Source organism: Oncorhynchus gorbuscha, linkage group LG08 (genome assembly GCF_021184085.1).
Source record: "Oncorhynchus gorbuscha isolate QuinsamMale2020 ecotype Even-year linkage group LG08, OgorEven_v1.0, whole genome shotgun sequence".
NCBI classification, from domain to species: Eukaryota; Metazoa; Chordata; class Actinopteri; order Salmoniformes; family Salmonidae; genus Oncorhynchus; species Oncorhynchus gorbuscha.
Window position 1 is genome coordinate 75,874,248 of NC_060180.1, and position 72,089 is coordinate 75,946,336.

The following is a 72,089-nucleotide window of genomic DNA, read 5'->3' on the forward strand; positions in this document are numbered from 1 at the left end:
TTGTGTTTGTCCGTAGAGCTCTGAGACAGGATTGTGTTTGTCCGTAGAGCTCTGAGACAGGATTGTGTTTGTCTGTACAGCTCAGAGACAGGATTGTGTTTGTCCGTAGAGCTCTGAGACAGGATTGTGTTTGTCCGTAGAGCTCAGAGACAGGATTGTGTTTGTCCGTAGACCTCCGAGACAGGATTGTGTTTGTCCGTAGAGCTCCGAGACAGGATTGTGTTTGTCCGTAGAGCTCCGAGACAGGATTGTGTTTGTCCGTTAGAGCTCTGAGACAGGATTGTGTTTGTCCGTAGAGCTCTGAGACAGGATTGTGTTTGTCCGTAGAGCTCTGAGACAGGATTGTGTTTGTCCGTAGAGCTCTGAGACAGGATTGTGTTTGTCCGTTAGAGCTCTGAGACAGGATTGTGTTTGTCCGTAGAGCTCTGAGACAGGATTGTGTTTGTCCGTAGAGCTCTGAGACAGGATTGTGTTTGTCCGTTAGAGCTCTGAGACAGGATTGTGTTTGTCCGTAGAGCTCTGAGACAGGATTGTGTTTGTCCGTAGAGCTCTGAGACAGGATTGTGTTTGCCCGTAGAGCTCAGAGACAGGATTGTGTTTGTCCGTAGAGCTCTGAGACAGGATTGTGTTTGTCCGTAGAGCTCAGAGACAGGATTGTGTCGAGGCTACAGATCTGGGGAAGGGTACCAAAACATTTATGCAGCTTTGAAGATCCCCAAGAACACAGTGGCCTCCATCATTATTAAATGGAAGAAGTTTGGAACCACCAAGAGAACTGGCCGCTCTGGTAAACTGAGCAATCGGGGGAGAAGGGCCTTGGTCGGGGAGATGACCAAGAACCTGATGGTCACTCTGTCAGAGCTCCAGAGTTCCTCTGTGGATATGGGAGAACCTTCCAGAAGGACAAACATCTCTGCAGCACCACCAATCAGGCCTTTATGGTAGAGTGGCCAGATGGAAGCCACTCCTCAGTAAAAGGCACATGACAAGCCGCTTGGAGTTTGCCAAAAGGCCCCTTAAGAACTCTCAGACCATGAGAAACCAAGATTGAACTCTTTGGCCTGAATGCCAAGCATCACGTTTGAAGGAAACCTGGCACCATCCCTACGGCAGGGACTGGGAGACTAGTCAGGATCGAGGGAGATATGAACGGAGCAAAGTACTGTCACGAGAATATTCAATCCCAATGATGATAACTGAACAATCATTTAATCTTTCACCAATTCCCAGAGGTTGTAAGTCTCGGGTTCAAAATAAGAATTAGGCAAAGTCTCAGATACTGCAAAAGGTTAGTTGTTCTTTATTCAGAGAGCTCTGAAGTCAAAATTGAGAACACAGTCTTTATAACACCCACACACACACACACACACAGCTGAATTATTCTCAATAGAAACTCTGTATTGTTTTCCACAGTTCACATTCCTAGTTTATCACTTTTCTTCCATCCTGGCAGTTTCTAGCCGTTCCTCTCCTCAATGAATTAGAGAGGCCTTGAAAGGGCCCTCTTTTCTGTTGTCAGTTTTCAGAGTTATAATCAAGTCATGTGTGGTTCAGTTGTCCCTTGTTTTCTCAGCTTCTCAACATTTCTCTTAACTCTTATCTCACACATACATTATTGGATTATAACTCTAATACGTCACATCGTTAAATACGTTTCAGGGTGAATTCTTTAGTCATTACTTTAAACATACAAATTCCTTTATCAAGTACAGAGAGATCCTTGATGAAAACCTGCTCCTGAGTGCTCAGGACCTCAGACTGGGGCGAAGGTTCACCTTCCAACAGGACAACAACCCTAAGCACAAAGCCAAGACAAGCTCAGGAGTAGCTTCGGGACAACTCTCTGAATGTCCTTGATTGGCCCAGGCAGAGCCCAGACTTGAACCCGATCGAACATCTCTGGAGAGACCTGAAAATAGCTGTGCGGCGATGCTCCCCATCCAACCTGACAGAGATTGAGATGATCTGCAGAGAAGAAGAAACTCCTACAGGTGTGCCAAGCTTGAAGCATAGCGTCATACCCAAGAAGACTCGAGGCTGTAATCGCTGCCAAATTTGCTTCAACAAAGTACTGAGTAAAGGGTCTGAATACTTATGCAAATGTTATATTTCCAGTTTTTATTTTTAATAAATGTGAAACCCTAAACCTGTTTTTTGCTTTTTCATTAAGGGGTATTGTGATGTCATTAAGAGGTATTGTGATGTAATTAAGGGGTATTGTAATGTAATTAAGGGGTATTGTGATGTCATTAAGAGGTATTGTGATGTAATTAAGGGGTATTGTGATGTAATTAAGGGGTATTGTGATGTCATTAAGGGGTATTGTGATGTCATTAAGAGGTATTGTGATGTAATTAAGGGGTATTGTGATGTAATTAAGGGGTATTGTGATGTCATTAAGGGGTATTGTGATGTAATTAAGGGGTATTGTGATGTAATTAAGGGGTATTGTGATGTCATTAAGGGGTATTGTGATGTCATTAAGAGGTATTGTGATGTAATTAAGGGTATTGTGATGTAATTAAGGGGTATTGTGATGTCATTAAGGGGTATTGTGATGTCATTAAGAGCTATTGTGATGTAATTAAGGCGTATTGTAAATGTAATTAAATGTGATGTCATTAATGTATTGTGATGTAATTAAGGGGTATTGTGATGTCATTACGGGGTATTGTGATGTCATTAAGGGGTATTGTGATGTCATTGGGGGGGTTTTGTGATGTAATTAAGGGGTATTGTGATGTAATTAAGGGGTATTGTGATGTAATTAAGGGGTATTGTGATGTAATTAAGGGGTATTGTGATGTCATTACGGGGTATTGTGATGTCATTAAGGGGTATTGTGATGTCATTGGGGGGGTTTTGTGATGTAATTAAGGGGTATTGTGATGTCATTGGGGGTATTGTGATGTAATTAAGGGGTATTGTGATGTCATTAAGGGGTATTGTGATGTCATTACGGGGTATTGTGATGTCATGAAGGGGTATTGTGATGTCATTGGGGGTTTGTGATGTCATTAAGGGGTATTGTGTGCAGATTGATGAGTGAACAAAACCATTTAATACATTTTAGAATAAGGCTGTAACGTAACAAAATGTGGGAAAAGTTAATCTGCTGAATCTAATAGTAATGCTTGACTAGCTAGCTACTTCCTTCCAATGACAGACATTGTGTGAAATCGTCTCTGGAGCTCCCGCACTTCCAAAAACTGAGATTAAATGTATTTGGCTAAGGTGTATGCAAACTTCAGACTTCAACTGTAAAGTTCAACCATATTAATAGCTAGAATATTTATATTTGATCAGATACATTTTGAAAATGGCAGCTTGTACTCGAAAGGTGGTCTTCATCTTGTGGTCTTGTGTTGTTTATTTAACAACTACTTCTACAGATCGAACAACCTCTGCAGCTGTGAGGTGTTCGGTTCGATATGAATAAAGACAGACACGTCCACAGTCTGTTTGTTTCTGGACAGTTAAAGCACAGCATCAGTGACAGACATACCCAACCATCTGCAAACTTCTCTGGCACTAAAATGTTTTAATAAAAATAGGAGAGGTGTGCGTGTGTTTACGTGCGTGACTCAATGTGTGCGTGTGTTTACGTGCGTGACTCAATGTGTGCGTGTGTTTACGTGCGTGACTCAATGTGTGCGTGTGTTTACGTGCGTGACTCAATGTGTGCGCGTGTTTACGTGCGTGACTCAACGTGTGCGTGTGTTTACGTGCGTGACTCAATGTGTGTTTACGTGCGTGTTTACGTGTTTACGCGTGACTCAATGTGTGCGTGTGTTTACGTGCGTGACTCAATGTGTGCGTGTGTTTACGTGCGTGACTCAATGTGTGCGTGTGTTTACGTGCGTGACTCAATGTGTGCGTGTGTTTACGTGCGTGACTCAATGTGTGCGCGTGTTTACGTGCGTGACTCAATGTGTGCGTGTGTTTACGTGCGTGACTCAATGTGTGCGTGTGTTTACGTGCGTGACTCAATGTGTGCGTGTGTTTACGTGCGTGACTCAATGTGTGCGTGTGTTTACGTGCGTGACTCAATGTGTGCGTGTGTTTACGTGCGTGACTCAATGTGTGCGTGTGTTTACGTGCGTGACTCAATGTGTGATTTCACTTTTTTATTTTTAAAGATTGGTTAACAGCCTGATTTGTTTATTGAGAAAAGAAGTGCCATTTAAATGATTAAATTATACTGTGTACAAACTCTTGGTCTGAAGTAGATGTCAAACAACACAATTTTATCTGTATTATAAAAGTCTTGTGTGTTCTGTGAAATAACATGAGGTTTATATTGTTATATTACACCAGAGTAGAAAAAGGTTAAACTTAATACAAACCAAGTCAACAAACACATTTTATTTGATTATTGTAAAAAATAAAATGAAACATTATCAACAAACAGCTCTAGTAAAAACGTTTTTGTTTTTTAAACATCTAAAATATACAACATACACAGAATAAAAAAGATAAAACAATAAATCAGTAAGAAGGAAAATATTTGACGCCATTCACTCATGAAAGAAAACACAGAGATAAACACAGAGATAAACACAGAGATAAACACAGAGATAAACACAGAGATAAACACAGAGATAAACACAGAGATAAACACAGAGATAAACACAGAGATAAATTCAGTCAGCGAGCACTGATGGTTACAATGAATATTGGAGATAAACGTGTAACTGGAGCCACCCATTGTTTTGGTCCATATTTTTGGTGCCAGTCTCCACCACCATGGAGCCATCAGTCTTCAGAACAGACAGTTCATGGATCCATCCACAGTCAGTCTTCAGAACAGACAGTTCATAGATCCATCCACAGTCAGTCTTCAGAACAGACAGTTCATGGATCCATGAGTCATCAGAACAGACAGTTCATAGATCCATCCACAGTCAGTCTTCAGAACAGACAGTTCATGGATCCATCCACAGTCAGTCTTCAGAACAGACAGTTCATAGATCCATCCACCGTCAGTCTTCAGAACAGACAGTTCATAGATCCATCCACAGGAGCCACATCCCAGTCAGTCTTCAGAACAGACAGTTTAGATCCATCCACAGTCAGTCTTCAGAACAGACAGTTCATGGATCCATCCACAGTCAGTCTTCAGAACAGACAGTAGATCCATCCACAGTCAGTCTTCAGAACAGACAGTTCATGGATCCATCCACAGTCAGTCTTCAGAACAGACAGTTCAGTCCATCCACCAGTCAGTCTTCAGAACAGACAGTTCATGGATCCATCCACAGTCAGTCTTCAGAACAGACAGTTCATAGATCCATCCACAGTCAGTCTTCAGAACAGACAGTTCATAGATCCATCCACAGTCAGTCTTCAGAACAGACAGTTCATAGATCCATCCACAGTCAGTCTTCAGAACAGACAGTTCATAGATCCATCCACAGTCAGTCTTCAGAACAGACAGTTCATAGATCCATCCACAGTCAGTCTTCAGAACAGACAGTTCATGCACTTCACGGCCTTGCTGCCGTAGTCCAGACACTCCGGGCCGATGCACTGACAGCAGGCGTTGTGGAACCAGCGGTACTTCGACCCTCCCATCGACTCACAGTATAGTTTACACTGGCGGATGGATACGCAGTCGTCAAAGTAGACCACCGTACACATGTTATCTGGCGGACAAGGGTGGAAGGTGGAGGGATACAGAGAAAAAAAATAGGGCACTGGTCAGCTCTCTCAGTAACCACATCTTTAAAACATAACTAGTAAATCCCATGAAAACATTTTTATATCAGTAGTAAGTAGTTACCTGCTAAAAGCGGTCATCATTAACCTTCCAATGTTTTCCTTAGGGTTTGCTTTTATGACTGAGGACAATGGGTGTGCTGCTAACACTAAGTGTGACCATGTGTTCTAGATTGCATCCCAATTGGCACCCTATTCCCTATGCAGTGCACTACTTTTCATTGGGCCCTGGTCAAAAGTGGTTCACTACATAGGGACTAGGGTGCCAATTGGGACGCACTTCTGGTGTTTCTAATGAGTTAACAGCTGGGCACTGTGGTGGGAACCAACCAACGCTCTCTTATTTAACCAATATGGGGTCTCAGGAAACTCATGAGTGCAGTGTCTTTTTTTTCTATAAGAGCTGGATCAAAGGTTCAGGACCAAACCAGAGAGAGGAGAGGAGGACAGAGAAGAGGAGGAACGGGAGGAGAGAGGAGAGGAGGAGAGAAGGAAACTAGAAGGAGGAGGTAATAATAACCCAGCCAGAGAAGAGAGGAGGAACGGGAGGAGAGAGAAGAGGAGGAACGGGAGGAGAGAGGAGAGGAGGAACGGGAGGAGAGAGAAGAGGAGGAACGGGAGGAGAGAGAAGAGGAGGAACGGGAGGAGAGAGAAGAGGAGGAACGGGAGGAGAGAGAAGAGGAGGAACGGGAGGAGAGAGGAGAGGAGGAACGGGAGGAGAGAGAAGAGGAGGAACGGGAGGAGAGAGAAGAGGAGGAACGGGAGGAGAGAGAAGAGGAGGAACGGGAGGAGAGAGAAGAGGAGGAACGGGAGGAGAGAGAGAGAGAGAGAGAAGAGGAGGAACGGGAGGAGAAGGAGGGGAGGAGGAGAGAGAAGAGGAGGAACGGGAGGAGAGAGAAGAGGAGGAACGGGAGAGAAGAGAGAAGGAGGAGGAGAGAGAGAGAGAGAGAGAGAGAGAGAGAGAGAGAGAGAGAGAGAGAGAGAGAGAGAGAGAGAGAGAGAGAGAGAGAGAGAGAAGAGGAGGAACGGGAGGAGAGAGAAGAGGAGGAACGGGAGGAGAGAGAGAGAGAGAGAAGAGGAGGAACGGGAGGAGAGAGAAGAGGAGGAACGGGAGGAGAGAGAAGAGGAGGAACGGGAGGAGAGAGAAGAGGAGGAACGGGAGGAGAGAGAAGAGGAGGAACAGGAGAGAGAGAAAGAAGAGGAGGAACGGGAGGAGAGAGAAGAGGAGGAACAGAAGGAGAGAGAGAAAGAAGAGGAGGAACGGGAGGAGAGAGAGAAAGAAGAGGAGGAATGGGAGGAGAAGGAGGGGAGGAGGAGAGAGAAGAGTAAGAACGGGAGGAGAAGGAGGGGAGGAGGAGAGAGAAGAGTAAGAACGGGAGGAGAAGGAGGGGAGGAGGAGAGAGAAGAGGAGGATGATGAGGAGAGAAGAGGAGGAAAAGGCAGTTCACATCACCAACATCATCCCTCCAGACTAAACACAACATTCGACTTGGTGTTTCTCCTCTGGTTGGGATGACATGTAGTGTAAACTAGAAAATAAAGGAGAGCTGCACACTCTAGGAGCTCAGATGTCAAAATATAATATCCAACCCTTCAATATACCCTGATGAAGACAGCTTGTCTGTCGAAACGTTGGATATTACATTTAGAGTGGGCAGCTCTCCTTTATTTTCAAGTTTTCTACTCCCGCTAGCCAGCACCTTGCCTAAATAGGTGTGCGTTTCTTTTTCTTCTAGAATGAAGTGTAAACTAACCACTCATTGTTTTACACCACCATCTAAACAGTGTTCACTGGAAGGAAGCCCAACTGTCTCTGTAGTGACGACGGTGTTCCATTCATAGAAATGGAATCTATCATACTATTCTAGTTCTGTGGTTCCACAGTCAAATCATTCTAGTTCTGTGGTTCCACAGTCAAATCATTCTAGTTCTGTGGTTCCACAGTCAAATCATTCTAGTTCTGTGGTTCCACAGTCAAATCATTCTAGTTCTGTGGTTCCACAGTCAAATCATTCTAGTTCTGTGGTTCCACAGTCAAATCATTCTAGTTCTGTGGTTCCACAGTCAAATCATTCTAGTTCTGTGGTTCCACAGTCAAATCATTCTAGTTCTGTGGTTCCACAGTCAAATCATTCTAGTTCTGTGGTTCCACAGTCAAATCATTCTAGTTCTGTGGTTCCACAGTCAAATCATTCTAGTTCTGTGGTTCCACAGTCAAATCATTCTAGTTCTGTGGTTCCACAGTCAAATCATTCTAGTTCTGTGGTTCCACAGTCAAATCATTCTAGTTCTGTGGTTCCACAGTCAAATCATTCTAGTTCTGTGGTTCCACAGTCAAATCATTCCAGTTCTATGGTTCCACAGTCAAATCATTCTAGTTCTATGGTTTCGCAACCTTGAGTGTCGTAGCTGCCGTGGATGCTGTTGGCGGGGAGCGATATGTTCTGGTGCTGGTCGTCAAGCGTCTCTAGGAAAGAGACCAGGTTCTCATGGTGAGATAGTTCCTCGGCAACGGGAAAGGACACCACCATCATGTTGATAGGGGCGTCGCCCTCCGTGAGGGCTCGGAACAGCGAGGGGATTGGTCGATGGAGTTCCTCCACTGTGCTCTTGGAGGTGGCTGGAGTATCACTGTAGTTCTTAGGGTTACACATCCCTGAGAGAGAACGAGGGAGAGGCAGAGGAGGAAGTGTGGGAGGGAGAGAACGAGGGAGAGAACGAGGGAGAGCCAGAGGAGGGAGTGTGGGAGGGAGAGAACGAGGGAGAGAACGAGGGAGAGCCAGAGGAGGGAGTGTGGGAGGGAGAGGCAGAGGAGGAGGCAGAGGAGGAAGTGTGGGAGGGAGAGAACGAGGGAGAGAACGAGGGAGAGCCAGAGGAGGGAGTGTGGGAGGGAGAGGCAGAGGAGGAGGCAGAGGAGGAAGTGTGGGAGGGAGAGAACGAGGGAGAGAACGAGGGAGAGCCAGAGGAGGAAGTGTGGGAGGGAGAGAACGAGGTAGAGAACGAGGGAGAGCCAGAGGAGGGAGTGTGGGAGGGAGAGAACGAGGGAGAGCCAGAGGAGGGAGTGTGGGAGGGAGAGAACGAGGGAGAGAACGAGGGAGAGCCAGAGGAGGGAGTGTGGGAGGGAGAGGCAGAGGAGGAGGCAGAGGAGGAAGTGTGGGAGGGAGAGAACGAGGGAGAGGCAGAGGAGGGAGTGTGGGAGGGAGAGAACGAGGGAGAGGCAGAGGAGGAAGTGTGGGAGGGAGAGAACGAGGGAGAGAACGAGGGAGAGAATGAGGGAGAGCCAGGAGGGAGTGTGGGAGGGAGAGAATGAGGGAGAGGCAGAGGAGGAGGCAGAGGAGGAAGTGTGGGAGGGAGAGAACGAGGGAGAGAACGAGGGAGAGGCAGAGGAGGGAGTGTGGGAGGGAGAGAACGAGGGAGAGAACGAGGGAGAGGCAGAGGAGGGAGTGTGGGAGGGAGAGTTTACAACGTAATTAGAGCAGTAAAAAAATGTAACGCAATACGGTCTGATATACCACGGCTGTCAGCCAACCAGCATTCAGGGCTCGAACCACCCAGTTTATAATTCAGTATAGCTCCCTTCATTTTCAGAGTCCAATAATGAGTCCACTTTTAAACCAACCTGCGCAGAAAACAACTCAGTCATTTAAGTAAGTAACATTCCTGTCTAATTGAGGAGGCTGGTCACCACCGTATCGTTCTTGACTGAGCTGAGGTATTGTTGTGTTTCATGAATTAACACACATATTGTACCGTTTGAGATGTGACTTACCAACACACACACACAACACACACAGTACTCACCGACACAGTCACAGCATTCCTCCCACAGTGTCCCCAGACAGAGCAGACACTCTTTACAACATGAACAGTTCCCATCGGATGGACGACACTGACACAGCTCCTGCAACACACACACACACACACACACACACACACACACACACACACACACACACACACACACACACACACACACACACACACACACACACACACACACACACACACACACACACACACACACACACACACACACACACACACACACACACACACACACACACACACACACACACACAGCCAAGTCAATACAATAAACTACTGACAAGATACAGTATGTTGTTCTCAGAGCTGAGGTTTTCATAGTTTTCACAGACAGAGCCAAGTCTCTACAGAGACCTGTCCACTGTCCCTGTACTGTCTAGTGTAGAGACAGAACCAAGTCTCCACAGAGACCTGTCCACTGTCCCTGTACGGTCTAGTGTAGAGACAGAACCAAGTCTCCACAGAGACCTGTCCACTGTCCCTGTACGGTCTAGTGTAGAGACAGAACCAAGTCTCCACAGAAACCTGTCCACTGTCCCTGTACTGTCTAGTGTAGAGACTGAGCCAAGTCTCCACAGAGACCTGTCCACTGTCCCTGTACGGTCTAGTGTAGAGACAGAACCAAGTCTCCACAAAGACCTGTCCACTGTCCCTGTACTGTCTAGTGTAGAGACTGAATCAAGTCTCCACAGAGACCTGTCTAGAAACATTTCAGAAAACAGCAGGTCTCTGTCCAGATTTACATTCCACTGATAGAAATTAAACAAACAGTCAAGCAATCATAACAGAGACCCTCTATTACTAGTCAGAGCAACTTCACGTTACATGGTATCTTCTCTAGGAAGGAAGGGGAACAAACATGATACTATATGGTATCTTCTCTGGGAAGGAAGGAAACAAACATGATACTGTATGGTATCTTCTCTAGGAAGGAAGGGGAACCTACATGATACTGTATGGTATCTTCTCTGGGAAGGAAGGGGAATAAACATGATACTGTATGGTATCTTCTCTGGGAAGGAAGGGGAATAAACATGATACTGTATGGTATCTTCTCTGGGAAGGAAGGGGAATAAACATGATACTGTATGGTATCTTCTCTGGGAAGGAAGGGGAATAAACATGATACTGTATGGTATCTTCTCTGGGAAGGAAGGGGAATAAACATGATACTGTATGGTATCTTCTCTGGGAAGGAAGGGGAATAAACATGATACTGTATGGTATCTGGGAAGGAAGGGGAATAAACATGATACTGTATGGTATCTTCTCTAGGAAGGAAGGGGGAACAAACATGATACTGTATGGTATCTTCTCTAGGAAGGAAGGGGAACAAACATGATACTGTATGGTATCTTCTCTAGGAAGGAAGGGGAACAAACATGATACTGTATGGTATCTTCTCTAGGAAGGAAGGGGAACATGATACATGATACTGATATGGTATCTTCTCTAGGAAGGAAGGGGAACAAACATGATACTGTATGGTATCTTCTCTAGGAAGGAAGGGGAACAAACATGATACTGTATGGTATCTTCTCTGGGAAGGAAGGGGAACAAACATGATACTGTATGGTATCTTCTCTGGGAAGGAAGGGGAATAAAAACATGAATACTGTATGGTATCTTCTCTAGGAAGGAAGGGGAACAAACATGATACTGTATGGTATCTTCTCTGGAACAAACATGATAAGGAAGGGGAATAAACATGATCTGTATGGTATTCTCTAGGAAGGAAGGGGAATAAACATGATACTGTATGGTATCTTCTCTAGGAAGGAAGGGGAACAAACATGATACTGTATGGTATCTTCTCTAGGAAGGAAGGGGAATAAACATGATACTGTATGGTATCTTCTCTAGGAAGGAAGGGGAACAAACATGATACTGTATGGTATCTTCTCTAGGAAGGAAGGGGAACAAACATGATACTGTATGGTATCTTTCTAGGAAGGAAGGGGAACCTACATGATACTGTATGGTATCTTCTCTAGGAAGGAAGGAAGGGGAATAAACATGATACTGTATGGTATCTTCTCTAGGAAGGAAGGAATCAAACATGATACTGTATGGTATCTTCTCTGGGAAGGAAGGGGAATAAACATGATACTGTATGGTATCTTCTCTAGGAAGGAAGTATCTTCTCTAGGAAGGAAGAGGGAATAAACATGATACTGTATGGTATCTTCTCTAGGAAGGAAGGGGAACCTACATGATACTGTATGGTATCTTCTCTAGGAAGGAAGGGGAATAAACATGATACTGTATGGTATCTTCTCTGGGAAGGAAGGGGAACAAACATGATACTGTATGGTATCTTCTCTAGGAAGGAAGGGGAACCTACATGATACTGTATGGTATCTTCTCTAGGAAGGAAGGGGAACCTACATGATTCTGTATGGTATCTTCTCTGGGAAGGAAGGGGAACCTACATGATACTGTATGGTATCTTCTCTAGGAAGGAAGGAACAAACATGATACTGTATGGTATCTTCTCTAGGAAGGAAGGGGAACAAACATGATACTGTATGGTATCTTCTCTAGGAATGAAGGGGAATAAACATGATACTGTATGGTATCTTCTCTAGGAAGGAAGGGGAACCTACATGATACTGTATGGTATCTTCTCTAGGAAGGAAGGGGAATAAACATGATACTGTATGGTATCTTCTCTAGGAAGGAAGGGGAACCTACATGATACTGTATGGTATCTTCTCTAGGAAGGAAGGGGAATAAACATGATACTGTATGGTATCTTCTCTAGGAAGGAAGGGGAATAAACATGATACTGTATGGTATCTTCTCTAGGAAGGAAGGGGAACCTACATGATACTGTATGGTATCTTCTCTAGGAAGGAAGGGGAATAAACATAATACTGTATGGTATCTTCTCTAGGAAGGAAGGGGAACCTACATGATACTGTATGGTATCTTCTCTAGGAAGGAAGGGGAACCTACATGATACTGTATGGTATCTTCTCTAGGAAGGAAGGGGAACCTACATGATACTGTATGGTATCTTCTCTGGGAAGGAAGGGGCATAAACATGATACTGTATGGTATCTTCTCTAGGAAGGAAGGGGAATAAACATGATACTGTATGGTATCTTCTCTAGGAAGGAAGGGGAATAAACATGATACTGTATGGTATCTTCTCTAGGAAGGAAGGGGAACCTACATGATACTGTATGGTATCTTCTCTAGGAAGGAAGGGGAATAAACATGATACTGTATGGTATCTTCTCTAGGAAGGAAGGGGAACCTACATGATACTGTATGGTATCTTCTCTAGGAAGGAAGGGGAACCTACATGATACTGTATGGTATCTTCTCTAGGAAGGAAGGGGAATAAACATGATACTGTATGGTATCTTCTCTAGGAAGGAAGGGGAATAAACATGATACTGTATGGTATCTTCTCTAGGAAGGAAGGGGAATAAACATGATACTGTATGGTATCTTCTCTAGGAAGGAAGGGGAACCTACATGATACTGTATGGTATCTTCTCTAGGAAGGAAGGGGAATAAACATGATACTGTATGGTATCTTCTCTAGGAAGGAAGGGGAACCTACATGATACTGTATGGTATCTTCTCTAGGAAGGAAGGGGAATAAACATGATACTGTATGGTATCTTCTCTAGGAAGGAAGGGGAACCTACATGATACTGTATGGTATCTTCTCTAGGAAGGAAGGGGAACCTACATGATACTGTATGGTATCTTCTCTAGGAAGGAAGGGGAATAAACATGATACTGTATGGTATCTTCTCTAGGAAGGAAGGGGAACCTACATGATACTGTATGGTATCTTCTCTAGGAAGGAAGGGGAATAAACATGATACTGTATGGTATCTTCTCTAGGAAGGAAGGGGAACCTACATGATACTGTATGGTATCTTCTCTAGGAAGGAAGGGGAATAAACATGATACTGTATGGTATCTTTTCTAGGAAGGAAGGGGAACCTACATGATACTGTATGGTATCTTCTCTAGGAAGGAAGGAATCAAACATGATACTGTATGGTATCTTCTCTAGGAAGGAAGGGGAACCTACATGATACTGTATGGTATCTTCTCTAGGAAGGGGAACCTACATGATACTATATGGTATCTTCTCTGGGAAGGAAGGGGAACAAACATGATACTGTATGGTATCTTCTCTAGGAAGGGGAACAAACATGATACTGTATGGTATCTTCTCTGGGAAGGAAGGGGAACAAACATGATACTGTATGGTATCTTCTCTAGGAAGGAAGGGGAACAAACATGATACTGTATGGTATCTTCTCTAGGAAGGAAGGGGAATAAACATGATACTGTATGGTATCTTCTCTGGGAAGGAAGGGGAATAAACATGATACTGTATGGTATCTTCTCTAGGAAGGAAGGGGAACCTACATGATACTGTATGGTATCTTCTCTAGGAAGGAAGGGGAACCTACATGATACTGTATGGTATCTTCTCTAGGAAGGAAGGGGAACCTACATGATACTGTATGGTATCTTCTCTAGGAAGGAAGGGGAATAAACATGATACTGTATGGTATCTTCTCTAGGAAGGAAGGGGAATAAACATGATACTGTATGGTATCTTCTCTAGGAAGGAAGGGGAATAAACATGATACTGTATGGTATCTTCTCTAGGAAGGAAGGGGAACAAACATGATACTGTATGGTATCTTCTCTAGGAAGGAAGGGGAATAAACATGATACTGTATGGTATCTTCTCTAGGAAGGAAGGGGAATAAACATGATACTGTATGGTATCTTCTCTAGGAAGGAAGGGGAACCTACATGATACTGTATGGTATCTTCTCTAGGAAGGAAGGGGAATAAACATGATACTGTATGGTATCTTCTCTAGGAAGGAAGGGGAACAAACATGATACTGTATGGTATCTTCTCTAGGAAGGAAGGGGAATAAACATGATACTGTATGGTATCTTCTCTAGGAAGGAAGGGGAATCTACATGATACTGTATGGTATCTTCTCTAGGAAGGAAGGGGAACCTACATGATACTGTATGGTATCTTCTCTAGGAAGGAAGGGGAATAAACATGATACTGTATGGTATCTTCTCTAGGAAGGAAGGGGAATAAACATGATACTGTATGGTATCTTCTCTAGGAAGGAAGGGGAATAAACATGATACTGTATGGTATCTTTCTAGGAAGGAAGGGGAACCTACATGATACTGTATGGTATATTTTCTAGGAAGGAAGGGGAATAAACATGATACTGTATGGTATCTTTTCTAGGAAGGAAGGGGAATAAACATGATACTGTATGGTATCTTCTCTGGGAAGGAAGGGGAATAAACATGATACTGTATGGTATCTTCTCTAGGAAGGAAGGGGAACAAACATGATACTGTATGGTATCTTCTCTAGGAAGGAAGGAATCAAACATGATACTGTATGGTATCTTCTCTAGGAAGGAAGGGGAACCTACATGATACTGTATGGTATCTTCTCTAGGAAGGGGAACCTACATGATACTATATGGTATCTTCTCTGGGAAGGAAGGGGAACAAACATGATACTGTATGGTATCTTCTCTAGGAAGGGGAACAAACATGATACTGTATGGTATCTTCTCTGGGAAGGAAGGGGAACAAACATGATACTGTATGGTATCTTCTCTAGGAAGGGGAACAAACATGATACTGTATGGTATCTTCTCTAGGAAGGAAGGGGAATAAACATGATACTGTATGGTATCTTCTCTGGGAAGGAAGGGGAATAAACATGATACTGTATGGTATCTTCTCTAGGAAGGAAGGGGAACCTACATGATACTGTATGGTATCTTCTCTAGGAAGGAAGGGGAACCTACATGATACTGTATGGTATCTTCTCTAGGAAGGAAGGGGAACCTACATGATACTGTATGGTATCTTCTCTGGGAAGGAAGGGGAATAAACATGATACTGTATGGTATCTTCTCTAGGAAGGAAGGGGAACCTACATGATACTGTATGGTATCTTCTCTAGGAAGGAAGGGGAATAAACATGATACTGTATGGTATCTTCTCTAGGAAGGAAGGGGAATAAACATGATACTGTATGGTATCTTCTCTAGGAAGGAAGGGGAACCTACATGATACTGTATGGTATCTTCTCTAGGAAGGAAGGGGAACCTACATGATACTGTATGGTATCTTCTCTAGGAAGGAAGGGGAATAAACATGATTCTGTATGGTATCTTCTCTAGGAAGGAAGGGGAACCTACATGATACTGTATGGTATCTTCTCTAGGAAGGAAGGGGAACCTACATGATACTGTATGGTATCTTCTCTAGGAAGGAAGGGGAATAAACATGATACTGTATGGTATCTTCTCTAGGAAGGAAGGGGAATAAACATGATACTGTATGGTATCTTCTCTAGGAAGGAAGGGGAACCTACATGATACTGTATGGTATCTTCTCTAGGAAGGAAGGGGAACCTACATGATACTGTATGGTATCTTCTCTAGGAAGGAAGGGGAATAAACATGATACTGTATGGTATCTTCTCTAGGAAGGAAGGGGAATAAACATGATACTGTATGGTATCTTCTCTAGGAAGGAAGGGGAACCTACATGATACTGTATGGTATCTTCTCTAGGAAGGAAGGGGAATAAACATGATTCTGTATGGTATCTTCTCTAGGAAGAAGGGGAACCTACATGATACTGTATGGTATCTTCTCTAGGAAGGAAGGGGAACCTACATGATACTGTATGGTATCTTCTCTAGGAAGGAAGGGGAATAAACATGATACTGTATGGTATCTTCTCTAGGAAGGAAGGGGAATAAACATGATACTGTATGGTATCTTCTCTAGGAAGGAAGGGGAACCTACATGATACTGTATGGTATCTTCTCTAGGAAGGAAGGGGAATAAACATGATACTGTATGGTATCTTCTCTAGGAAGGAAGGGGAACCTACATGATACTGTATGGCAGGGGTGTCAAAGTCAAATGGACGGAGGGCCAAATAAAAAATTTAGCTACAAGCCGAGGGCCGGACTGTTCGAATGTTCATTGAAATTTTTTAAATGACGATATAGTCTAGTGAACCTAATTGAACCTACTGAAAACTTAACAAATATATTCCAATATGATCAGATAAATAAAGCAATATTTTCTTATGGCTCTGTCAGTAATCTTTAATTTTCAACAGACACAAAAGACAAATTTCCTTTATATAAAAATCCCCATAACATGAACATTAAATGAAAGAAACATGATACTGTATGGTATTCAAGGCACCATCAGTAGCCTATATTTTCTATTTTAGGAAAAGGGGCTAAATTTACTTCAAAGAAAAAAACAATAATAGCAATTTTCTATCATCCACTCAACTGAAATATTTTAAAAATATAATTGGATTGAAATACAATAAAATAAAGTGCAAAAATCTATTAATCAAAAACAACACTTTGTTTAAGGAGAAGTAACATGCAGTGAAAACAAATATTAAACTTTAACTTTTAAACTTGAACTGAGTAAAAACTCTAAATATGTGATTGCACAGTAATGTTCACTTGTTTGAGGTTGAGGGTGATACTGGTGGTGTCCCATCTTTTCCACAAGTTCATCAATGTTCTAGGGGTAAGGCTCTGATTGAGGAAATCCTCAGAAGGAAGTGGAGGTGTTCAGCAGTAAGTCGACTAGGAAGGAAGGGAACCTACATGATACTGTATCTGTGTGATGTATAAACATGATACTGTTCAAGTTCATCAAAGAAAACAGTTGTTCACACATGGTATGTGCTGCCAAACATAGACAACGTTTGAGCAGCCTGGATGCGCAGCTGGGGCATTGTGTCTAGGGGAGGAAACGGGCTGAACTCCGCAGCAACCACTGCTGCATATTTTGCCCTCAGTGCATCATTGCATTGGAGGTCAATCAACTCCATTTGGAGGTTTGGTGGTGAGCTTTCCACGTCAACAGCAAATGGGTTACTCTAGGAGCAGTTCCAACCTGCATGATTTTTGTGCTTCAAAGTCAGCAAATCGGCGTCGGAAGTCAGGGGCAAGCATACCTATTTTATCAGCCAACTGTGCGCTCTAGGGGAACGCACTGGTAGAGAGCTTCTCTTTCATGGTCTGGCAGCTGGGAAAGTGGCTCAAATTTTCTTTCTAGGAAGGAAGGGGAATAAACATCTGCGTCTCCCACAGGAGTCAGTTTGGTTTTAAATGCCTTCACTGTACTGTACATATCAGAGATGACATGATCCCGATCCCTGCAGCTGCAAGTTCATTGCATTCAGATGACTCGTAATGTCACACAGAAAAGCCATTTCACACAGAAACATTTCGTCTCGGAGTTGTGTTGTGTCTTTCCCTTTGCTGTCCAAGAACAGACAAATCTCCTAGGAAGGAAGGGGCTCATGAAACATCTTTGAAGCACCTTTCCCTGGCTTAGCCATCACCTCTGTGTGATAAGGCAAATCACCATGCTCCGTTTCTAACTCCGTCAGAAATGCCTTGAACTGGCGGTGATTCAAACCTTTGGCTCTGATAAAGTTAACTGATACTGTGATGATGCTCATTAGGAACATGCTCCATTTTCAAGGCTTTACCGCACAACGCTTCCTGGTGTATGATACAATGATAAGCTGTCAGCTCACCTGTCGCGTTTTCCTCTTGCATCTTTTCCCGTATCTTCGCCACCAGTCCGCTCCTGTGTCCACACATACTGCAGGTGCTCCGTCGGTTGTCAAACCCACGAGTTTTTCCCAAGGCAGCTCCATCTCATTTACACATCTTGACACCTCTTCATACAAATCATGCCCCGTAGTTGTGCCATGCATAGGACGGAAAGCCAAAAACTCCTCTGTCACGCTTAGGCTGGAGTCCACTCCGCGGATGAAAATTGACAACTGGGCAATGTCAGAAATGTCGGTGCTCTCATCCACAGCCAAGGAATATGCAATGAAATCTTTTCCCTATTTTCACAAGCTGCTCTTTTAGATTGATGGACAACTGGTCTACTCTCTCGGCAATGGTGTTTCTGCTCAGACTCACATTTAAAAAGAGTTGCCTTTTTCTGGGCAAACTTCTCACAAACTTTAATCATGCAGTTTTTGATGAAATCCCCTCCGTAAATGGCCGGGCTGATTTAGCGATCTCTTCTGCCAAAATAAAACTGGCCTTGACAGCAGCCTGGCCTTGTGATTTGTCTTTTTGAACAGAGCCTGTCGAGATTTGAGGCCTCGTTTTAATTCCTCTGCCTTTTGTAGCCTTTGTTCCATGTCCATAGGAAGGAAGGAACAAACAGATACTGGGAACCTACATTCTTGTTTTTGTATCGTGTTTCGTTTCATAATGTCGTCTCAGATTATACTCTTTCAGTACCGCCACACTTTCTCCACACAGAAGACACACAGGTTTTCCAGCTACCTCCGTGAACAAATACTCCGACTCCCACCTTGTTTGAAACCCCGGTTCTCAGTGTCCACCTTCCGTTTTGCCATTTTTGATGGGTATCTGAAAGTTAATTTTACTGTGATGCTGACAACTGCTTGCTCAATAAATATTGAAATGAAGCAGCCTACTGCTCGGTGCGTCACCGTTGCATTGTGGGAAATGTAGTATTGGTGCGTGTAAAAGATCTGCGGGCTGCCGGCTTGCTGCGGTCTGGGAACCGGTTCTAATAATAAATCAAGATCATCCCAGGGGCCGTAAAAACCTTCTCTCGGGAATAAACGGATGTATCTTCCTAGGAAGGAAGGGCCTTGACTCTGACATATGTGCTGTATGGTATCTTCTCTAGGAAGGAAGGGGAATAAACATGATACTGTATGGTATCTTCTCTAGGAAGGAAGGGGAACCTACATGATACTGTATGGTATCTTCTCTAGGAAGGAAGGGGAATAAACATGATACTGTATGGTATCTTCTCTAGGAAGGAAGGGGAATAAACATGATACTGTATGGTATCTTCTCTAGGAAGGAAGGGGAACCTACATGATACTGTATGGTATCTTCTCTAGGAAGGAAGGGGAATAAACATGATACTGTATGGTATCTTCTCTAGGAAGGAAGGGGAACCTACATGATACTGTATGGTATCTTCTCTAGGAAGGAAGGGGAATAAACATGATACTGTATGGTATCTTCTCTAGGAAGGAAGGGGAACCTACATGATACTGTATGGTATCTTCTCTAGGAAGGAAGGGGAATAAACATGATACTGTATGGTATCTTCTCTAGGAAGGAAGGGGAACCTACATGATACTGTATGGTATCTTCTCTAGGAAGGAAGGGGAATAAACATGATACTGTATGGTATCTTCTCTAGGAAGGAAGAAGGGGAACCTACATGATACTGTATGGTATCTTCTCTGGGAAGGAAGGGGAATAAACATGATACTGTATGGTATCTTCTCTAGGAAGGAAGGGGAACCTACATGATTCTGTATGGTATCTTCTCTAGGAAGGAAGGGGAACCTACATGATACTGTATGGTATCTTCTCTGGGAAGGAAGGGGAATAAACATGATACTGTATGGTATCTTCTCTGGGAAGGAAGGGGAATAAACATGATACTGTATGGTATCTTCTCTGGGAAGGAAGGGGAATAAACATGATACTGTATGGTATCTTCTCTGGGAAGGAAGGGGAATAAACATGATACTGTATGGTATCTTCTCTGGGAAGGAAGGGGAATAAACATGATACTGTATGGTATCTTCTCTAGGAAGGAAGGGGAATAAACATGATACTGTATGGTATCTTCTCTAGGGGGAAGGAAGGGGAACCTACATGATACTGTATGGTATCTTCTCTGGGAAGGAAGGGGCATAAACATGATACTGTATGGTATCTTCTCTAGGAAGGAAGGGGAACCTAGGAAGGAAGGGGAATAAACATGATACTGTATGGTATCTTCTCTAGGAAGGAAGGGGAATAAACATGATACTGTATGGTATCTTCTCTGGGAAGGAAGGGGAACAAACATGATACTGTATGGTATCTTCTCTAGGAAGGAAGGGGAATAAACATGATACTGTATGGTATCTTCTCTAGGAAGGAGGAGAACAAACATGATACTGTATGGTATCTTCTCTAGGAAGGAAGGGGAATAAACATGATACTGTATGGTATCTTCTCTAGGAAGGAAGGGGAATAAACATGATACTGTATGGTATCTTCTCTAGGAAGGAAGGGGAATAAACATGATACTGTATGTTATCTTCTCTAGGAAGGAAGGGGAACCTACATGATACTGTATGGTATCTTCTCTAGGAAGGAAGGGGAATAAACATGATACTGTATGGTATCTTCTCTAGGAAGGAAGGGGAACCTACATGATACTGTATGGTATCTTCTCTAGGAAGGAAGGGGAATAAACATGATACTGTATGGTATCTTCTCTAGGAAGGAAGGGGAACAAACATGATACTGTATGGTATCTTCTCTAGGAAGGGGAACAAACATGATACTGTATGGTATCTTCTCTGGGAAGGAAGGGGAACAAACATGATACTGTATGGTATCTTCTCTAGGAAGGGGAACAAACATGATACTGTATGGTATCTTCTCTAGGAAGGAAGGGGAATAAACATGATACTGTATGGTATCTTCTCTGGGAAGGAAAGGGAATAAACATGATACTGTATGGTATCTTCTCTAGGAAGGAAGGGGAACCTACATGATACTGTATGGTATCTTCTCTAGGAAGGAAGGGGAACCTACATGATACTGTATGGTATCTTCTCTAGGAAGGAAGGGGAACCTACATGATACTGTATGGTATCTTCTCTGGGAAGGAAGGGGAATAAACATGATACTGTATGGTATCTTCTCTAGGAAGGAAGGGGAACCTACATGATACTGTATGGTATCTTCTCTAGGAAGGAAGGGGAATAAACATGATACTGTATGGTATCTTCTCTAGGAAGGAAGGGGAATAAACATGATACTGTATGGTATCTTCTCTAGGAAGGAAGGGGAACCTACATGATACTGTATGGTATCTTCTCTAGGAAGGAAGGGGAATAAACATGATACTGTATGGTATCTTCTCTAGGAAGGAAGGGGAACCTACATGATACTGTATGGTATCTTCTCTAGGAAGGAAGGGGAATAAACATGATACTGTATGGTATCTTCTCTAGGAAGGAAGGGGAATAAACATGATACTGTATGGTATCTTCTCTAGGAAGGAAGGGGAATAAACATGATACTGTATGGTATGGTATCTTCTCTAGGAAGGAAGGGGAATAAACATGATACTGTATGGTATCTTCTCTAGGAAGGAAGGGGAACAAACATGATACTGTATGGTATCTTCTCTAGGAAGGAAGGGGAATAAACATGATACTGTATGGTATCTTCTCTAGGAAGGAAGGGGAACCTACATGATACTGTATGGTATCTTCTCTAGGAAGGAAGGGGAATAAACATGATACTGTATGGTATCTTCTCTAGGAAGGAAGGGGAACCTAAACATGATACTGTATGGTATCTTCTCTAGGAAGGAAGGGGAATAAACATGATACTGTATGGTATCTTCTCTAGGAAGGAAGGGGAACCTACATGATACTGTATGGTATCTTCTCTGGGAAGGAAGGGGAATAAACATGATACTGTATGGTATCTTCTCTAGGAAGGAAGGGGAACCTACATGATACTGTATGGTATCTTCTCTAGGAAGGAAGGGGAACCTACATGATACTGTATGGTATCTTCTCTGGGAAGGAAGGGGAATAAACATGATACTGTATGGTATCTTCTCTGGGAAGGAAGGGGAATAAACATGATACTGTATGGTATCTTCTCTGGGAAGGAAGGGGAATAAACATGATACTGTATGGTATCTTCTCTGGGAAGGAAGGGGAATAAACATGATACTGTATGGTATCTTCTCTGGGAAGGAAGGGGAATAAACATGATACTGTATGGTATCTTCTCTAGGAAGGAAGGGGAATAAACATGATACTGTATGGTATCTTCTCTGGGAAGGAAGGGGAATAAACATGATACTGTATGGTATCTTCTCTAGGAAGGAAGGGGAACAAACATGATACTGTATGGTATCTTCTCTGGGAAGGAAGGAAACAAACATGATACTGTATGGTATCTTCTCTGGGAAGGAAGGAAACAAACATGATACTGTATGGTATCTTCTCTGGGAAGGAAGGAAACAAACATGATACTGTATGGTATCTTCTCTGGGAAGGAAGGAAACAAACATGATACTGTATGGTATCTTCTCTGGGAAGGAAGGAAACAAACATGATACTGTATGGTATCTTCTCTGGGAAGGAAGGAAACAAACATGATACTGTATGGTATCTTCTCTGGGAAGGAAGGGGAATAAACATGATACTGTATGGTATCTTCTCTGGGAAGGAAGGGGAATAAACATGATACTGTATGGTATCTTCTCTGGGAAGGAAGGGGAATAAACATGATACTGTATGGTATCTTCTCTGGGAAGGAAGGGGAACCTACATGATACTGTATGGTATCTTCTCTAGGAAGGAAGGGGAATAAACATGATACTGTATGGTATCTTCTCTAGGAAGGAAGGGGAATAAACATGATACTGTATGGTATCTTCTCTAGGAAGGAAGGGGAATAAACATGATACTGTATGGTATCTTCTCTGGGAAGGAAGGGGAACCTACATGATACTGTATGGTATCTTCTCTAGGAAGGAAGGGGAATAAACATGATACTGTATGGTATCTTCTCTAGGAAGGAAGGGGAACCTACATGATACTGTATGGTATCTTCTCTGGGAAGGAAGGGGCATAAACATGATACTGTATGGTATCTTCTCTAGGAAGGAAGGGGAACCTACATGATACTGTATGGTATCTTCTCTAGGAAGGAAGGGGAATAAACATGATACTGTATGGTATCTTCTCTAGGAAGGAAGGGGAATAAACATGATACTGTATGGTATCTTCTCTAGGAAGGAAGGGGAATAAACATGATACTGTATGGTATCTTCTCTGGGAAGGAAGGGGAACCTACATGATACTGTATGGTATCTTCTCTAGGAAGGAAGGGGAATAAACATGATACTGTATGGTATCTTCTCTAGGAAGGAAGGGGAACCTACATGATACTGTATGGTATCTTCTCTGGGAAGGAAGGGGAATAAACATGATACTGTATGGTATCTTCTCTAGGAAGGAAGGGGAATAAACATGATACTGTATGGTATCTTCTCTGGGAAGGAAGGGGAACCTACATGATACTGTATGGTATCTTCTCTAGGAAGGAAGGGGAACCTACATGATACTGTATGGTATCTTCTCTAGGAAGGAAGGGGAATAAACATGATTCTGTATGGTATCTTCTCTAGGAAGGAAGGGGAACCTACATGATACTGTATGGTATCTTCTCTAGGAAGGAAGGGGAATAAACATGATACTGTATGGTATCTTCTCTAGGAAGGAAGGGGAATAAACATGATACTGTATGGTATCTTCTCTAGGAAGGAAGGGGAATAAACATGATACTGTATGGTATCTTCTCTAGGAAGGAAGGGGAATAAACATGATACTGTATGGTATCTTCTCTAGGAAGGAAGGAGTTACAGTTGGACACGCTAGCCTCATGTCTGGTTAGGAGTGGAACATAAACACATGATATTGTATGCATGTAACATGTACAGGCACGCGGCAACTTCACAACACACAAGAAATTAAATTGTGAACCAGAAGAATTTTCACTGTACAAGTATGGTAAATTCTAATAAAATCTTGTCTTGGAAAGCACAAACAAAAAGGAAACTCTAGGACACGTACATCGTTTCAACAAAAGTGAAAACACATTTTGGCAACAAACTAAAGCCACCGTGGTGGGGTAAAGAGTGAGCGATGAGTTTGGCTGGGGTGAGTTGGACTGGCAATGAGTTGTTCTCCTTCTCTCAGTCTGCAGTCTGACTCTCTCCATCTTCTCTCTCTCCCCATCTGTCTATTCTCACTCTCTTCCAATTGAAAAGGGGCTTTATTGGCAAGGGAAACATGTTTACATTGCAAAAGCAAATTAAATAAATAAACAAAAGTGAGAAGAACACATTTTTACAACAAACAAAAAACTAACATGAACCGTAAAACATTGCACTCAAAGTTTTTTAATTTTTAAAAGAGACATTTCAAGTCTTACATTATCAACTATGTATAGTGTTTTAGCAATGTGCAAATAGTTGTTGAAGGAATAGTGGGGGAAGATAAATATTGGTGGTATTTACAATGTGTGTTCTTCACTGGTTGCCTATTTCTCATGGCAACAGGTCACACATCTCGCTGCTGTGATGCCACTTCACCTAACAGATATGAGAGTTTATCAATGTTTTGGTTTGTTTTCTAATTCTTTGTGTGTCTGTGTAATCTGTGGGAAATAAGTCTCTAATATGCTCTGGATAAGAGCGTCTGCTAAATGACTTAAATGTAAATGTAATATGGTCATACATTGGGCAGGAGGTTAGGAAGTGTAGCTCAGTTTCCACCTCGTTTTGTGGACATTGGGCACACAATCCGGGCTCTCAAGAGAAGACAGTCTGCTTATGGTGACCTCTCTCAATAGCAAGGCTATGCTCACTGAGTCTGTACATAGTCAAAGCTATCCTAACGGCCTTTGTCAATAGCAAGGCTATGCTCACTGAGTCTGTACATAGTCAAAGCTTTCCTTACGGCCTTTCTCAATAGCAAGGCTATGCTCACCGTGTCTGTACATAGTCAAAGCTTTCCTTAAGTTTGGGTCAGTTACAATGGTCAGGTATGCTGCTACTGTGTCATCTCGGTTTAGGGCCAAATAGCATTCCAATTCTCTCTGACAAGAATCAACCCCAAAAAAACAATGTCAAATAGTTATCTTTTTGTGTTCTCATAATTTGGTTGGGTCTAATTGTGTTGCTTGCCTGGGGCTCTGTTGGGTCCATTTGTGTTTGTGAACAGAGCCCCAGAACCAGCTGGCCGAGGGGACTCTTCTACAGGTTCATCTCTCTGTAGGTGAGGGCTTTGTGGGGTGTGTTTGTGAACAGAGCCCCAGAACCAGCTGGCCGAGGGGACTCTTCTACAGGTTCATCTCTCTGTAGGTGAGGGCTTTGTGGGGTGTGTTTGTGAACAGAGCCCCAGAACCAGCTAATTGTGCTGCTGTCCCAGGACCAGCTTGATTAGGGGACTCTTCTCCAGGTTCATCTCTCTGTAGGGTGTGTTTTGTGAACAGAGCCCCAGAACCAGCTTTGTTCATCTCTCTGTAGGGTGTGTTTGTGTTTTGAACAGAGCCCCAGAACCAGCTTGGGACTCTTCTCCAGGTTCATCTCTCTGTAGGTGAGGGCTTTGTGGTGGAATGTTTGGGCATCGCTTCCTTTTAGGTGGTTGTAGAATTGAACAGCTCTTCTCTGGATTTAGACTAGAAGGTATAGTCCTTATTCTGCTCTGCATGCATTATTTTGTTCGGGGTTCCCATGCAGAGACTCAGTTGGGTGTTTGTCCCATTTGGAGAATTATTGGTTGGTGAGCGGACCCCAGACCTCACAACTAAATGATGGCAATGGGTTCTATAACTGATTGAATAATATTTTTTTTACAGATTCCAAATTGGGATGTCAAATTTTTATGTTCTTTCCTGCCTCGTCTCTCAGATCGTTCACAGCTTTGTGGAAGTTACCTGTGGTGATGATGTTTAGGCCGAGGTAGGTATATATATTTTTTTGTCTGCTCTAGGGAAAATGATGTCTAGGTGGAATTTGTATTTGTTGTCCTGGCAACTGGACCTTTCTTTGGAACACCATTATTTTTGTCTTACTGAGATTTTTCAGCCACGGCCCGGGTCTGCCAGGGCCCAAGTCTGCCAGGGCCCAAGTCTGCCAGGGCCCAAGTCTGCCAGGGCCCAAGTTTGCCAGGGCCCAAGTTTGCCAGGGCCCAAGTTTGCCAGGGCCCAAGTTTGCCAGGGCCCAAGTTTGCCAGAATCTGTGCAGAATATCTAGGTGCTGCTGTAGGTCCTTCTTGGTTGGGGACAGAATCACCAGATAATCAGCAAAAATAATAATTTATTTCACTGAAAGAATAAACGTTTTGTTTTCGAAATGATAGTTTCCAGATTCGACCATATTAATGACCAAAGGCTCGTATTTCTGTGTGTTTATTATAACTAAGTCTATGACTTGATATTTGATAGAGCAGTCTGACTGAGCGGTGGTAGGCAGCAGCAGGCTCGTAAGCATTCATTCAAACAGTACTTTACTGCGTTTTGCCAGCAGCTCTTAGCAATGCTTGAAGCACAGCACTGTTTATGACTTCAAGCCTATCAACTCCTGAGATTAGGCTGGCCATACTATAGTGCCTATAAGAACATCCAATAGTCAAATGTATATGATATACAAATGGCACAGAGAGAAATAGTCGACACATAATTCCTATAGTGACTACAACCTAAAACTTCTTAACTGGGAATATGTTCTCATGTTCTGAGCAAGGAATTGAAACATGGCACATATTGCACTTTTACTTTCTTCAACAAAACTGTGTTTTTGCATTAAAAAAAACCCAAATTGAACATGTTTCATCATTTATTTGAGACTAAATAGATTTTATGTATTATATTAAGTAAAAATAAGTGTTCATTCAGTATTATTGTAATTGTCATTATATACACAAAAAAATAGTTTTATATCTTTATGTTTGAAGCCTGAAATGTGGCAAAAGGTCGCAAAGTTCAAGGGGGCCGAATACAGTTTGTGTGTGCAAGGCAGTGTGTGTGTGTGTGTGTGTGTGTGTGTGTGTGTGTGTGTGTGTGTGTGTGTGTGTGTGTGTGTGTGTGTGTGTGTGTGTGTGTGTGTGTGTGTGTGTGTATGTACAAAATATATACACACACACACACACACACACACACACACACACACACACACACTGCCTTGCGAAAGTATTCAGCCCCCTTGAACTTTGCGACCTTTTGCCACATTTCAGGCTTCAAACAAAGATATAAAACTATTTTTTTGTGAAGAATCAACAACAAGTGGGACACGATCATGAAGTGGAACAACATTTATTGGATATTTCAAACTTTTTTAACAAATCAAAAACTGAAAAATTGGGCGTGCAAAATTATTCAGCCCCCTTAAGTTAATACTTTGTAGCGCCACCTTTTGCTGCGATTACAGCTGTAAGTCACTTGGGGTATATCTATCAGTTTTGCACATCGAGAGACTGAATTTTTTTCCCAGTACTCCTTGCAAAACAGCTCGAACTCAGTGAGGTTGGATAGAGAGCATTTGTGAACAGCAGTTTTCAGTTCTTTCCACAGATTCTCGATTGGATTCAGGTCTGGACTTTGACTTGGCCATTCTAACACCTGGATATGTTTATTTTTTAACCATTCCATTGTAGATTTTGCTTTATGTTTTGGATCATTGTCAACTGCCTTCCAAAAGCCATCACCACCCTGACCTGCCTTCCAAAAGCCATCACCACCCTGACCTGCCTTCCAAAAGCCATCACCCTACCCTGACCTGCCTTCCAAAAGCCATCACCCTACCCTGACCTGCCTTCCAAAAGCCATCACCCTACCCTGACCTGCCTTCCAAAAGCCATCACCCTACCCTGACCTGCCTTCCAAAAGCCATCACCCTACCCTGACCTGCCTTCCAAAAGCCATCACCCTACCCTGACCTGCCTTCCAAAAGCCATCACCCTACCCTACCCTGCCTTCCAAAAGCCATCACCCTACCCTACCCTACCCTTCCTTCCAAAAGCCATCATCACCCTACCCTTCCTTCCAAAAGCCATCATCACCCTGACCTGCCTTCCAAAAGCCATCATCACCCTGACCTGCCTTCCAAAAGCCATCATCACCCTGACCTGCCTTCCTGAAGCCATCATCACCCTGACCTGCCTTCCAGAAGCCATCATCACCCTGACCTGCCTTCCAGAAGCCATCATCACCCTGACCTGCCTTCCAGAAGCCATCATCACCCTGACCTGCCTTCCAGAAGCCATCATCACCCTGACCTGCCTTCCAGAAGCCATCATCACCCTGACCTGCCTTCCAGAAGCCATCATCACCCTGACCTACCTTCCAGAAGCCATCATCACCCTGACCTGCCTTCCAGAAGCCATCATCACCCTGACCTGCCCTTCCTTCCAAAAGCCATCATCACCCTGACCTGCCCTTCCTTCCAAAAGCCATCATCACCCTGACCTGCCTTCCAAAAGCCATCATCACCCTGACCTGCCTTCCAAAAGCCATCATCACCCTGACCTGCCTTCCAGAAGCCATCATCACCCTGACCTGCCTACCAGAAGCCATCATCACCCTGACCTGCCTTCCAGAAGCCATCATCACCCTGACCTGCCATCCAGAAGCCATCATCACCCTGACCTGCCTTCCAGAAGCCATCATCACCCTGACCTGCCTTCCAGAAGCCATCATCACCCTGACCTGCCTTCCAGAAGCCATCATCACCCTGACCTGCCTTCCAGAAGCTATCATCACCCTGACCTGCCTTCCAAAAGCCATCATCACCCTGACCTGCCTTCCAAAAGCAATCATCACCCTGACCTGCCTTCCAGAAGCCATAATCACCCTGACCTGCCTTCCAGAAGCCATCATCACCCTGACCTGCCTTCCAGAAGCCATCATCACCCTGACCTGCCTTCCAGAAGCCATCATCACCCTGACCTGCCTTCCAGAAGCCATCATCACCCTGACCTGCCTTCCAGAAGCCATCATCACCCTGACCTGCCTTCCAAAAGCCGCCATCCTCACCCTGACCTGCCTTCCAAAAGCCGCCATCCTCACCTTGACCTGCCTTCCAAAAGCCGCCATCCTCACCCTGACCTGCCTTCCAAAAGCCGCCATCCTCACCCTGACCTGACTTCCAAAAGCCATCACCCTACCCTGACCTGCCTTCCAAAAGCCATCACCCTACCCTGACCTGCCTTCCAAAAGCCATCACCCTACCCTGACCTGCCTTCCAAAAGCCATCACCCTACCCTACCCTGCCTTCCAAAAGCCATCACCCTACCCTACCCTTCCTTCCAAAAGCCATCATCACCCTACCCTACCCTGCCTTCCAAAAGCCATCACCCTACCCTGACCTGCCTTCCAAAAGCCATCATCACCCTACCCTGACCTGCCTTCCAAAAGCCATCACCCTACCCTACCCTACCCTTCCTTCCAAAAGCCATCATCACCCTACCCTACCCTTCCTTCCAAAAGCCATCATCACCCTGACCTTCCTTCCAAAAGCCATCATCACCCTGACCTGCCTTCCAAAAGCCATCATCACCCTGACCTGCCTTCCAAAAGCAATCATCACCCTGACCGGCCTTCCTGAAGCCATCATCACCCTGACCTGCCTTCCAGAAGCCATAATCACCCTGACCTGCCTTCCAGAAGCCATAATCACCCTGACCTGCCTTCCAGAAGCCATCATCACCCTGACCTGCCTTCCAGAAGCCATCATCACCCTGACCTGCCTTCCAGAAGCCACCATCACCCTGACCTGCCTTCCAGAAGCCATCATCACCCCGACCTGCCTTCCAGAAGCCATCACCCTACCCTGACCTGCCTTCCAAAAGCCATCACCCTACCCTGACCTGCCTTCCAAAAGCCGTCACCCTACCCTACCCTGCCTTCCAAAAGCCATCACCCTACCCTGACCTGCCTTCCAAAAGCCATCATCACCCTGCCCTACCCTTCCTTCCAAAAGCCATCATCACCCTACCCTACCTTCCTTCCAAAAGCCATCATCACCCTACCCTACCTTCCAAAAGCCATCATCACCCTACCCTACCCTTCCTTCCAAAAGCCATCATCACCCTGACTGCCCTTCCTTCCAAAAGCCATCATCACCCTGACCTGCCTTCCAAAAGCCATCATCACCCTGACCTGCCTTCCAAAAGCCATCATCACCCTGACCTGCCTTCCAGAAGCCATCATCACCCTGACCTGCCTTCCAGAAGCCATCATCACCCTGACCTGCCTTCCAGAAGCCATCATCACCCTGACCTGCCATCCAGAAGCCATCATCACCCTGACCTGCCTTCCAGAAGCCATCATCACCCTGACCTGCCTTCCAGAAGCCATCATCACCCTGACCTGCCTTCCAGAAGCCATCATCACCCTGACCTGCCTTCCAAAAGCCATCATCACCCTGACCTGCCTTCCAAAAGCCATCATCACCCTGACCTGCCTTCCAGAAGCCATCACCCTACCCTGACCTGCCTTCCAAAAGCCATCACCCTACCCTGACCTGCCTTCCAAAAGTCATCACCCTACCCTGACCTGCCTTCCAAAAGTCATCACCCTACCCTACCCTTCCTTCCAAAAGCCATCATCACCCTACCCTACCCTACCTTCCAAAAGCCATCACCCACCCTGACCTGCCTTCCAAAAGCCATCATCACCCTGACCTGCCTTCCAAAAGCCATCACCCACCTACCCCTACCCTACCCTTCCTTCCAAAGCCATCATCACCCTACCCTACCCTTCCTTCCAAAAGCCATCATCACCCTGACCTGCCTTCCAGAAGCCATCATCACCCTGACCTGCCTTCCTGAAGCCATCATCACCCTGACCTGCCTTCCAAAAGCCATCATCACCCTGACCTGCCTTCCAGAAGCCATAATCACCCTGACCTGCCTTCCAGAAGCCATAATCACCCTGACCTGCCTTCCAGAAGCCATCACCCTACCCTGACCTGCCTTCCAAAAGCCATCACCACCCTGACCTGCCTTCCAAAAGCCATCACCCTACCCTACCCTGCCTTCCAAAAGCTATCACCCTACCCTACCCTACCCTTCCTTCCAAAAGCCATCATCACCCCTACCCTTCCTTCCAAAAGCCATCATCACCCTGACCTGCCTTCCAAAAGCCATCATCACCCTGACCTGCCTTCCAAAAGCCATCATCACCCTGACCTGCCTTCCTGAAGCCATCATCACCCTGACCTGCCTTCCAGAAGCCATCATCACCCTGACCTGCCTTCCAGAAGCCTGACCCTTCCTTCCAAAGCCATCATCACCCTGACCTGCCTTCCAGAAGCCATCATCACCCTGACCTGCCTTCCAGAAGCAATCATCACCCTGACCTGCCTTCCAGAAGCCATCATCACCCTGACCTGCCTTCCAGAAGCCATCATCACCCTGACCTGCCTTCCAGAAGCCATCATCACCCTGACCTACCTTCCAGAAGCCATCATCACCCTGACCTGCCTTCCAGAAGCCATCATCACCCTGACCTGCCCTTCCTTCCAAAAGCCATCATCACCCTGACCTGCCCTTCCTTCCAAAAGCCATCATCACCCTGACCTGCCTTCCAAAAGCCATCATCACCCTGACCTGCCTTCCAAAAGCCATCATCACCCTGACCTGCCTTCCAGAAGCCATCATCACCCTGACCTGCCTACCAGAAGCCATCATCACCCTGACCTGCCTTCCAGAAGCCATCATCACCCTGACCTGCCATCCAGAAGCCATCATCACCCTGACCTGCCTTCCAGAAGCCATCATCACCCTGACCTGCCTTCCAGAAGCCATCATCACCCTGACCTGCCTTCCAGAAGCCATCATCACCCTGACCTGCCTTCCAGAAGCTATCATCACCCTGACCTGCCTTCCAAAAGCCATCATCACCCTGACCTGCCTTCCAAAAGCAATCATCACCCTGACCTGCCTTCCAGAAGCCATAATCACCCTGACCTGCCTTCCAGAAGCCATCATCACCCTGACCTGCCTTCCAGAAGCCATCATCACCCTGACCTGCCTTCCAGAAGCCATCATCACCCTGACCTGCCTTCCAGAAGCCATCATCACCCTGACCTGCCTTCCAGAAGCCATCATCACCCTGACCTGCCTTCCAAAAGCCGCCATCCTCACCCTGACCTGCCTTCCAAAAGCCGCCATCCTCACCTTGACCTGCCTTCCAAAAGCCGCCATCCTCACCCTGACCTGCCTTCCAAAAGCCGCCATCCTCACCCTGACCTGACTTCCAAAAGCCATCACCCTACCCTGACCTGCCTTCCAAAAGCCATCACCCTACCCTGACCTGCCTTCCAAAAAGCCATCACCCTACCCTGACCTGCCTTCCAAAAGCCATCACCCTACCCTACCCTGCCTTCCAAAAGCCATCACCCTACCCTACCCTTCCTTCCAAAGCCATCATCACCCTACCCTACCCTGCCTTCCAAAAGCCATCACCCTACCCTGACCTGCCTTCCAAAAGCCATCATCACCCTACCCTGACCTGCCTTCCAAAAGCCATCACCCTACCCTACCCTACCCTTCCTTCCAAAAGCCATCATCACCCTACCCTACCCTTCCTTCCAAAAGCCATCATCACCCTGACCTTCCTTCCAAAAGCCATCATCACCCTGACCTGCCTTCCAAAAGCCATCATCACCCTGACCTGCCTTCCAAAAGCAATCATCACCCTGAGTGCCTTCCTGAAGCCATCATCACCCTGACCTGCCTTCCAGAAGCCATAATCACCCTGACCTGCCTTCCAGAAGCCATAATCACCCTGACCTGCCTTCCAGAAGCCATCATCACCCTGACCTGCCTTCCAGAAGCCATCATCACCCTGACCTGCCTTCCAGAAGCCATCATCACCCTGACCTGCCTTCCAGAAGCCATCATCACCCTGACCTGCCTTCCAGAAGCCATCATCACCCTGACCTGCCTTCCAGAAGCCATCACCACCCTGACCTGCCTTCCAAAAGCCGCCATCCTCACCCTGACCTGCCTTCCAAAAGCCGCCATCCTCACCTGACCTGCCTTCCAGAAGCCACCATCACCCTGACCTGCCTTCCAGAAGCAACCATCACCCTGACCTGCCTTCCAGAAGCCATCATCACCCTGACCTGCCTTCCAGAAGCCACCATCACCCTGACCTGCCTTCCAGAAGCCATCATCACCCTGACCTGCCTTCCAGAAGCAATCATCACCCTGACCTGCCTTCCAGAAGCCATCACCACCCTGACCTGCCTTCCAAAAGCCGCCATCCTCACCCTGACCTGCCTTCCAAAAGCCGCCATCCTCACCCTGACCTGCCTTCCAGAAGCCACCATCACCCTGACCTGCCTTCCAGAAGCCACCATCACCCTGACCTGCCTTCCAGAAGCCATCATCACCCCGACCTGCCTTCCAGAAGCCATCACCCTACCCTGACCTGCCTTCCAAAAGCCATCACCCTACCCTGACCTGCCTTCCAAAAGCCGTCACCCTACCCTACCCTGCCTTCCAAAAGCCATCACCCTACCCTACCCTGCCTTCCAAAAGCCATCATCACCCTGCCCTACCCTTCCTTCCAAAAGCCATCATCACCCTACCCTACCCTTCCTTCCAAAAGCCATCATCACCCTACCCTACCTTCCAAAAGCCATCATCACCCTACCCTACCCTTCCTTCCAAAAGCCATCATCACCCTGACCTGCCCTTCCTTCCAAAAGCCATCATCACCTGACCTGACCTGCCTTCCAAAAGCCATCATCACCCTGACCTGCCTTCCAAAAGCCATCATCACCCTGACCTGCCTTCCAGAAGCCATCATCACCCTGACCTGCCTTCCAGAAGCCATCATCACCCTGACCTGCCTTCCAGAAGCCATCATCACCCTGACCTGCCATCCAGAAGCCATCATCACCCTGACCTGCCTTCCAGAAGCCATCATCACCCTGACCTGCCTTCCAGAAGCCATCATCACCCTGACCTGCCTTCCAGAAGCCATCATCACCCTGACCTGCCTTCCAAAAGCCATCATCACCCTGACCTGCCTTCCAAAAGCCATCATCACCCTGACCTGCCTTCCAGAAGCCATCACCTACCCTGACCTGCCTTCCAAAAGCCATCACCCTACCCTGACCTGCCTTCCAAAAGTCATCACCCTACCCTGATCTGCCTTCCAAAAGTCATCACCCTACCCTACCCTTCCTTCCAAAAGCCATCATCACCCTACCCTACCCTACCTTCCAAAAGCCATCACCCTACCCTGACCTGCCTTCCAAAAGCCATCATCACCCTCCCTGACCTGCCTTCCAAAAGCCATCACCCTACCCTACCCTACCCTTCCTTCCAAAAGCCATCATCACCCTACCCTACCCCTTCCTTCCAAAGCCATCATCACCCTGACCTGCCTTCCAGAAGCCATCATCACCCTGACCTGCCTTCCTGAAGCCATCATCACCCTGACCTGCCTTCCTGAAGCCATCATCACCCTGACCTGCCTTCCAGAAGCCATAATCACCCTGACCTGCCTTCCAGAAGCCATAATCACCCTGACCTGCCTTCCAGAAGCCATCACCCTACCCTGACCTGCCTTCCAAAAGCCATCACCACCCTGACCTGCCTTCCAAAAGCCATCACCCTACCCTACCCTGCCTTCCAAAAGCTATCACCCTACCCTACCCTACCCTTCCTTCCAAAAGCCATCATCACCCTACCCTTCCTTCCAAAAGCCATCATCACCCTGACCTGCCTTCCAAAAGCCATCATCACCCTGACCTGCCTTCCAAAAGCCATCATCACCCTGACCTGCCTTCCTGAAGCCATCATCACCCTGACCTGCCTTCCAGAAGCCATCATCACCCTGACCTGCCTTCCAGAAGCCATCATCACCCTGACCTGCCTTCCAGAAGCCATCATCACCCTGACCTGCCTTCCAGAAGCAATCATCACCCTGACCTGCCTTCCAGAAGCCATCATCACCCTGACCTGCCTTCCAGAAGCCATCATCACCCTGACCTGCCTTCCAGAAGCCATCATCACCCTGACCTACCTTCCAGAAGCCATCATCACCCTGACCTGCCTTCCAGAAGCCATCATCACCCTGACCTGCCCTTCCTTCCAAAAGCCATCATCACCCTGACCTGCCCTTCCTTCCAAAAGCCATCATCACCCTGACCTGCCTTCCAAAAGCCATCATCACCCTGACCTGCCTTCCAAAAGCCATCATCACCCTGACCTGCCTTCCAGAAGCCATCATCACCCTGACCTGCCTACCAGAAGCCATCATCACCCTGACCTGCCTTCCAGAAGCCATCATCACCCTGACCTGCCTTCCAGAAGCCATCATCACCCTGACCTGCCTTCCAGAAGCCATCATCACCCTGACCTGCCTTCCAGAAGCCATCATCACCCTGACCTGCCTTCCAGAAGCCATCATCACCCTGACCTGCCTTCCAGAAGCCATCATCACCCTGACCTGCCTTCCAAAAGCAATCATCACCCTGACCTGCCTTCCAAAAGCAATCATCACCCTGACCTGCCTTCCAGAAGCCATAATCACCCTGACCTGCCAGCCATCATCCCTGACCTGCCTTCCAGAAGCCATCATCACCCTGACCTGCCTTCCAGAAGCCATCATCACCCTGACCTGCCTTCCAGAAGCCATCATCACCCTGACCTGCCTTCCAGAAGCCATCATCACCCTGACCTGCCTTCCAAAAGCCGCCATCCTCACCCTGACCTGCCTTCCAAAAGCCGCCATCCTCACCTTGACCTGCCTTCCAAAAGCCGCCATCCTCACCCTGACCTGCCTTCCAAAAGCCGCCATCCTCACCCTGACCTGACTTCCAAAAGCCATCACCCTACCCTGACCTGCCTTCCAAAAGCCATCACCCTACCCTGACCTGCCTTCCAAAAGCCATCACCCTACCCTGACCTGCCTTCCAAAAGCCATCACCCTACCCTACCCTGCCTTCCAAAAGCCATCACCCTACCCTACCCTTCCTTCCAAAAGCCATCATCACCCTACCCTACCCTGCCTTCCAAAAGCCATCAGGGCTACCCTGACCTGCCTTCCAAAAGCCATCATCACCCTACCCTGACCTGCCTTCCAAAAGCCATCACCCTACCCTACCCTACCCTTCCTTCCAAAAGCCATCATCACCCTACCCTACCCTTCCTTCCAAAAGCCATCATCACCCTGACCTTCCTTCCAAAAGCCATCATCACCCTGACCTGCCTTCCAGCTAAAAAGCCATCATCACCCTGACCTGCCTTCCAAAAGCAATCATCACCCTGACCGGCCTTCCTGAAGCCATCATCACCCTGACCTGCCTTCCAGAAGCCATAATCACCCTGACCTGCCTTCCAGAAGCCATAATCACCCTGACCTGCCTTCCAGAAGCCATCATCACCCTGACCTGCCTTCCAGAAGCCATCATCACCCTGACCTGCCTTCCAGAAGCCATCATCACCCTGACCTGCCTTCCAGAAGCCATCATCACCCTGACCTGCCTTCCAGAAGCCATCATCACCCTGACCTGCCTTCCAGAAGCCATCACCACCCTGACCTGCCTTCCAAAAGCGCCATCCTCACCCTGACCTGCCTTCCAAAAGCCGCCATCCTCACCTGACCTGCCTTCCAGAAGCCACCATCACCCTGACCTGCCTTCCAGAAGCAACCATCACCCTGACCTGCCTTCCAGAAGCCATCATCACCCTGACCTGCCTTCCAGAAGCCACCATCACCCTGACCTGCCTTCCAGAAGCCATCATCACCCTGACCTGCCTTCCAGAAGCAATCATCACCCTGACCTGCCTTCCAGAAGCCATCACCACCCTGACCTGCCTTCCAAAAGCCGCCATCCTCACCCTGACCTGCCTTCCAAAAGCCGCCATCCTCACCCTGACCTGCCTTCCAGAAGCCACCATCACCCTGACCTGCCTTCCAGAAGCCACCATCACCCTGACCTGCCTTCCAGAAGCCATCATCACCCCACCTGCCTTCCAGAAGCCATCACCCTACCCTGACCTGCCTTCCAAAAGCCATCACCCTACCCTGACCTGCCTTCCAAAAGCTCACCCTACCCTACCCTGCCTTCCAAAAGCCATCACCCTACCCTACCCTGCCTTCCAAAAGCCATCATCACCCTGCCCTACCCTTCCTTCCAAAGCCATCATCACCCTACCCTACCCTTCCTTCCAAAAGCCATCATCACCCTACCCTACCTTCCAAAGCCATCATCACCCTACCCTACCCTTCCTTCCAAAAGCCATCATCACCCTGACCTGCCCTTCCTTCCAAAAGCCATCATCACCTGACCTGCCTTCCAAAAGCCATCATCACCCTGACCTGCCTTCCAAAAGCCATCATCACCCTGACCTGCCTTCCAGAAGCCATCATCACCCTGACCTGCCTTCCAGAAGCCATCATCACCCTGACCTGCCTTCCAGAAGCCATCATCACCCTGACCTGCCATCCAGAAGCCATCATCACCCTGACCTGCCTTCCAGAAGCCATCATCACCCTGACCTGCCTTCCAGAAGCCATCATCACCCTGACCTGCCTTCCAGAAGCCATCATCACCCTGACCTGCCTTCCAAAAGCCATCATCACCCTGACCTGCCTTCCAAAAGCCATCATCACCCTGACCTGCCTTCCAGAAGCCATCACCCTACCCTGACCTGCCTTCCAAAAGCCATCACCCTACCCTGACCTGCCTTCCAAAAGTCATCACCCTACCCTGACCTGCCTTCCAAAAGTCATCACCCTACCCTACCCTTCCTTCCAAAAGCCATCATCACCCTACCCTACCCTACCTTCCAAAAGCCATCACCCTACCCTGACCTGCCTTCCAAAAGCCATCATCACCCTACCCTGACCTGCCTTCCAAAAGCCATCACCCTACCCTACCCTACCCTTCCTTCCAAAAGCCATCATCACCCTACCCTACCCTTCCTTCCAAAAGCCATCATCACCCTGACCTGCCTTCCAGAAGCCATCATCACCCTGACCTGCCTTCCTGAAGCCATCATCACCCTGACCTGCCTTCCTGAAGCCATCATCACCCTGACCTGCCTTCCAGAAGCCATAATCACCCTGACCTGCCTTCCAGAAGCCATAATCACCCTGACCTGCCTTCCAGAAGCCATCATCACCCTGACCTCACCTTCCAGAAGCCATCATCACCCTGACCTGCCTTCCAGAAGCCATCATCACCCTGACCTGCCTTCCAGAAGCCATCATCACCCTGACCTGCCTTCCAGAAGCCATCACCACCCTGACCTGCCTTCCAGAAGCCATCACCACCCTGACCTGCCTTCCAAAAGCCGCCATCCTCACCCTGACCTGCCTTCCAAAAGCCGCCATCCTCACCCTGACCTGCCTTCCAGAAGCCACCATCACCCTGACCTGCCTTCCAGAAGCCATCATCACCCTGACCTGCCTTCCAGAAGCCATCATCACCCTGACCTGCCTTCCAGAAGCCATCATCACCCTGACCTTCCTTCCAGAAGCAATCATCACCCTGACCTGCCTTCCAGAAGCGATCACCACCCTGACCTGCCTTCCAAAAGCCGCCATCCTCACCCTAACCTGCCTTCCAAAAGCCGCCATCCTCACCCTGACCTGCCTTCCAGAAGCCACCATCACCCTGACCTGCCTTCCAGAAGCGATCACCACCCTGACCTGCCTTCCAAAAGCCGCCATCCTCACCCTGACCTGCCTTCCAAAAGGGCAGGCCATCATCACCCCGACCTGCCTTCCAGAAGCCATCACCCTACCCTGACCTGCCTTCCAAAAGCCATCACCCTACCCTGACCTGCCTTCCAAAAGCCATCACCCTACCTGACCTGCCTTCCAAAAGCCATCACCCTACCCTGACCTGCCTTCCAAAAGCCATCACCCTACCCTGACCTGCCTTCCAAAGCCATCACCCTACCTACCCTTGCCTTCCAAAAGCCATCACCCTACCCTACCCTGCCTTCCAAAAGCGATCATCACCCTGCCCTACCCTTCCTTCCAAAAGCCATCATCACCCTACCCTACCCTTCCTTCCAAAAGCCATCATCACCCTGACCTGCCCTTCCTTCCAAAAGCCATCATCACCCTGACCTGCCTTCCAAAGCCATCATCACCCTGACCTGCCTTCCAAAAGCCATCATCACCCTGACCTGCCTTCCAAAAGCCATCACCCTACCCTACCCTGCCTTCCAAAAGCCATCACCCTCACCTGACCTGCCTTCCAAAAGCCATCACCCTACCCTACCCACCTTCCAAAAGCCATCAGCCCTACCCTGCCTTCCACAAAGCCATCATCACCCTGCCCTACCCTTCCTTCCAAAAGCCATCATCACCCTGCCCTACCCTTCCTTCCAAAAGCCATCATCACCCTACCCTACCTTTCAAAAGCCATCATCACCCTGACAGGGCAGGCTCCTTCCAAAAGCCATCATCACCCTGACCTGCCCTTCCTTCCAAAAGCCATCATCACCCTGACCTGCCTTCCAAAAGCCATCATCACCCTGACCTGCCTTCCAAAAGCCATCATCACCCTGACCTGCCTTCCTTCCAAAAGCCATCATCACCCTGACCTGCCTTCCAAAGATCATCACCCTGACCTGCCTTCCAAAAGCCATCATCACCCTGACCTGCCTTCCAGAAGCCATCATCACCCTGACCTGCCTTCCAGAAGCCATCATCACCCTGACCTGCCTTCCAGAAGCCATCATCACCCTGACCTGCCTTCCAGAAGCCATCATCACCCTGACCTGCCTTCCAAAAGCCATCATCACCCTGACCTGCCTTCCAAAAGCCATCATCACCCTGACCTGCCTTCCAGAAGCCATCATCACCCTGACCTGGCTTCCAGAAGCCATCATCACCCGACCTTCCTTCCAGAAGCCATCATCACCCTGACCTGCCTTCCAGAAGCCATCATCACCCAGACCTGCCTTCCAGAAGCCATCATCACCCTGACCTGCCTTCCAGAAGCCATCATCACCCTGACCAGCCTTCCAGAAGCCATCATCACCCTGACCTGCCTTCCAGAAGCCATCATCACCCTGACCTGCCTTCCAACACCATCATCACCCTGACCTGCCTTCCAGACAGCCATCATCACCCTGACCTGCCTTCCAAAAGCTGCCATCCTCACCCTGATCTGCCTTCCAAAAGCCGCCATCCTCACCCTGACCTGCCTTCCACAAAGCCGCCATCCTCACCACACCTGCCTTCCAGAAGCCATCATCACCCCGACCTGCCTTCCACAATGATCATCACCCTGACCTGCCTTCCAGAAGCCATCACTCAGACCTGCATTCCTCCAGGGCAGGTGTGACAGCAACACATCTCACTGTCCTAGAAATGCCTCGACATTATGAAAACAAGCCCAAATTTTCCCAGGGTGAAATTCCCTTGAACACAGTGCTGTCTACAGATATGATCGATGGCATGCACAGACTTTCATAGCAACCATATAAGTGTTTGTTATGACTTCTTCACAGGGGACTGCTTGTCCAGTAAACACATATGGAGCCAGTGAGGAGCAAAGATTATTCTCTCCGATACTCACACAGTCATGGAAATACAGTCTCAACACCACACTAAAGCCCTATTTCTGCTTTGACTAGTTAGACAGGCGACTGAAATCAGAACTATGGATGTGCTAACACCTCAAAATGCATATCACTGCAAATCAGTGTTAATATGAACGCTAACATGTCCAGTAACCTTTAAGACAGGGAGGAAAGATAACAGTTGCTGATTCTCCAACTAAAATACAGTAAACTCTCAGTGTGATCAACAGTTACAGTTACTGACCCAGCTAAACAGACCGTTACTGACCCAGCTAAACAGACAGGTTACTGACCAGACCCAGCTAAACAGACAGGTTAGGCTGACCCAGCTAAACAGACCCAGCTAAACAGACAGGGCAGGCTGACCCAGCTAAACAGACCGTTACTTCCCAGCTAAACAGGCAGGTTACTGACCCAGACTAAACAGGCAGGCTACTGACCCAGCTAAACAGGCCGTTCTGACCCAGACTAAACAGGCTACTGACCCAGCTAAACAGACCAAAGTACTCAGAGAAGCTTCTAATTTTGACAGTGACGTGTTGAAAAGAACAGCCATCTGGAAGAGAAATTGGAGTGGAGCTTGAAAGAGAACGTGTATACTAGAAAGTAGTCCGTTGGAGGTCGGTCAGAGGAGAAAGTGTTCAACAGTCATGACCAAAAGTTGAGAATGACACAAATATTCATTTTCACAAAATCTGCTGCCACAGTTTGTATGATGGCTATTTGCATATAGTTCAGAGTGTTATGAAGAGTGATCAGATGAATTGCAATTAATTGCAAAGTCCCTCAGCCATGCAAATGAACTGAATCAACCCCCAAAAAACATTTCACACTGCATTTCAGCCCTGTCACAAAAGGACCAGCTGACATCATGTCAGTGATTCTACAGCTAACACAGGTGACTTCACACAGACAGGGCTGGAGCTGTCATGCTGATTGACGAATAACAGACTGGAAGCTTCAAAAGGAGGGTGGTGCTTGTGCTAATGGATGTGAAACGACTTACACAGACAGGGCAGGCGCAGCTAAATAGACTTCACAAACAGGGCAGGCTACAGCTAAGACCACAACGTAGTTGTTCCCCTTGACTCTGCAAGGGCCTGCGGCTTTTGTGGAGCGATGGGTAACGACTTCAGGTGACAGGTTGATGTGTGCAGAGGGTCCCTGGTTCACACAGACAGGGCAGGGACAGTCTAAAGTTATACGGTTACACTTGGAATCATTGCTCTTCCTATGTCAACCATGGTTACCTGCAAGGAAACATGTACCTTCATCATTGCCACAAAAGGGATTGACAGGCAAGGATATTGCTGCCAGTAAGATTGCACCTAAATCAACCATTTATCAGATCATCAAGAACTTAAAGTAGAACAGTTCAATTGTTGTGAAGAAGGCTGCAGGGCATTCAGGAAAGTTCAGCAAGCGCCAGGACCGTCTCCAAAGTTGATTCAGGGCAGGATCGGGCACCACCAGTACAGAGCTTGCTCAGGAATGGGCAGGTAGGTGTTAGTGCATCTGACTTTAGAGGATGGCCTTCACAGAAGGGCAGCTACAGAAGCCACTTCTCTCCTGGAAAAACACCAGGGACAGACTGATATTCTGCAAAAGGTACAGGGATTGGACTACTGAGGACTGGGGTAACGTCATTCACTCTGATGAATCCCCTTTCTGATTGTTTGGGGCATCTGGAAAAAAGCTTGTCCGGAGAAGACAGGTGAGCGCTACCATCAGTCCTGTGTCATGCCAACAGTAAAGCATCCTGAGGCCATTCATGTGTGGGGTTGCTTCTCAGCCAAGGGAGTGGGCTCACACAATTTTGCTTCGGAACACAGCCATGGGAATGGTACCAACACATCCTCCAAGAGCAACTTCTCACAGACCATCCAAGGAACAGTTTGATAAACGAACAATGCCTTTTCCAGCATGATGGAGCACCTTGCCATAAGACAAAAGTGATAACTAAGTGGCTCGGGGAACAAAACATTGATATTTTGGGTCCATGGCCAGGAAACTGGGCTGCCATCAGTCAGGATGTGGCCCAGAAGTTAATTGACAACATGCCAGTTGGCGGATTGCAGAGGTCTTGAAAAAGAAGGCTCAACACTGCAAATATTGACTCTTTGCATTAACTTCATGTAATTGTCAATAAAAGCCTTTGACACATTACAAAATGCTTGTAATTATACTTCAGTATTCCATAGTAACATCTGACAAAAATACATCTAAAGACACTGAAGCAGCAGACTTTGTGGAAATTAATATTTGTATCATTCTCAAAACTTTTGGCCACAACTGTAGAAAGTAGTTGTTGGAGGAGAGCGCGTGTGAGTTAGACAGAGCCGTGTGTACTGTTAGACAGGGCCAGTGTGTGTGTAGACAGAGCGCAGTGTGTGTGTGTGTGTGTGGTAGCCAGTGTGTGTGTGTGTGTGAGGGGCCAGTGTGTGTGTGTAGACAGAGCAGTGTGTGTGTGTGTAGACAGAGCGCGTTGTACTGTGTGTAGACAGAGCGCGTGTGTACTGTGTGTAGACAGAGCTAGTTGTGTGTGTGTGAGACAGAGCGCGTGTGTGTGTGTGGGGACAGAGCTGGGGCCGTGTGTGTTAGACAGAGCCAGTTGTAGACAGAGGGCCAGTTGTACTGACAGAGGGGCGCAGTTGTAGACAGAGCGCGTGTGTAGACAGTTGTACTGTTAGACAGAGGGCCAGTTGTAGACAGAGGGCCGTGTGTAGCCTTGCCCAGCTGACTGTTAGTCACGTAGAACTGTTAGAGGCCACCCCATCCTACTAACAGCTAGAGGGGGCTGGGTTTGGAGGTCTGGAGGGCCAGTTGTAGACTGGAGGTTGGAGACAGCTAACACCACACAACGACTTCACACAGACAGGGCAGGCTACAGCTAACACCACAATGACTTCACACAGACAGGGCAGGCTACAGCTAACACCACACAACGACTTCACACAGACAGGGCAGGCTACAGCAAACACCACGACTTCACACAGACAGGGCAGGCTACAGCTAACACCACACAACGACTTCACACAGACAGGGCAGGCTACAGCCAACACCACGACTTCACACAGACAGGGCAGGCTACAGCTAACACCACGACTTCACACAGACAGGGCAGGCTACAGCTAACACCACGACTTCACACAGACAGGGCAGGCTACAGCTAACACCACACAACGACTTCACACAGACAGGGCAGGCTACAGCAAACACCACGACTTCACACAGACAGGGCAGGCTACAGCTAACACCACGACTTCACAGACACCAGTTGACTTCACACAGACAGGGCAGGCTACTGTTAGAGGGGCCACGACTTCACACAGACAGGGCAGGCTACAGCTAACACCACAACGACTTCACACAGACAGGGGGCCAGTTGCTACAGTTAGAGGGGCCACGACTTCACACAGACAGGGCAGGCTACAGTTAGAGGGGCCACGACTTCAGGGGCACAGACAGGAGGGCCAGGCTACAGCTAAGGGGCACAACGACTTCACACAGACAGGGCAGGCTACAGCAAGGGCCAGACTTCACACAGACAGGGCAGGCTACAGTTAACACCACACAACGACTTACAGGGCAGGCTACAGCCAACACCACGACTTCACACAGACAGGGCAGTTGTACTGTTAACACCACGACTTCACACAGACAGGGCAGGCTACAGTTAACACCACACGACTTGTACACAGACAGGGCAGGCTACTGCTAAGGGGCCAACGACTTCACACAGACAGGGCAGGTTACGGGTCTGGATTGAACAATCCGTACTGGGAGGGCCCAGTTGTACAGTTGGAGGGACCATTTCAACTGTTAGAGGGGCCAAGCTGGGGCCAGTTGTACTGTTAGAGGGGCCAGTTGTACTGGGGCCAGTTGTACTGTTAGAGGGGCCAGTTGTACTGTTAGAGGGGCCAGTTGTACTGTTAGAGGGGCCAGTTGTACTGTTAGAGGGGCCAGTTGTACTGTTAGAGGGGCCAGTTGCTGTTAGGGGCCAGTTGTACTGTTAGAGGGGCCAGTTGTACTGTTAGAGGGGCCAGGCTGGGCCAGTTGTACTGTTGGAGGGGCCAGTTGTACTGTTGGAGGGGCCAGTTGTACTGTTAGAGGGGCCAGTTGTACTGTTAGAGGGGCCAGTTGTACTGTTAGAGGGGCCAGGCTGGGGCCAGTTGTACTGTTAGAGGGGCCAGTTGTACTGTTAGAGGGGCCAGTTGCTGGGGCCAGTTGTACTGTTGGAGAGGGCCAGTTGTACTGTTGGAGGGGCCAGTTGTACTGTTAGAGGGGCCAGTTGTACTGTTAGAGGGGCCAGTTGTACTGTTAGAGGGGACCAGTTGCTGGAGGGCCAGTTGTACTGTTAGAGGGGCCAGTTGTACTGTTAGAGGGGCCAGGCTGGGCCAGTTGTACTGTTGGAGGGGCCAGTTGTACTGTTAGAGGGGCCAGTTGTACTGTTGGAGGGGCCAGTTGTACTGTTAGAGGGGCCAGTTGTACTGTTAGAGGGGCCAGTTGTACTGTTAGAGGGGCCAGTTGTACTGTTAGAGGGGCCAGTTGTACTGTTAGAGGGGCCAGTTGTACTGTTAGAGGGGCCAGTTGTACTGTTAGAGGGGACAGGCTGGGGCCAGTTGTACTGTTGGAGGGGCCAGTTGTACTGTTAGAGGGGCCAGTTGTACTGTTAGAGGGGCCAGTTGTACTGGGAGGGGCCAGTTGTACTGTTAGAGGGGCCAGTTGTACTGTTAGAGGGCCAGTTGTACTGTTAGAGGAGGGGCCAGTTGTACTGTTAGAGGGGCCAGTTAGCTGTTGGAACCAGTTGTACTGTTAGAGGGGCCAGTTGTACTGTTAGAGGGGCCAGTTGTACTGTTAGAGGGCCAGTTGTACTGTTAGAGGGGCCAGTTGTACTGTTAGAGGGGCCAAGCTGGGACCAGTTGTACTGTTAGAGGGACCAGTTGTACTGTTAGAGGGGCCAGTTGTACTGTTAGAGGGGCCAGTTGTACTGTTAGAGGGGCCAGTTGTACTGTTAGAGGGGCCAGTTGTACTGTTAGAGGGCCAGTTGTACTGTTAGAGGGGCCAGTTGTACTGTTAGAGGGGCCAGTTGTACTGTTAGAGGGGCCAGTTGTACTGTTAGAGGGGCCAGTTGTACTGTTAGAGGGGCCAGTTGTACTGTTGGAGGGGCCAGTTGTACTGTTGGAGGGGCCAGTTGTACTGTTAGAGGGCCAGTTGTACTGTTAGAGGGGCCAGTTGTACTGTTAGAGGGGCCAGTTGTACTGTTGAGGCCAGTTGTACTGTTGGAGGGGCCAGTTACATTAGGACGTTATTGTTGTCATATCGTTTTCTTCGCTGCATCAGCAGGGCAAACGTTAGGAGGGACCAGCACCATGTTCATAATCATCATCGTTGCCACTGTCTAATAACAGATGTAAAAATAAAGAACGATATGTAAATATTATTTCATACTCCACATTTAGGTGGGCCACAAGGGGGGGTCCAAAGTTGTTGTCACAGGGGCACTGCCCCCCCCTCCCCAGACCAATGACTCTGGTTGTTGTGGATGTGTCACTAGCCCATTAAATCACGAGGAGAGACTGGTTGCTTTCACGGACAAGTTAACAAGCGTCTGAGAGTTCAAAGCAGCAAGTCTATAAATACTCAGAACACACACGGAATATCCAGTGGCTACAGACAGGGGTCATGCATGGAAAAATGTGATGGTAGAGAGAGAGAGAGAGAGAGAGAGAGAGAGAGAGAGAGAGAGAGAGAGAGAGAGAGAGAGAGAGAGAGAGAGAGAGAGAGAGAGGTAGAGAGAGAGAGAGAGAGAGAGAGACAGAGAGAGAGAGAGGAGAGAGAGAGGTAGAGAGAGAGAGAGAGAGAGAGAGAGAGAGAGAGAGAGAGAGAGGAGAGAGAGAGAGAGAGGAGAGAGAGAGAGAGGTAGAGGTAGAGGTAGAGAGAGAGAGAGAGAGAGAGAGAGAGAGAGAGAGAGAGAGAGAGAGAGAGAGAGAGAGAGTAGAGAGAGAGAGAGAGAGGTAGAGAGGTAGAGAGGTAGAGAGGAGAGAGAGAGAGAGAGAGTAGAGAGAGAGAGAGGAGAGAGGTAGAGAGAGGTAGAGAGAGAGAGAGAAAGAGGAGAGAGAGAGACAGAGAGACAGAGAGAGACAGAGACAGAGAGAGACTATGTGCCCACTGCCCACAAAATGAGGAGGAAACTGAGCTGCACTTCCTAACCTCCTGCCAAACTGTATGACCATATTAGAGACACATTTCCCACAAAGAATCTGAAAACAAATCCAATTCTGATAAACTCCCATATCAACTGGGTTGCATACCAGTGTACCATCACAGCAGCAAGATGTGTGACCTGTTGCCACAAGAACAAAGGGCAACCAGTGAAGAACAAACACCATTGTAAATACAACCCATATTTATGTTTATTTATTTTCCCTTCTGTACTTTAACTATTTGCACATCTTTACAACACTGTATATAGACATAATATAACATAACATTTGAAATGTGCGAGTAATGTTTACCGTTCATTTAACTTTTGTTTATTATCTATTTCACTTTAGAAATGTAAACATATTTCCCATGCCAATAAAGCCCTTTTTATTTTTATTTATTTTATTTCACCTTTATTTAACCAGGTAGGCTAGTTGAGAACAAGTTCTCATTTGCAACTGCGACCTGGCCAAGATAAAGCATAGCAGTGTGAACAGACAACACAGAGTTACACATGGAGTAAACAATAAACAAGACAATAACACAGTAGAAAAAAGGGAGTCTATATACAATGTGTGCAAAAGTCATGAGGAGGTAGGCGAATAATTACAATATTGCAGATTAACACTGGAGTGATAAATGATCATGTACAGGTAGAGATATTGGTGTGCAAAAGAGCAGAAAAGTAAATAAATGAAAACTGTGGGGATGAGGTAGGTGAAAATGGGTGTGCTATTTACCAATAGATGATGTACAGCTGCAGCGATCGGTTAGCTGCTCAGCTAGCTGATGTTTGAAGTTGGTGAGGGAGATAAGTCTCCAACTTCAGCGATTTTTGCAATTCGTTCCAGTCACAGGCAGCAGAGTACTGGAACGAAAGGCGGCCGAATGAGGTGTTGGCTTTAGGGATGATCAATGAGATACACCTGCTGGAGCGCGTGCTACGGATGGGTGTTGCCATCGTGACCAGTGAGCTGAGATAAGGCGGAGCTTTGCCTAGCATGGCCTTGTAGATGACCTGAAGCCAGTGGGTCTGGCGACGAATACCCTCTGTGGAAAGGGTTCTACCTGGAACCATAAAAGGGTTCTACCTGGAACCATAAAAGGGTTCTACCTGGAACCAAAAAGGGTTCTTGGGTTCTACCTGGAACCAAAAAGGGTTCTACCTGCATTCTACCTGGAACTAAAAGGGTTCTACCTGGGTTCTACCTGGAACCAAAAAGGGTTCTACCTGGAACCAAAAAGGGTTCTTTAAAATGGTTCTCCTGTGGGGAAAGTCGAAGAACCCTTTTAGATTATAGACAGCAGCTTATTTTCTAAGAGTGAATAGCTGTTGTTTTTAATGGTACAGAATAATGTATAGAATTACAGTGGCAAGGAAAAGGTGTGTGAACCCTCAGGAAGGACCTGGATTTCTGCATAAATATTACATCAAATGTGATCTGATCTTCATCTAAGTCACAACAATAGACAAACACAGTCTGCTTAAACTATTAACACACAAATTATTGTATTTTTCTTGTCTATATTGAATACATAATTTAAACATTCAAAAAGTATGTGAACCCCTAGGCTAATGACTTTTCCAAAAGCTAATTGGAGTCAGGAGTTAAATATACCTGGAGTCCAATCAATGAGACGAGATTGGACATTTTGGTTAGCGCTGCCCTGCCCCATTTTTTTTTAAAATTAAAAATTAAAATCACAACTTGAATTTGCTATTCACAAGAAGCGTTGCCTGATGTGAACCATGCATCGAAGAAAAGAGATCTCAGAAGACCTGAGATTAAGAGTTGTTGCCTTGCATAAAGCTGGAAAGGGTTACAAAAGTATCTAAAAGTCAGTCCACAGTGAGACAAATTGTCTATAAATGGAGAAAGTTCAGCACTGTTGCTACTCTCCCTATGAGTGGCCGTCCTGCAAAGATGACTGCAAGATCACAGCGCAGAATTCTCAATGAGGTTCAGAAGAATCCTAGAGTGTCACCTAAAGACTTACAGAAATCTCTGGAACATGGTAACATCTCTGTTGACAAGTCTACAAAACGTAGAACATGAAACAAGAATGGTGTTTATGGGAGGACACCACGGAAGAAGCCACTGCTGTCCAAAAAAAAACATTGCTGCACGTCTGAAGTTTGCAAAGGAGCACCTGGATGTTCCACAGCGCTACTGGCAAAATATTCTGTGGACAGATGAAACTAGTTGTGTTGTTTGGAAGGAACAAACAACACTATGTGTGGAGAAAAAAAGGCACAGCACACCAACATCAAAACCTCATCCCGACTATAAAGTCTGGTGGAGGGAGCATCATGGTTTGGGGCTGCTTTGCTGCCTCAGGGTCTGGACAGCTTGCTATCGTGGACGAAAAAATGAATTCGAAGTTCATCAAGACATTTTGCAGGAGAATGTAAGGCTATCTGTCCGTCAATTGAAGTTCAATAGAAGTTGGGTGATGCAACAGGACAACGACCCAAAACACAGAAGTAAATTAACAACAGAATGGCTTCAACAGAAGACAATACGCCTTCTGGAGCGGCCCAGTCAGAGTCCTGACCTTCTGGAGTGGCCCAGTCAGAGTCCTGATCTTCTGGAGTGGCCCAGTCAGAGTCCTGACCTTCTGGAGTGGCCCAGTCAGAGTCCTGACCTTCTGGAGTGGCCCAGTCAGAGTCCTGACCTTCTGGAGTGGCCCAGTCAGAGTCCTGACCTTCTGGAGTGGCCCAGTCAGAGTCCTGACCTTCTGGAGTGCCCAGTCAGAGTCCTGACCTCAACCTGAGTGGCCCAGTCAGTCCTGACCTCAACCTGATTGAGATGCTGTGGCATGACCTTCTGGAGCGGTTAACACCAGACATCCCAAGAATATTGTGAAATGAAACAGTTTTGGAGAATGGTCCAAGAGTCCTGACCTTCTGCAGGTCTGATCCACAGAGTCCTGACCTTCTGGTTATTGGCCCAGTCAGAGTCTGACCAGTTATTAAATCCAAAAGTTCAGAGTCCTTTCCCAACCTGCACTGTGATTTTATTGCCCAGTCAGTCCTGACCTCAACGTATGATTGAGATGCTGTGGCATGACCTTAAGCAGACTGTGTTTGTCACCAGACATCTTAGAGAATATTGCTGAAATGAAACAGTTTTGTAAAGAGGAATGGTCTAAAAAGGTTCACATACCTTTTCCTTCCCATTTTGCAGGTCTGATCCACAACTACAATAAACGTTTGGTTGAGGTTATTGCTTCCAACAGGAGGGTCAACCAGTTATTAAATCCCACTGTTTACTCAGGGTTTTCCCACCCTGCACTGTGATTTTATTGAACACACCGCTGTAAACAGACACAACTGGTATCATTGTTTGTGTGTTATCCTTCCAGACTGTGTTTGTCTGGGTGACTTAGATGAAGATCAGATCAAATGTTATGAGCCAATTTATGCAGAAATCCAGGTAATTCCACCAGGTTCACATACCTTTTCCTTCCCACTGTTTACTCAGGGTCTTTCAACCCCGGTAGAACACTAGAGCTTGGTGGCAGCTCCTGGCTTTCCAACACCGGGTTTGGCCACCAGGGGAGTCCTTTATCCTTCCCACTGTTTACTCAGGGTCTTTCAACCCCGGTAGAACACTAGAGCTTGGTGGCAGCTCCTGGCTTTCCAACACCGGGTCTGGCCACCAGGGGAGTCCTTTATACTTTTCCCTTGCCACTGTATGTTGTAAAGGCACATAATGCAACTGGATAACCAGATGAACAAACTAGTGGAGGGAAAAGTGAAAATCCAATAATAGGATAAAAAGACACACACACAGTCACACACACAGTCACACACACACACACACACACACACACACACACACACACACACACACACACACACACACACACACACACACACACACACACACACACACACACCTGTATGAGGCACTTGCTGACGTCGGAGGCGCAGAGGGCCTTGTTACAGGCGCTGGTCTGAGAAGATCCTGATAGGACCAGGAAGAAGAGGAGGGTAGTGGAAGCTGGGACCAGAACACACAGCTGACCAGGCCTCATCATGATGGCCGGCTCAACACACAGCAACGCAACGCGTGTCTGTCCACCTGACTCAACACACAAGACAGAATAGTGTTAGTGGGAGGTGTATGTGTGGGGGGGATACAAATCTGATAGATACTTCACTACATTCCTAAAGAAAATAATGTACTTTTTACTCCATACATTTTCCCTGACATCCCAAATGTACTCATTACATGTTGACAAGAAAATGGTCCAATTGACTCACTAAACAGAGAACATCCCTGGTCATCCCTACTGCCTCTGATCTGGAGGACTCACTATACAGAGAACATCCCTGGTCATCCCTACTGCCTCTGATCTGGAGGACTCACTAAACAGAGAACATCCCTGGTCATCTCTACTGCCTCTGATCTGGAGGACTCACTATACAGAGAACATCCCTGGTCATCCCTACTGCCTCTGATCTGGAGGACTCACTAAACAGAGAACATCCCTGGTCATCCCTACTGCCTCTGATCTGGAGGACTCACTAAACAGAGAACATCCCTGGTCATCTCTACTGCCTCTGATCTAGAGGACTCACTAAACAGAGGACATCCCTGGTCATCTCTACTGCCTCTGATCTGGAGGACTCACTAAACAGAGAACATCCCTGGTCCTCCCTACTGCCTCTGATCTGATCTGGAGGACTCACTAAACAGAGAACATCCCTGGTCATCCCTACTGCCTCTGATCTGGAGGACTCACTAAACAGAGAACATCCCTGGTCATCTCTACTGCCTCTGATCTGGAGGACTCCCTAAACAGAGAACATCCCTGGTCATCTCTACTGCCTCTGATCTGGAGGACTCCCTAAACAGAGAACATCCCTGGTCATCTCTACTGCCTCTGATCTGGAGGACTCACTAAACAGAGAACATCCCTGGTCATCTCTACTGCCTCTGATCTGGAGGACTCACTAAACAGAGAACATCCCTGGTCATCTCTACTGCCTCTGATCTGGAGGACTCCCTAAACAGAGAACATCCCTGGTCATCTCTACTGCCTCTGATCTGGAGGACTCACTAAACAGAGAACATCCCTGGTCATCTCTAATGCCTCTGATCTAGAGGACTCACTAAACAGAGAACATCCCTGGTCATCCCTACTGCCTCTGATCTGGAGGACTCACTAAACAGAGAACATCCCTGGTCATCTCTACTGCCTCTGATCTGGAGGACTCCCTAAACAGAGAACATCCCTGGTCATCTCTACTGCCTCTGATCTGGAGGACTCACTAAACAGAGAACATCCCTGGTCATCTCTAATGCCTCTGATCTAGAGGACTCACTAAACAGAGAACATCCCTGGTCATCCCTACTGCCTCTGATCTGGAGGACTCACTAAACAGAGAACATCCCTGGTCATCTCTACTGCCTCTGATCTGGAGGACTCCCTAAACAGAGAACATCCCTGGTCATCTCTAATGCCTCTGATCTAGAGGACTCACTAAACACACATGCTTGTAAATTATATCTGAGTGTTAGAGTCTGCCTGTCGCTTTCTCCGTTAATAAAATAAAACAAGTAATGCCGTCTGGTTTGTTTAATATAAGAAATTTGAAATGATTTATACTTTTACTTTTGATTCTTAAGTATATTTAAAACCAATTACTTTGACATTTACTCAAGTAGTATTTTACTGGGTGACTTTCACTTTTACTTGAGTCATTTTCTATTAAGGGTATCTTTCTTTTCTTTTACTCAAGTTTGACAAGTGGGTACTTTTCCCCACCACTGTAATTAGTAAGGTATACACACAGAACAGTCAGCTTCTGCTGTGAATAATGCAGAGGATTTACATTCTCTATGACAAAACACCAAAAATGACAACCTTTATAGGCAATTACGTCAAGATAAAAAAAAATCAAATCAATAACAAACAGTATTGTTATGAAATCCTGTTTGGTTACAACATGTTGACAATAATGCTCCCATTTGATGTAATGAATAAAAATGTCTCAGCTGTGATATTTGTTGTTTTTGTGTGTTTCTATTACTACAAATACACTGAAGCAGCCCGGGCAGTTAGTAGAAGATCTATGTGCCCCAAGTGAGAGATTATTAGAGTAGTATTTGCCTTGCCCTTTCATTTTTCACACTGGAAAGAGGAGAAGACCACTGTGAAAACCACAAGTTATAGTCATTTCGTTAATGACACTGCACTTACAAGTAAGTAGCCGAGCATACCTCCTACTAGTCGTTTTACACGTCGCTTTCCTACGGGCTAAAACGCCTACCTAGAACACCTAAACCGTTTCCTCGTACGCACAACACCGATTCATCAAGTCACGCCACATGAGTCAAGATGAGATTGTTTTAACACTCACCGCGACAAAGTTGCAATAGTTTGGGGACGTTTGTTTTTGATTGACTGCTGTATATCCTATGAACGCAACGCCGCCAGTTTCCTCGCCGGTTCAGGATGGGATAATAACGTGGACTTACAGGGTCCCTCCCGGGCGTCAGTTTCTCTGCCACAGCAACACAAATCTACAGGGCAGTAGGACGCCTTAAAGACACACCGTTCATTTTCACATCCAGAGTAGTCCAGCAACTTGGTACGTTAGTTAGTTAGTTAGTTAGTTAGTTAGTTAGTTAGTTAGTTAGTTAGTTAGTTAGTTAGTTAGTTAGTTAGTTAGTTAGTTAGTTAGTTTGAGTGGTAACATGCTGACCAGACCGGACACGTCGCGTGCGCAAAGGTCGCAAAATACATTTAGAAATCTATGTCAATTATTGCACCCACACTGCTCGCTCGCGCCCAGTGGCTAAAATAGAAATCAGTCCTATTTCTGACCGCAGATCGTGCTGAAAGTCCTGCCTCTCCCATCACCTCATTGGTTTATAGAAGCAGGTACCCACGTGCCATCTCCTCATTGGTTATAACAACATGGGTGATTGGAAGAGCAACTGTTTTGCCTGTCGTCATGTTAATACTATGAAAGTGTAGATGATCACCATATAAGTTCAAAGATGAAAAAGCCTGTAAGGAGGAGAGACTAGAAACGATTTGGTTGGCCATTTTATGTGTGGATTAATTGTCTGAGTAGAGGACCTTGTGCATTTCAGGTAAAATAACAACTCAATGTTTATATCACAGGACAGATTAGCTAGCAACAGCAGGCTAGCTAAATAGGACAAATTCACGTTAGCTAGCAAGTGCAAGCTAGCTAAATATAGCAAATTAGCTAGGAAGTGCAAGTTAACTAGCTAAATTGCCATACATGTTTAATGCTTTTCGACCTGTCCCCAAATTAATGACATTGGTTCAGAGTTTGTTATGATACTTTAACGTGCGTGTCGTGATCGTGGTTGGTGTAAGGGGACAAAATACATTTGTGCACGATGGCGCACGCGCGCAGCCGGTTTTGGGTTCCGTGTAAGGCCAGAGCAACTGACTGTAGACAAAAGTTGAGGGTTGAAGTCGGGGATGGGTGAATCTGCAAGAGCCGAAAGTCGGACACTAATGTGGGTTAACCGATAGTATAGTCTCTGATCTACATGGCAGTGTTACCATTGTTTATAAAAGTTGGTCTTTATTAAGGGCAAATGGGGCTCCTGTTTAGCTAAATATATATGCCCCACTTGCCCTGAATGATGCATTGCCATATACAGTGCAGAGGAATGGGAAAGAATTTCAGTCTCTCGATGTGCAAAACTGATAGAGACATACCCCAAGCGACTTACAGCTGTAATCGCAGCAAAAGGTGGCGCTACAAAGTATTAACTTAAGGGGGCTGAATAATTTTGCACGCCCAATTTTTCAGTTTTTGATTTGTTAAAAAGTTTGAAATATCCAATAAATGTCGTTCCACTTCATGATTGTGTCCCACTTGTTGTTGATTCTTCACAAAAAATACAGTTTTATATCTTTATGTTTGAAGCCTGAAATGTGGCAAAAGGTCGCAAAGTTCAAGGGGGCCGAATAATTTCGCAAGGCACTGTACATATATATTGGCCTGTTTTGCATGTTATTGTGGCATTAATAAATGTAACATATGTTTGCAAACAATGTAAAAATAATAAAGAATTGAGTTAATTAAGCCGCATACAAACATGGTCTCTTTTTTTGCTTTCTTGAGTAAAGCCCGGTGTAGACCATTTTCAACGGAAGGTAAAGCGCTGAGAAGCAGAGCGGGTGGGGGGGCCGTTGGGCGGCGCGAACATGGCGTGGAAAGCGGTGAAAAAAAATGCAACATTTTCCAACTTTATGCAAATCACCAGCGGAGACCGCTGGGCGATGTCCAATCAAATCGAGTGGTTCCAGTGACTGAATGTGACGCGATGCAACCCAAGGCTGCAAAGATGGCTGACAAAAATACTAGGATGGAATCAAATGTAAGTGACTATAACTTCATAACGAATCAAAACAAAGCAAAACATGTACAGTGGACAGGAATATGATGTTTATTCTAGAGACAAACAATAATGACAAAAAAAATATGCATTAAGTTAATTCACAAAAAAAATCCATATTTAGCAAGCTAGCTGGCTAGCTGAATGTACAATTGTGTAATCTTGCCTTGCTGATATTTGCCATGCAATGCAGTTGAAGTAACATAGCTAGCTAACTATTCTCATGCCGTGGTGGATTAAAATACCTATATGCCTATGGATGTGTAGCCGATCTGTGTATGGGACCCTAAAACGTTTGGTATACATATTAGTTCAGAACCTCAGCTATCATAGCCGGTTGTAATTAACTTCAAAACAGTCTGAAAGACATGAATGAGGCCTATGGATTGAGTAGAATATAATATAACTTTGTGCCAAGGATGCAAAGTTGTACATACATGAAGTTATTACCATGCATGAGATCCTCACATTGTAGCCTGTACATTGAATATATTCACTGATCATGTTATTACTCTACCTTGGTAAATAAAGGTGCAGTTCAGGCATGAATGTCTGAGATGATTTTTCAGTCATTATCCAATACCAGGAGATATCAAACTCCATTATTTGAATGATGCTGTGTCTACATGTAGCCTGTATTGAATTATAGACTTCAACAGTGTTTACCATGCTCCTGGTCCTGGTCCTTCTATGGTTACACATTGTAACTATGCAATAGACTAGAAACATGATTTAAGTAAAGGCTGATTTGTATTTCATATATACAGAAGAAAACCAAACCTATGCATATCTAACGCCCTTCATCTGCATTAATCTGAGGACACAGGATAGTATTTCAATGAGATACTTCATTTCACCCGTGGAGAAATGCTTTTATTGAAAGACGTTATTCATTATCCAGGTGTTATAAATACATAATAAATGCATTATAATTACATTTCTGTACATTAATTATTGAATAATTGTAATATTATATTATAAATAGACATTCAATGTACTGTACTTCAATGCACATATGGTGTGCATTGAAAAACTGATCAGGAAGAAGGACATTGAAAACAGAAAGATGAGGTGGGAGAGAGGTGGGGAGAGAGAGTATAGAAGACAGAGAGATGAGGTGGGGAGACATTGTAGAAGAAAGAAAGATGAGGTGGGGAGAGAGTTATTAGAAGACAGAAAGATGAGGTGGGGAGAGAGGTGTAGAAGACAGAAAGATGAGGTGGGGAGAGATGGTGAGAAGACAGTAATTCACTGATCAGTGGGGGATAGAGGTGTAGAAGACAGAAAGATGAGGTGGGAGAGAGGTGTAGAAGACAGAAAGACGAGGTGGAGAGAGAGGTGTAGAGGACAGAAAGATGAGGTGGGATGAGATTAATCTGAGGTGTCAATGAGAAGACAGAAAGACGAGGTGGGGAGAGAGGGGTAGAAGACAGAAGGACGAGGTGGGGAGAGGTGTCGAAGACAGAAAGAAAGAAAGATGAGGTGGGGGAGAGGTGTAGAAGACAGAAAGATGAGACGAGGTGGGGAGAGAGGTGTAGAAGACAGAAAGACGAGGTGGGGAGAGAGGGGTAGAAGACAGAAAGACGAGGTGGGGGAGAGAGGTGTAGAAGACAGAAAGACGAGGTGGGGAGAGAGGGGTAGAAGACAGAAAGAGACGAGGTGGGGAGAGAGGTGTAGAAGACAGAAAGACGAGGTGGGGAGAGATGGGGAGAGAGGGGTAGAAGACAGAAAGATGAGGTGGGGAGAGAGGGCTAGAAGACAGAAAGATGAGGTGGGGAGAGAGGTGTAGAAGACAGAGAGACGAGGTGGGGAGAGAGGTATAGAAGACAGAAAGACGAGGTGGGGAGAGAGGTGTAGAAGACAGAAAGATGAGGTGGGGAGAGAGGTGTAGAAGACAGTAAGACGAGTGGGGGATAGAGGTGTAGAAGACAGAAAGATGAGGTGGGGAGAGAGGTGTAGAAGACAGAAAGACGAGGTGGGGAGAGAGGGGTAGAAGACAGAAAGACGAGATGGGGAGAGAGGGGTAGAAGACAGAAAGAAGAGGTGGGGAGAGAGGTGTAGAAGACAGAAAGATGAGGTGGGGAGAGAGGGGTAGAAGACAGAAAGACGAGGTGGGGAGAGGTGTCGAAGACAGAAAGACGAGGTGGGGAGAGAGGTGTAGAAGACAGAAAGACGAGGTGGGAGAGAGGTGTAGAAGACAGAAAGACGAGGTGGGGAGAGAGGGGTAGAAGACAGAAAGACGAGGTGGGGAGAGAGGTGTAGAAGACAGAAAGACGAGGTGGGGAGAGAGGGGTAGAAGACAGAAAGATGAGGTGGGGAGAGAGGGGTAGAAGACAGAAAGACGAGGTGGGGAGAGAGGTGTAGAAGACAGAAAGACGAGGTGGGGAGAGAGGGGTAGAAGACAGAAAGACGAGGTGGGGAGAGAGGTGTAGAAGACAGAAAGATGAGGTGGGGAGAGAGGGGTAGAAGACAGAAAGATGAGGTGGGGAGAGAGGTGTCGAAGACAGAAAGACGAGGTGGGGAGAGAGGTGTAGAAGACAGAAAGATGAGGTGGGGAGAGAGGTGTAGAAGAAAGAAAGATGAGGTGGGGAGAGAGGTGTAGAAGACAGAAAGATGAGGTGGGGAGAGAGGTGTAGAAGAAAGAAAGATGAGGTGGGGAGAGAGGTGTAGAAGACAGAAAGACGAGGTGGGGAGAGAGGTGTAGAAAACAGAAGATGAGGTGGAGAGAGAGGGGTAGAAGACAGAAAGACAAAGAGGTTACACATTGTAACTATGCAATAGACCAGAACACATGATTCAACGAGTTAAAGGCTGATTTGCAATTCATTTGTACAGAAATATAGTTTAAATAACAGTACACTACACTTCCTGTGCATCATGTAAATACTCAAACCGGCTCTAATGCTCTTCATCTGCTTTAATCTGATAAACACAGGATAGGTGGAGTATTTAGTCAAATGAGAGACTTAATTTCAACCAGTAGATAATGTGAAACGCTTTATTGAAAGAAGTTCATTATCCCAGGTGTTATAAAGACATAATTACATGGATTATAAATATTATATAAATACAAGTTAAATCTGTACTTCAATGCACATCTGTTGTGCATTATAAAAACATAGGAAGAGAGAGATGTAAAAGGGAAAGAGGTAAGAACAAAGGAGCAGGGAAGGCAGCATGTGATTAATGAATCACAGTGCCACCCTAATAGAGTCTCTAGTGGTGTCTCCTAACCAGCCTTGGGCTCCCAGTCGGCCTGAAGGATATCTTAAGAGGGGGTGAGGTGGCGATGACGGGGACTGGCTTCCTCTCTCACATCAAAACATACCTGCAGACGAGAGACAGATGGATAGAGAGAGCATGATTAAGCCTGTTTTTTTTTAAATGATTCTAACATGGTCAGTCATCATAATCATCAGGTGAAATGCAAAACTGACCTTGGATCATTAGCTCTGGGACTACTACATCTCTTTAATAATACTTCCTGTATAATATAAACTGACCTGGGATCATTAACTCAGGGACTACTACATCTCTATCTGTATTTCATTGTAAAAGCATTTCTTTAATAATACTTCCTGTATAATATAAACTGACCTGGGATCATTAACTCTGGGACTACTACATCTCTTTAATAATACTTCCTGTATAATATAAACTGACCTGGGATCATTAACTCTGGGACTACTACATCTCTTTAATAATACTTCCTGTATAATATAAACTGACCTGGGATCATTAACTCAGGGACTACTACATCTCTTTAGTAATACTTCCTGTATAATATAAACTGACCTGGGATCATTAACTCTGGGACTACTACATGTCTTTAATAATACTTCCTGTTGACCTGACCAAGTGACCTCTCACATCTGATCATGCTGTGTCCTCTGTGTCAGCCAGTTCAGATGCGGGAGGGGTTCACCAAAACAGCTGATATAACCTCGAGGATTTAGGGAGAAGGGGGAGACAGGGATGACGTGAAGGAGAGACTGTTATTGAGAAAATAAAGTAGAGACACAATGTTCAACAGGAATCTGTGCGTCTGGTCTCCCCTGGTGTCCATGGTAAGTGTGTAATTTATGCTGAAAAACATGCAGACATGAGGACAAACAATATAGCGTAGTTATTTATATATGAATAGTGGAGTGTCTCACTGTTCTCCATGGTCGGCCCTCTTGCCTAGTCTTTGAAGGTGGAAGGAGCCACAGTTATACACCTGAGCCTGCTTACTGCACAACAAAATCCATCAATCAAATTGATACATGAGTTTGTAGGGTTATAATGTGTCTAATTGTTCTAAATGTTTGCAATAGGGGTGACTTAAAATAGCCCGTTTTGTTTTTTGTTGTACAGACATCACACCCTTACCTACACAGCACCATCACCTGAGAAGTAGAAATCAAAGGGAGAGAAACTATGAATTGAATAACTGCAGTTGACATAGCTAAATAAATGGAAGAATAGGCTTATTGCAATGTGTTGTGGCCAAATGTTATTGAGGATGATACAAATATTAATTTCAAAATATTAATTTCCACAAAGTTTGCTGCTTCAGTGTCTTTAGATATTTTTGTCAGATGTTACTATAATTACAAGCATTTCATAAGTGTCAAAGGCTTTTATTGACAGTTACATGAAGTTAATGCAAAGAATCAATATTTGCAGTGTTGACCCTTCTTTTCAAGACCTCTGCAATCCGCCCTGGCATGCTGTCAATTAACTTCTGGGCCACATCCTGACTGATGGCAGCCCAGTGAGTTTGTCAGAATTTGTGGGTAAACGTTTGTCCACCCGCTTCTTGAGGATTGACCACAAGTTCTCAATTGGATTAAAGTCTGGGGAGTTTCCTGGCCATGGACCCAAAATACCGATGTTTTGTTCCCCGAGCCAGTTAGTTATGACTTTTGCCTCATGGAAAGGTGATCCATCATGCTGGAAAAGGCATTGTTCATCACCAAACTGTTCCTGGATGGTTGGGAGAAGTTGCTCTTGGAGAATGTGTTGGTACCATTCTTTATTCATGGCTGTGTTAGGCAAAATTGTGAGTGAGCCCACTCCCTTGGCTGAGAAGCAACCCCACACATGAATGGTCTCAGGATGCTTTACTGTTGGCATGACACAGGACTGATGGTAGCGCTCACCTTGTCTTCTCCGGACAAGCTTGTTTCCGGATGCCCCAAAACAGTTGGAAAGGGGATTTATCAGAGAAAATGATTTACCCCAGTCCTCAGCAGTCCAATCCCTGTACCTTTTGCAGAATATCAGTCTGACCCTGATGTTTTTCCAGGAGAGAAGTGGCTTCTTTGCTGCCCTTCTATACACCAGGCCATCATCCAAAAGTCAGATGCACTAACACCTACCTGCTGCCATTCCTGAGCAAGCTCTGTACTGGTGGTGCCCGGATCCCGCAGCTGAATCAACTTTAGGAGACAGTCCTGGCGCTTGCTGAATTTTCTTGGGCACACTGAAGCCTTCTTCACAACAATTGAACCGCTCTCCTTGAAGTTCTTGATGAACCCATAAATGGTTGATTTATGTGCAATCTTACTGGCAGCAATATCCTGTGAAGCCCTTTGTGTGCAAAGCAATGATGGCACGTGTTTCCTTGCAGGTAACCATGGTTGACAGAAGAAGAACAATGATTCCAAGCACCACCCTTCTTTTAAAGCTTCCAGTCTGTTATTCAAACTCAATCAGCATGACAGAGTGATCTCCAGCCTTGTCCTCGTCAACACTCACCTGTGTTAACGAGAGAATCACTGACATGATGTCAGCTGGTCCTTTTGTGGCAGGGATGAAATGCAGTGGAAATGTTTTTGGGGGATTCAGTTAATTTGCATGGCAAAGAGGGACTTTGCAATTCATTGCAATTCATCTGTTCACTCTTCATAACATTCTGGAATATATGCAAATTGCCATCATACAAACTGAGGCAGCAGACTTTTGGCTGTAGTCTACAGTGTTGCAAGCTCTTTGAACCTCTTTGAAGAAGATCTCCCTGCGTTGTTGGACCCCATCCTTGAAACATACAGCGACGAGCTGTAGATCCCCTCAGGATGTTATGCAGGACACAGGTAGCCTTCACACGCCTGAATTCCCCCAGGAGGGGGAATTCCCAGATGGCCCTGGTCACCCAATCTTTCAGTGCCACGGCAACTGTAGGCAATCGTTTTGAAGGAATCTCCAGGTACAGTTGAAGTCGGATGTTTACATACACCTTAGCCAAATACATTTAAACTCAGTTTTTCACAATTCCTGACATTTAATCCTAGTAACAATTCTCTGTCTTAGGTCAGTTAGGATCACCACTTTATTTTAAGAATGTGAAATGTCAGAATAATAGGAGAGAGAATGATTTATTTCAGCTTTTATTTCTTTCATCACATTCCCAGTGGGTCAGAAGTTTACATACACTCAATTAGTATTTGGTAGCATTGCCTTATAATTGTTTAACTTAGGTCAAACGTTTCGGGTAGCCTTCCACAAGCTTCCTACAATAATTTGCGAGACTTTTGGCCCATTCCTCCTGACAGAGCTGGTGTAACTGAGTCAGGTTTGTAGGCCTCCTTACTCACACATGCTTTTTCAGTTCTGCCCACATATTTTCTATAGGATTGAGGTCAGGGCTTTGTGATGGCCACTCCAATACCTTGACTTTGTTGTCCTTAAACCATTTTGCCACAACTTTGGAAGTAAGTCAAACTGTTCTGCCTTATTATTATTCGACCATGCTGGTCATTTATGAACATTTGAACATCTTGGCCATGTTCTGTTATAATCTCCACCCGGCACTGCCAGAAGAAGACTGGCCACCCCACATAGCCTGGTTCCTCTCTAGGTTTCTTCCTAGGTTTTGGCCTTTCTAGGGAGTTTTTCCTAACCACCGTGCTTCTACACCTGCATTTCTTGCTGTTTTGGGGTTTTGGGCTGGGTTTCTGTACAGCACTTTGAGATATCAGCTGATGTACTGAGGGCTATATAAAATAAATTTGATTTGATTTGTATGCTTGGGGTCATTGTCCATTTGGAAGACTGATTTGTGATCAAGCTTTAACTTCCTGACTGATGTCTGGAGATGTTGCTTCAATATAGCCACATAATTTCCCTCCCTGATGAGGTCATCTATTTTGTGAAGTGCACCAGTCCCTCCTGCAGCAAGGCACCCCCACAACATGATGCTGCCACCCACGTGCATCACGGTTGGGATGGTGTTCTTCGGCTTGCAAGCCTCACCATTTTCCGCCAAACATAATGGTCAAACAGTTATATTTGTGTTTCATCATACCAGAGGACATTTCTCAAAAAAGTATGATCTTTGTCCCAATGTGCAGTTGCAAACTGTAGTCTGTTTTTTTATGGCAGTTTTGGGGCAGTGGCTTCTTCCTTGCCGAGTGGCCTTTCAGGTTATGTTGATATAGTTTTACTGTGGATATAGATACTTTTGTACCGGTTTCTTCCAGCATCTTCACAAGGTCCTTTGAATCTCAATTCAACGGCTCAGACACAAGAGGTATGTGGCAGGGTCTACAGTCAATCACGGATTACAAAAAGAAAACCAGCACCGTCACAGACCAGGATGTCTTGCTCCCAGGCAGACTAAATAACTTTTTTTCCCGCTTTGAGGACAATACAGTGCCACTGACACGGCCTGCAACTAAAACATGCGGACTCTCCTTCACTGCAGCCGACGTGAGGAAAACATTTAAACGTGTCAACCCTCGCAAGGCTGCAGGCCCAGACGGCATCCCCAGGCGCGCCCTCAGAGCATGCGCAGACCAGCTGGCTGGTGTGTTTACGGACATATTCAATCAATCCCTATCCCAGTCTGTTGTTCCCACATGCTTCAAGAGGGCCACCATTGTTCCTGTTCCCAAGAAAGCTAAGGTAACTGAGTTAAACGACTACCGCCCCGTAGCACTCACTTCCGTCATCATGAAGTGCTTTGAGAGACTAGTCAAGGACCATATCACCTCCACCCTACCTGACACCCTAGACCCACTCCAATTTGCTTACCGCCCAAATAGGTCCACAGACGATGCAATCTCAACCACACTGCACACTGCCCAAACCCATCTGGACAAGAGGAATACCTACGTGAGAATGCTGTTCATCGACTACAGCTCGGCATTTAACACCATAGTGCCCTCCAAGCTCGTCATCAAGCTCGAGACCCTGGGTCTCGACCCCGCCCTGTGCAACTGGGTACTGGACTTCCTGACGGGCCGCCCCCAGGTGGTGAGGGTAGGCAACAACATCTCCACCCCACTGATCCTCAACACTGGGGCCCCACAAGGGTGCGTTCTGAGCCCTCTCCTGTACTCCCTGTTCACCCACGACTGCGTGGCCACGCACGCCTCCAACTCAATCATCAAGTTTGCGGACGACACAACAGTGGTAGGCTTGATTACCAACAACGACGAGACGGCCTACAGGGAGGAGGTGAGGGCCCTCGGAGTGTGGTGTCAGGAAAATAACCTCACACTCAACGTCAACAAAACTAAGGAGATGATTGTGGACTTCAGGAAACAGCAGAGGGAACACCCCCCTATCCACATCGATGGAACAGTAGTGGAGAGGGTAGCTAGTTTTAAGTTCCTCGGCATACACATCACAGACAAACTGAATTGGTCCACTCACACTGACAGCGTCGTGAAGAAGGCGCAGCAGCGCCTCTTCAACCTCAGGAGGCTGAAGAAATTCGGCTTGTCACCAAAAGCACTCACAAACTTCTACAGATGCACAATCGAGAGCATTCTGTCGGGCTGTATCACCGCCTGGTATGGCAACTGCTCCGCCCACAACCGTAAGGCTCTCCAGAGGGTAGTGAGGTCTGCATCACCGGGGCAAACTACCTGCCCTCCAGGACACCTACACCACCCGATGTCACAGGAAGGCCATAAAGATCATCAAGGACAACAACCACCCGAGCCACTGCCTGTTCACCCCGCTATCATCCAGAAGGCGGGGTCAGTACAGGTGCATCAAAGCTGGGACCGAGAGACTGAAAAACAGCTTCTATCTCAAGGCCATCAGACTGTTAAACAGCCACCACTAACATTGAGTGTTTGCTGCCAACACACTGACTCAACTCCAGCCACTTTAATAATGGGAATTGATGGGAAATTATGTAAAATATATCACTAGCCACTTTAAACAATGCTACCTAATATAATGTTTACATACCCTACATTATTCATCTCATATGTATACGTATATACTGTACTCTATATCATCTACTGCATCCTTATGTAATACATGTATCACTAGCCACTTTAACTATGCCACTTTGTTTACATACTCATCTCATATGTATATACTGCACTCAATACCATCTACTGTATCTTGCCTATTCCGCTCTGTACCATCACTCATTCATGTATCCTTATGTACATATTCTTTATCCCCTTACACTTGTGTCTATAAGGTAGTAGTTTTGAATTGTTAGCTAGATTACTTGTTGGTTATTACTGCATTGTCGGAACTAGAAGCACAAGCATTTCGCTACACTCACATTAACATCTGCTAACCATGTGTATGTGACAAATACAAATGGATTTGATTTGTTCTGGGATTGATATGCCCTTTTTTCACCAAAGTGCGTTCATCTCTAGGAGACAGAACGTGTCTCCTTCCTGAGTGGTATGATGGCTGCGTGTTCCCCAATGTAATATAATAATAATATAATAATAATATAATAATATATGCCATTTAGCAGACGCTTTTATCCAAAGCGACTTACACTCATGTGTGCATACATTCTACGTATGGGTGGTCCCGGGGATGGAACCCACTACCCTGGCGTTACAAGCGCCATGCTCTACCAACTGAGCTACAGAAGGACCACATATACACATTATACTTGCATATTATTGTTTGTACAGATGAACGTGGTACCTCCAGGCATTTGGAAATTGCTCCCAAGGATGAACCAGACTCGTGGAGGTCTACAATTTTTTTTCCTGAAGTCTTGGCTGATTTCTTTTGATTTTCCCATGATGTCAAGCAAAGAGGCACTGAGTTCGAAAGTAGGCCTTGAAATACATCCACAGGTACACCTCCAATTGACTCAAATGATGTCAATTAGCCTATCAGAAGTTTCTAAAGCCATTATATAATTTTCTGGAATTTTCCAAGCTATTTAAAGGCATAGTCAACTTAGTGTATGTAAACTTCTGACCCACTGGGATTGTGATACAGTGAATTCTAAGTGAAATAATCGGTCTGTAAACAATTATTGGAAAAATTACTTGTGCCATGCACAAAGTAGATGTCCTAACCGACACCGACCGTCTCTCACTTCAAATAAACCTACCATTGAAATTATAGACTGATCATTTCTTTGTCAGTTGGCAAACTTACTTTTTTCCCCTCACTGTAACTTTGTGGTGCACATTTAGCCTATAGCCTGTTTTAGAGAAATGAAATCATTGAATATTCTAAGAGCATTCATTGTCTGTTTATATGCCCCCTTTATTTGTCCTACAGTTCTGACTTGGTGTACAGGGAATACACTAAGAACGGACCATGTTCTGAATTCTGTAACTTTACATTTCAAAAGTGCTGAACAAATAGTTATACTGACAAACGTCCGTCCTAGCTCGCTCATTAATGTCTTAATCTAAATTACAGATTGTCTCTTATCCACTTGTCCCCTCTTATCCACTTGTCCCCTCTTATCCACTTGTCCCCTCTTATCCACTTGTCCCCTCTTATCCACTTGTCCCCTCTTATCCACTTGTCCCCTCTTATCCACTCGTCCCCTCTTATCCACTCGTCCCCTCTTATCCACTCGTCCCCTCTTATCCACTCGTCCCCTCTTATCCACTCGTCCCCTCTTATCCACTCGTCCCCTCTTATCCACTCGTCCCCTCTTATCCACTCGTCCCCTCTTATCCACTTGTCCCCTCTTATCCACTTGTCCCCTCTTATCCACTTGTCCCCTCTTATCCACTCATCCCCTTATCCACTTGTCTCCCCCTCTTATCCACTTGTCGTCCCCCTCTTATCCACTTGTCTCCCCCTCTTATCCACTTGTCGTCCCCCTCTTATCCACTTGTCGTCCCCTCTTATCCACTTGTCGTCCCCTCTTATCCACTTGTCGTCCCCTCTTATCCACTTGTCGTCCCCTCTTATCCACTTGTCCCCTCTTATCCACTTGTCCCCTCTTATCCACTTGTCCCCTCTTATCCACTTGTCCCCTCTTATACACTTGTCCCCTCTAATCCACTTGTCTTCCCCTTACGCCATAGTTTGTACATCTCCATTGTCAGTAGAAACCACATTAGCTGATATGGCTGACTTGTTTAAACTGTGTTTTTTAAAAGGCAGTAAATGAGGCTGAACAAACTGTTTGGCTGCCAGACAAGGCTCCGCTGCTAGCCATGTGTAGCCAGGTGTAGCGGTGGTAAGGATTCACTCCATGGCGCTGAAAAGAAAGCTTTGTTGTTGGGACAGCTTTATGTAGGCCTTAACAGTTTGGCATGCATCTAAAACACTGGTCTTTAGAATGTCGAAATAAAAACACATCTTCAACCTTCATACCACACCCACAAACTTAAATCATACACTCAACCATTAAGCGAAAGCCTCAAATATCACATTCATGTGTATGACTCCACTGTCGTATATTCATATACAGTATATGAATGGCAGTATTTGAATTACAGTATATGCATATACAGTATATTCATTGCAGTATATTCATTGCAGCATATTCATATACAGTATATTCATATGCAGTATATTCATATGCAGTATATTCATGGCAGTATATTCATATACAGTATATGAATGGCAGTATTTGAATTACAGTATATTCATATACAGTATATGAATGGCAGTATTTGAATTACAGTATATTCATATACAGTATATTCATATGCAGTATATTCATATACAGTATATGAATGGCAGTATTTGAATTACAGTATATTCATATACAGTATATTCATATGCAGTATATTCATATACAGTATATGAATGGCAGTATTTGAATTACAGTATATTCATATACAGTATATTCATTGCAGTATATTCATATACAGTATATTCATTGCAGTATATTCATATACAGTATATTCATTGCAGTATATTCATATGCAGTATATTCATGGCAGTATATTCATATACAGTATATGAATGGCAGTATTTGAATTACAGTATATTCATATACAGTATATGAATGGCAGTATTTGAATTACAGTATATTCATATACAGTATATTCATATGCAGTATATTCATATACAGTATATGAATGGCAGTATTTGAATTACAGTATATTCATATACAGTATATTCATATGCAGTATATTCATATACAGTATATGAATGGCAGTATTTGAATTACAGTATATTCATATACAGTATATTCATTGCAGTATATTCATATACAGTATATTCATTGCAGTATATTCATATACAGTATATTCATTGCAGTATATTCATATACAGTATATTCATTGCAGTATATTCATATACAGTATATTCATTGCAGTATATTCATATACAGTATATTCATTGCAGTATATTCATATACAGTATATTCATATACAGTATATTCATATGCAGTATATTCATATACAGTATATTCATATACAGTATATTCATTGCAGTATATTCATATACAGTATATTCATATACAGTATATTCATTGCAGTATATTCATTGCAGTATATTCATATACAGTATATTCATATGCAGTATATTCATATACAGTATATTCATTGCAGTATATTCATATACAGTATATTCATTGCAGTATATTCATATACAGTATATTCATATGCAGTATATTCATATACAGTATATTCATATGCAGTATATTCATATACAGTATATTCATATACAGTATATTCATATACAGTATATTCATATGCAGTATATTCATATACAGTATATTCATATGCAGTATATTCATATACAGTATATTCATTGCAGTATATTCATATACAGTATATTCATATGCAGTATATTCATATACAGTATATTCATATACAGTATATTCATATACAGTATATTCATTGCAGTATATTCATATGCAGTATATTCATATGCAGTATATTCATATACAGTATATTCATATGCAGTATATTCATATACAGTATATTCATTGCAGTATATTCATATACAGTATATTCATTGCAGTATATTCATATACAGTATATTCATTGCAGTATATTCATATACAGTATATTCATTGCAGTATATTCATATACAGTATATTCATTGCAGTATATTCATATACAGTATATTCATTGCAGTATATTCATATACAGTATATTCATTGCAGTATATTCATATACAGTATATTCATTGCAGTATATTCATATACAGTATATTCATTGCAGTATATTCATATACAGTATATTCATATACAGTATATTCATATACAGTATATTCATTGCAGTATATTCATATACAGTATATTCATATACAGTATATTCATTGCAGTATATTCATATACAGTATATTCATTGCAGTATATTCATATACAGTATATTCATTGCAGTATATTCATATACAGTATATTCATATACAGTATATTCATTGCAGTATATTCATATACAGTATATTCATTGCAGTATATTCATATACAGTATATTCATTGCAGTATATTCATATACAGTATATTCATTGCAGTATATTCATATACAGTATATTCATTGCAGTATATTCATATACAGTATATTCATTGCAGTATATTCATATACAGTATATTCATTGCAGTATATTCATATACAGTATATTCATTGCAGTATATTCATATACAGTATATTCATTGCAGTATATTCATATACAGTATATTCATTGCAGTATATTCATATACAGTATATTCATTGCAGTATATTCATATACAGTATATTCATTGCAGTATATTCATATACAGTATATTCATTGCAGTATATTCATATACAGTATATTCATTGCAGTATATTCATATACAGTATATTCATTGCAGTATATTCATATACAGTATATTCATTGCAGTATATTCATATACAGTATATTCATTGCAGTATATTCATATACAGTATATTCATTGCAGTATATTCATATACAGTATATTCATTGCAGTATATTCATATACAGTATATTCATTGCAGTATATTCATATACAGTATATTCATTGCAGTATATTCATATACAGTATATTCATTGCAGTATATTCATATACAGTATATTCATTGCAGTATATTCATATACAGTATATGAATGGCAGTATATTCATATACAGTATATTCATTACAGTATATTCATATACAGTATATGAATGGCAGTATATTCATATACAGTATTTGAATTACAGTATATTCATATACAGTATATTCATTGCAGTATATTCATATACAGTATATGAATGGCAGTATATTCATATACAGTATTTGAATTACAGTATATTCATATAGAGTATATGAATGGCAGTATATTCATATACAGTATATGAATGGCAGTATATTCATATACAGTATTTGAATTACAGTATATTCATATACAGTATATGAATGGCAGTATATTCATATACAGTATATGAATGGCAGTATATGAATGGCAGTATATTCATATACAGTATATGAATGGCAGTATATTCATATACAGTATTTGAATTACAGTATATTCATATACAGTATATGAATGGCAGTATATTCATATACAGTATATGAATGGCAGTATATGAATGGCAGTATATTCATATACAGTATATGAATGGCAGTATATGAATGGCAGTATATTCATATACAGTATATGAATGGCAGTATATGAATGGCAGTATATGAATGGCAGTATATGAATGGCAGTATATTCATATACAGTATATGAATGGCAGTATATGAATGGCAGTATATGAATGGCAGTATATGAATGGCAGTATATTCATATACAGTATATGAATGGCAGTATATGAATGGCAGTATATTCATATACAGTATATGAATGGCAGTATATGAATGGCAGTATATGAATGGCAGTATATGAATGGCAGTATATTCATATACAGTATATGAATGGCAGTATTTGAATTACAGTATATTCATATACAGTATATGAATGGCAGTATTTGAATTACAGTATATTCATATACAGTATATTCATTGCAGCAAAGTTTGTTCCCGCTTCAGTCAAGTCTTCGGGTTACGTTCACGTGGGTCAAACATAAACCCTCTAATGATTGGTTGACAATAGATCCCGCCCACTGCAGGATGAAGAGGGTGAAGAGCAACTACATAAACCTGCAGTCAAAACTTCATGACCTTTTGAGCACATAAAAAAAAAATTAAGATCATTCAGTCGACATCGAGGCGCAAGTCAGACAAAACATTTTTTACCCCAAAATGATTTTTATTATTATTATTATTTTTTAAAGGCGGTGACCAACGATTTGTTAAAACTGACCCGAATCAACGACCTCAATAGATATTCTATCGGCAGTATTATGGTGTAGGTGAGAGCGCGGCAGTATTATGGTGTAGGTGAGAGCACGGCAGTATTATGGTGTAGGTGAGAGCGCGGCAGTATTATGGTGTAGGTGAGAGCGCGGCAGTATTATGGTGTAGGTGAGAGCGCGGCAGTATTATGGTGTAGGTGAGAGCGCGGCAGTATTATGGTGTAGGTGAGAGCGCGGCAGTATTATGGTGTAGGTGAGAGCGCGGCAGTATTATGGTGTAGGTGAGAGCGCGGCAGTATTATGGTGTAGGTGAGCGCGGCAGTATTATGGTGTAGGTGAGAGCCGGCAGTATTATGGTGTAGGTGAGAGCGCGGCAGTATTATGGTGTAGGTGAGAGCGCGGCAGTATTATGGTGTAGGTGAGAGCACGGCAGTATTATGGTGTAGGTGAGAGCTCGGCAGTATTATGGTGGTGAGAGCGCGGCAGTATTATGGTGTAGGTGAGAGCGCGGCAGTATTATGGTGTAGGTGAGAGCGCGGCAGTATTATGGTGTAGGTGAGAGCGCGGCAGTATTATGGTGTAGGTGAGAGCGCGGCAGTATTATGGTGTTGGTGAGAGCGCGGCAGTATTATGGTGTAGGTGAGAGCGCGGCAGTATTATGGTGTAGGTGAGAGCGCGGCAGTATTATGGTGTAGGTGAGAGCGCGGCAGTATTATGGTGTAGGTGACAGCACCATTGATCTCCATTTTGCAGTCCATCTCATTCTACGAGTCGGGAAACAAACTGCCAGGGTGCTGCCCCTTGGAGGGTGTTGTCTGAACAGGTATAACGACCAGGATGGTGATTTACTGCCACCTGGAGGGTGTTGTCTGAACAGGTATAACGACCAGGATGGTGATTTACTGCCACCTGGAGGGTGTTGTCTGAACAGGTATAAAGACCAGGATGGTGATTTACTGCCCCCTGGAGGGTGTTGTCTGAACAGGTTTAAAGACCAGGATGGTGATTTACTGCCACTTGCAGTTAAGGAATGTTTTTACTCACAAGTATAATTCATTGGCTGATCCCTCCTGATGACCTGGATGGAATTATGTGATCCTTCCTTAACCCACAGGAAGTCCCACCCAGTTGACTACTTCAAAAATGGCGCTGCCCATACTAGAACAGTCTTTTGGGCACTGACGCCCTCGCTCTCCAATTGGTTGGACAGGCGGGTAGTCAGGTGAGATGAAATCAGTGTGGCGGGGTCTGTTGGCTCTTCAAGAGAATCCGCGAACAGGGGGCAATCTGCACACG

General features: G+C 45.2%; 1 protein-coding gene across 3 annotated transcripts; it reads right to left on the bottom strand.

The window, feature by feature from the left end:
• Window positions 1-5,225: 5,225 nt before the first annotated feature.
• LOC124041043 (twisted gastrulation protein homolog 1-A-like) lies at window positions 5,226-53,525 on the bottom strand. Of its 3 annotated transcripts, none has more exons than XM_046358205.1 (5): window positions 53,383-53,525; window positions 50,913-51,097; window positions 9,520-9,619; window positions 8,114-8,374; window positions 5,226-5,645 (listed from the first exon to the last, which is right to left on the bottom strand). In XM_046358205.1, exons 2-5 carry the CDS (start codon window positions 51,051-51,053, stop codon window positions 5,464-5,466), a joined length of 684 nt encoding a protein of 227 aa, XP_046214161.1. In that variant the 5' UTR covers window positions 51,054-51,097; window positions 53,383-53,525; the 3' UTR covers window positions 5,226-5,463. The 3 variants fall into 3 exon arrangements, with proteins under 3 accessions (XP_046214161.1, XP_046214163.1, XP_046214162.1); XM_046358207.1 differs by having other exon boundaries at window positions 50,913-51,101; window positions 53,383-53,523; XM_046358206.1 differs by lacking the exon at window positions 53,383-53,525 and adding an exon at window positions 53,223-53,351.
• Window positions 53,526-72,089: the final 18,564 nt, after the last annotated feature.

Coding starts and splice junctions, on each gene's coding strand:
- LOC124041043 (XM_046358205.1), bottom strand. CDS start 51,053: ATGATGAGGCCTGGTCAGCTGTGTGTTCTGGTCCCAGCTTCCACTACC. Junction 9,620..50,912: donor TCAGCAAGTGCCTCATACAG/GTGTGTGTGTGT, acceptor TGTGTGTTGCAG/GAGCTGTGTCAGTGTCGTCC. Junction 5,646..8,113: donor CGGCAGCTACGACACTCAAG/GTTGCGAAACCA, acceptor CTTGTCCGCCAG/ATAACATGTGTACGGTGGTC.